The sequence below is a fragment of the Cajanus cajan genome, chromosome 3 (assembly GCF_000230855.2).
Source record: "Cajanus cajan strain Asha chromosome 3, NIPB_CcT2T_4, whole genome shotgun sequence".
Lineage (NCBI taxonomy): Eukaryota > Viridiplantae > Streptophyta > Magnoliopsida > Fabales > Fabaceae > Cajanus > Cajanus cajan.
The window spans coordinates 37,144,504-37,216,592 of NC_138519.1; the positions used below are offsets into that span (position 1 = coordinate 37,144,504).

Below are 72,089 nucleotides of genomic sequence, written 5' to 3' on the forward strand. Positions count from 1 at the left end.
TAAAGAAGTACTACGCTTGAAGACGTTGCTTGCATAGGCCCGCTAGGATGAAAACCCAAAAAGGGCGTCCTAGGCAAAAGCTAGGGCAAAATAAAAAGCCCGCCAGTACAAGGGTACTAGGCAAAACAAAGGTGAATTTATCCCCGCTAGGATACGTCCTAGGCAAAAATTAGGGGCAAAAGAATAAGATACAAAAACAAAGCAAGCAACGATCACTTGAATCGAAAACCGAAAGGCGGTTCAAGTGATTATCTTCTAGAAGCAAGCGTCTTGCAGCATCTACGCTCCTGGCTCAGACATCTCACCCGAAGCAATTAGGGGAGCGTAAAGAGCAACAATTACAGATATAATTGTTAAGCCCAATGTATATAGCCTACCCTGGCCAGCCATTCTTCAGAAATTCCTTCTGTATATCTTTCTGTAAAAACACTTGTGAATATCAATAAAATATCTATTCACTTTCTCTTCTCTCTTGACCATGTGATTATGCCTCTAAAATTGGTATTTCATAAAAATTGTACGAAATTCCTTTAATAATCGGTCAATAAAGAAAATTGGAGGGGTTCCTATAAAATCCGTAATCTCCTGCATAAAAGGCTCACAAAAATATTCCCTCACGTCGACGACAGAAATTCCTCCAAGAAAAGGAAGATAGGGAGAGCCATTCATTTTTCTAAAAAACATTAATAAAAATAATCAAACTTGCATTTTTGCATCACACACACATTAGTTGCACATTCAAAGACCTTATCATGAGGCAATTGCATAAAATAGAAAAATAGAAAAATTGCTTGTGTATGACAACAGTCAACAGAAAAGGCCAAAAAACGACAAAAAGGCAAAAATACAGAAAAAGCCAAAAAATGACAAAAAAGGCAAAAATACAGAAAAAGCCAAAAACGACAAAAAAGGCAAAAGATTTAGAAAATCAATCGCATCGTACAGAATAACTGAGCCTGGAGAGGCTTGCCGAAATAATACTCGTACAAAATAATTGAGCCTGGACAGGCTTGCCGAAATAATACTCGTACAGAATAACTGAGCCTGGAGAGGCTTGCCAAAATAATACTCTCTCAGAATAATTGAGCCTGGAGAGGCTTGCCGAAATAATACTCCCTCATTGTACAGAATAACTGAGCCTGAAGAGGCTTGCCGAAATAATACTCCCCAAGAGACATCTCAACTTGCACTCTTGGGCTGAACAGAAAATCCAAAAATTATACAGAATAATTGAGCCTGGAGAGGCTTGCCGAAATAATACTCCCCAGAGATATCTCAGCTTCCACTCACGGGCCAAATTCCCCAGAGAGAGCTATCAAACCAAGATCAGCAAGATTCCCCAAGGAAGGCTTGATCATCCAAACAGAATATCCAAGTCGAAAGGACTCATACTTCCTCAGTGGAGAATAGCTTTCCAACTCAAGCAATGAGTGAAGCTAAGCCTGAAGAGGCTTTCTAAATAATACTCTGGGATACATAAGAACTTCAAATTCCCAGTCGCCTACTAAGAGGCATCCCTACAAAAAGCAAACATCAATAACCATTCCCCAAGCGGAATCCGGCACTCAGCCGAACACCCAACATCAAGATAATTCGCCTACTCAGAGGCACTCCTTCAAAAAGAGAAAATCCAAAAAAGAGATCAATAACAATTCCTCAAGCGGAATTTGGCTTTTCAGCCAATCATTAATATCAAGATGATATGCCTAACAGAAGAGGCTAATCAAAATCAACGACAAAATCCCTCAGCGGGTAACAGCCTACACAGAGGCAACAAAATCAGAAAAAATAAAAAAAAGTCACCCGAATAAGGATAACCGGGATACTCCACCAACGTCGAAAGGACGTCAGCCAATCATAAGGCACCGCTCATCTCAGAAAGAGCATCTTTGTGTCTGCACCCCAAGGAATCAGAAATTCTCCATTGGGCACCAACTACGCAATGGAAAGTTGGGACACAAGAACCTATGAGTAACTGCACATCCCATAGACGGATCCCTGCGTTATCCAGCCCTCAGCGGCACAAAATCGAAAAAACTGTCGAAGCAGCATCGTGGACTGTGGAGACAAAATCAACTCAAATCCCTGGAGAGGGCAAACTCACGCTACCCAGATGTCCAGAGCACCGAGGTATGCACAAGCCTGGAGAGGCGATACTCAGCTACCCAGATGTCCAGAGCACCGAGGTATGCACAAGCCTGGAGAGGCGATAGTCAGCTACCCAGATGTCCAGAGCACCGAGGTATGCACAAAGCCTGGAGAGGCGATACTCAGCTACCCAGATGTCTAGAGCACCGAGGTATGCACAAGCCTGGAGAGGCGATACTCAGCTACCCAGATGTCCAGAGCACCGAGGTATGCACAAGCCTGGAGAGGCGGTACTCAGCTACCCAGATGTCCAGAGCACCGAGGTATGCAACGAGCCTGGAGAGGCGACGACTAATACTCAACCTGGAGAGGCTACTCAACAATTTTCCACCGGAAGACACTACAAGTCGGAAGGATGGCTCATTCCCCGGACAATCGGGTCAACTCCTTTACTTCTCAATCGTTACACCAAAAGGCCGTTTGACTAAGTAAAGGGGGGGGCAGCTGTAGACCCCTAAAATTGTCCGGGTCGGAAATAAGACTCGAAGACTCTCAAAGATCGAAAGAAAGTCAGCCAGAAGGACTCCTAGAAGACCATAGGATGGCTATCTGTAGGTTTAGAGGTCTTAGAGTACCTAAAAATAAGGAAGTGGGAGGTTTGGAGCTCAATACGGCCTCCTTGGAGTTCAGTACGGCCGTACTGCACATTTTGTACTACAATACGGCCGTACTGAAACCAATACGGCCGTATTGAAGTTTCTGTATTTCAATACGGCCGTACTGAATTCAATACGGCCGTATTGAAGTACAAAAACTCAATACGGGCCGTATTGACCCCAGGGGCCGTACTGCGCCTCATCCCTATAAATAGGACATCATTTGGACGTCATTGGACACTTTTCCACACAGTTTTGACTCTCTCCTTGAGTATTCTGGGGTTTTTGAGCAGTGTTCTGCCCTAGAAATCGCTCTGAGAGTCAATCCGACGAAGTTCTTGAGTCACGAGCCATTTGCTTGAGTCTTGAACTTAGTCGAAGGGAAATCTTTTGGATTTCCATAGTAAAAATTATTTTTTAGGAAGGAGCGAGCGAGCTTGTAGAGGGAGGGAGCGCCAAAAAGCCTCCTAAACTTCATTGATATATAAAAAGCACGCTTCAAGAGGTTTCTTCTCTAAAAATCCCTTCTTTTACCGCTTTCTGATTGTTGCATATTTAAATTCGTCATCATGTAGATATCTTATTCATAGCCGTTTATAATAAATAGGGGTAATTTAGTAATTTTACACTGTTATTTATAAAATAATCCGTCATAGGGAACCCTAATGGGGCGTTGTGGGGTGCTAACACCTTCCCCGCACGTAACCGACTCCCTTACCCAACTCTGGTTGTAATGGCCAAGGTTGATTTATAAAATCAATTGCCTTAAATCTTTTTCCAATGTTTTGAGTAAAACATTGGTGGCGACTCCAAGAACCCTACTACTTTGCGAAAACCACTAATCCATGGAGGGTCTCGCTTGAGATTAACATGGATTGGTGAATCATTTAATAAAATAAAATTGTTAGTTCGACAAGGTCTCAGTTTGAGAATAAGTCGTTCTAACAATCCATCATTTTTCAAAACTTTAAAAAAAAGTCCGACCATCGTCACGAATGCCAAGGTCCGTTTCGGCGGGTGGCGACAGGGGGTCTTTGGTAGTAACCATCATTATGATGACTACTAAAGAAGGTATCACTTGGAGGTTGGGTATGATGCCCTTCCTCCTCATGAACACTTGCATGCATATGCCCCCCTCTTCTTGAGGGTTGAGGAGAAGTGACTCTTGGTTTTGAACCACTAGCCTCTCCTCCCACAACTAGTCTTTTAAGCAATCTTTTTATTTCTTCATTATTTCTTTCAAACTCCTTTTCTTTTCTTCTCAATTCTTCCTCTCTTTTTATATTTTCCTCTTCTTTTTTTCTTAGGTAATCTTTGAGTTGCCTAAGTTCATCCCTAATACTAGACCTAGTACTACAAGAATTTTGACCTTGGACACTAGAATGATCACTCATCTTTGATCAAGAAAAGGTTTTCACAAATTTTTTCAAAAAGGTTTGAAAAAGGTTTTCACAAAGAGTGAGTGATAAAAAGGGTTTTCACAAAAGGTTTTCAAAGTGCAAGATAGGTAGGAAAAGGCCTAAGTGTACAAAGTGAACTTTCAAAGGGAGGTGGACTACTAGGAATCACTTAAAAACCAAGCCTTCTCAAGTAAAAATCACTAAGCCCCTTCCACTTTTCTCACAAAACAAGTTGGCACAACAATAAGGTGTGTGTGTGCATGTTACCCCTAGTAGGCAAAGCAAGCCTTCTAACGAAATTGGAGACAGATAAAAAATCCTAAACAATTATACTACCAAAAGCTTTAAAACATGCAAAAGGAAAGCACTTAAAGCATAGTTGATGTTGTGTATTTTACTCGTATTTTAGCACTTTAATTCACAAGAATTCATAGCATAATCATGCATATCTTTCATGTTTTTAATAAATTTTTATATCATTTTCCTATTTTATGCTTTTCTTGGTATGTGTTGTGTTTTCTCTGAGCAGGATCAAGATTTAAGAATTAAAGAGGAAATGCTGAGCTATAGGGAAAATCACGGCCGTGATTCTAAATCACGCCCGTGATTCACCAGAGAAAATCACGGCCGTGACTCCCAATCACACCCGTGAACACCACTGACCCTTCATAGATGTGCTCCAGAGAAGATCACGGTCGTGATTATCAGTCACGGCCGTGATTCACTTCGCGTCCCAGCTTTTTAAGTTTTATGTTTTATTTTTATTTTATCTTTGTAATTTTTATCTTGGTAGTTTTACCTTTTTACCCTTTTAGGTTATAAATTAGATGAGGTTAGCCTAGAACGGAGATTTTTTGTCTCGGAGACAGTTTTTTTTAGTTTTTGACACTTGGAGAAGGTTGGGCGTCTGTGCCATCGACTCTAAGGTTTGCTTTTCTTTTATTCTTCTTTTCTTGGAGAACTACTATGAACTCCTGTGAGTAGTTTCCCTTTTTCTGGGATCAGGGCTTAGCCTCTGAGAACCTCTTTATTAATGCATTATTCAGTTTCTTAATTTTATTCCAATTCTTGATCTGTTCTTTTATATTTTATATATGAACTTTAATATTATTGTTTTCATAATAACATTAATTAAGGATGAACTGAGAGGAGAACTTGATTATAATTATGATAAACAATTAATCTTAATTTTCATAATCATAGATAATTAGGGATGAACTGAGAGGAGAACCTAATTATCGGAACCTAAAGGAACAGACTTGAGTGTTAAATCACGAGAGTTGATTTAAGCTTTCGAGGAGCAATAGATTAACAAAGATCTTAATGGGTTTAATTGAACGTAATTACCACGAGAGTAGAGATTAATTTTAATTAAACACGTCCTCGTAGCCTGAGAAGGTGCAAGGATTAAATTAGGTTAAGACTACCTTCAAGATGGAATAGAATTAATTAATGAAAATAATAATTCAATATTGTTGGAACTCTTTGTGCGAACCCTAGATTCCCGGAAATCTCCTTATCTTATCTTAAAGTTTTATCTTATTCATTAATTGCATTACTATCTCTTTTACCATCAAATCTGATCTTATCATCTCAAAACAAAAATTCAATCTGTTTTAAAATTCAAATTAAAATACTAGTAATTCTAGGTCAAACACGTAGTCCCTGTGATTCGATATTTATTACTTGACGACAACCGTACACTTGCGGTTTTCCATACATCAAGTTTTTGGCGCCGTTGCCGGGGACTACGTCTCTTGATTTAAATTACAATTATTTTAATTCGATTTTTTTTAAAAAAAAAAAAAAAAAATTAAATAAATAAATAATTTTTTTTTTTTTAGTGTTTACTTCTCCAATTCAGATTTCACGGGTCACTTTCTTTTTTTTTTTTGCAGTGCCTTAGGGTTAATGCAAAAGAGATCTCTACGTCTTGGGAAACCAACACCACTTGATCCTGAGATTGAAAGAACTCTCCTGAGAAGGAAAAGAAACCTTTCTAGAGAATTTGACATGGCTGCACAACGAGATAATTTACCGCTTCGGGATTACTCTGCACCCGTAGCTCGTGGGATACCTGGAGGGGAGATGCAAACTGGAGCTACTGTACCAGCTTCTCTGGTGAATATGCTCAAACAGAACACCTTTGGAGGACTACCATCAGAAGATCCTAATGACCACTTAGAGGGGTTCTTGGAAATCTGTGAGACCCAGCAATTTGATGATGAAGTTTCTGATGGAATGCGACTCCGCTTATTCTCACTCACCTTGAGAGATAAGGCAAAGGTGTGGCTAAGAACAGTGCCTAGAGAAAAGATAGCAACTTGGGAATTATGTGAAAGAGCTTTTCTAGAGAAATTCTTTCCTCCTTCTAAAACTAAAGAATTGAGGAAGAAAATCACTAATTTCCAACAAGGCACTGGAGAGACTATTTATGAAGCATGGGAGCGGTTCAAAGGATATCTTCAAGCATGCCCACAACATGGCTTCAACCGTTGGCTTACCATCCAATTTTTCTTTGAAGGATTGGACCAACAAAGCACCATGATATTAGACTCAGCAGCTGGAGGATCTTTCATGGGGAAACCTATTAATGACTGCATGATTATTTTGGAAAATGTAGCCTCAAATCACAGCCAATACAGTGAAAGAGAAGTAACAGCAAGGAAAGGAACTCCGGGGCGATATGAAGTGAACAATATTGAGTTACTCTTAGCAAAATTTGATACTCTTAATCAAAGATTAGACAAGATGGAAAAAGCTAAGGTTAATTCAGTGGCTACAAATCAAGTATGTGACCTTTGTAGGGAACAAGGGCACACTGCAGTAGATTGTACCTCAATTTTTACTGGAGAAAAAGAAGATACTACTGAACAGGTGGCAGCTTCTCATAATTTCTATGACACTCCTCGAAGAGAGAAGAGTAATCCATATTCCAACACATACAACCCTGGTTGGAAGAATCATCCTAACTTTTCTTGGAAGAATAACCCAGTTCAAGGAACTAGCAATCAGCAACCTAATTTCCGTCCGTCCAATCACTTCATTAATGGGGAAGGAAATCCAGTACAGACACCCTCAATTCAACAAAGTGTTTCAAGATTAGAAAACCTTATGGAGAATTTTGTCACTAATCAAAAACAGACCAATGATTCAATGGCAAATTCTATTCAAAACCTTGCTGTCAAGGTTGAGAATATTACTCTCCACAACAAGATGCTGGAAAATCAAATTGCACAGTTGATGCCTAGTTCAAACAATTCTCCAGGTAAGTTCCCAGGTAAAACAGTTGCAAACCCAGCTGAAAATGTTAATGCTGTTACTTTAAGGAGTGGGAAGAAATTAGACAGACCTGTGTCTAATCAAAATGATAATATTGAGATTGATGAAGACGCTTCTCCTATGGTTGAAAAACCTGAAAAAGAGAGATTAGAAAAAGAAAAAGTATCTTCATCAAAGCCTCAAACTGTTTATCACCCTCCAATTCCTTTTCCTCAAAGGTTAGCAAGGACTAAACTTGATAGACAATTTGAAAAAATTTTAAATATGATCAAACAAGTGTATGTAAACATTCCATTTGTAGAAGCTCTACAACAGATGCCTACATATGCTAAATTTCTTAAGGATCTTTTAGCTAACCGAAGGAAATTGGATGATAGAGAGACTGTTACATTGATCCATCATAATTTGCCCAAAAAACTTAAGGATCCTGGTAGTTTCTCTATACCTTGTCTCATTGGAAATCTAAGGTTTGAAAAAGCCTTATGTGACCTTGGGGCAAGTATCAGTTTAATGCCTTTATCAATTTGCAAGAAATTAGATATGGGAGAATTAAAGCCTACAGCAATGTCAATCCAGTTAGCAGATAGATCTATAAAATATCCCATAGGAATTTTAGAAGATGTTCCAGTTAAGATAGGTAAATTTTTAATTCCGGGAGATTTTGTTGTTTTAGAAATGGAAGAGGACAAACAAATACCAATCATACTAGGTAGACCATTTTTGGCTACAGCAGGCGTGATAGTAGATGTCAAACATGGAAAATTGTCCTTATCCATTAATGATGAAACAATGGAATTTAATATTCCTAAATCTGTTAGACAACCTTCTCTTGAAAATATTTGCTGCAGGGTTGATATATTGCCTAAAGACATGGAGGAAGAAGTCATGAGATCTATTTTGAGGGATCCCTTGGAGAATTTTCTAGTTGGAGGAAAGCACATAGATCTTGAGGGGATTCAACCTAATTATGCTTGCTTGATCGATTCAAGTCCCCCGTGTAAAGAAAAAGATCCTCTAGTAGAAAGTCTTCTTGAGTCTTCAACAGATTGGCAAGAAGAAAACTCTCCAAAGTTAGAACTTAAACCACTTCCTTCATCTTTAAGGTATGAGTTTTTGGGGGCTAATTCCACTTATCCAGTCATAGTAAATTCAGCTTTAAATGAAAAAGAAACTGAAAAACTTCTCAATGAGTTGAGAAAATTTAGAAAAGTTATTGGATATACTATGGCTGATATAAAGGGAATTAGTTCTTCATTTTGTATGCATCGCATCTTCTTGGAGGAAGGATCCAAACCTTCTGTTGAAGCTCAAAGAAGACTAAATCCCAAGATGAAAGAAGAGGTAAAGAAAGAAATTTTGAAATTATTGGATGCTAAGGTAATTTATGCTATATCTGATAGTCCTTGGGTAAGTCCAGTTCATGTGGTTCCTAAGAAAGGTGGGATGACAGTAGTTAAAAATGATAATAATGAATTAATTCCCACAAGAACTGTGACTGGGTGGCGTATGTGTGTTGATTATAGAAAATTAAATAATGCCACTAGAAAGGATCACTTTCCCTTACCTTTTATTGATCAAATGCTTGAAAGGTTAGCAATGCATTCATACTTTTGTTATTTGGACGGATACTCCGGTTTTCATCAAATCCCTATTCATCCATTAGACCAAGAGAAAACTACTTTTACATGTCCCTATGGTACTTTTGCTTATAGGAGAATGCCTTTTGGCCTATGTAATGCACCTGCTACCTTTCAAAGATGTATGACTGCAATCTTTAGTGATTTATTAGAAAAAGAGATGGAAGTTTTCATGGATGACTTTTCAGTTTATGGTATTTCCTTTGATGACTGTCTATTAAATCTAACTAAAGTATTGCAGCGTTGCTCTGAAGTGAATTTAGTCTTAAATTGGGAAAAATGTCATTTTATGGTACAAGAAGGAATTGTCTTAGGACACCTAATATCTGGGAGAGGAATTGAGGTAGATAGAGCAAAAATAGAAGTAATTGATAAATTGCCTCTTCCAATTGATGTTAAAGGTGTTAGAAGTTTCTTAGGGCATGCCGGTTTCTACCGAAGGTTTATTAAAGATTTTTCAAAAATCTCTAAACCATTATCTAATCTACTTGTGAAAGAGGTACCTTTTAACTTTGATGTTTCTTGTAAGAATGCATTCTACAGGTTGAAAGAAGCTCTCACTACAGCTCCTATTCTGCAAACTCCTGACTGGAGCCTTCCTTTTGAAATCATGTGTGATGCAAGTGACTATGCTATAGGAGCTGTATTGGGACAAAGAAAGGACAAGAAGGTTCATGCTATATACTATGCCAGCAAGACTCTTGATGAAGCCCAAGCCAATTATGCAACAACAGAGAAAGAATTGTTAGCAGTCGTCTATGCTTTTGAAAAGTTCAGATCTTATCTTGTGGGGTCTAAGGTTATTGTTTACACAGATCACTCTGCCCTAAAATATCTTTTTAATAAAAAGGATGCTAAACCTAGGCTCCTCATATGGATTCTCCTTTTACAAGAATTTGATTTAGAGATTGTGGACAGAAAGGGAGTAGAAAATGTAGTAGCTGATCATCTCTCTCGACTTCCACAAGACCAAGCAACAAAGGAGGAACTCCCTATTAATGACAGCTTCCCAGACGAAAAGCTTTTAGCAGTTGTTGTGAAAAACAGTCCCTGGTATGCAGATTATGCGAATTACTTAGCATGTGGAGTCCTTCCTGAAGACTTTAATTATCAACAAAAGAAGAAATTCTTTAGTGACCTTAACAGCTTTATTTGGGATGAACCTTACCTATATAAGAGGTGTAGAGATGGTATCTACAGAAGGTGTATCTCAGAAGAAGCAGCTCCTCACATCATTCACTCATGTCATTCTTCCGCATATGGAGGGCATGCTAGTACGTCAAAAACTGCAGCTAAAATTCTACAATCTGGTTTTTACTGGCCAAACTTATTTAAGGATACCTGGAAGATGGTAAATTCTTGTGACCAATGCCAAAGATCAGGGAATATATCCAGGAAACATGAAATGCCATTAAATGGGATTTTAGAAGTAGAAATTTTTGATGTATGGGGAGTAGATTACATGGGACCATTCCCAAGTTCTAAAGGTTACAAGTTCATATTAGTTGCAGTTGATTATGTGTCCAAGTGGGTAGAAGCGATTCCCGCTCAAACGAGTGATTCAAATACTGTCATTAAACTCTTCAAAAGAATTATATTTCCAAGATTTGGGGTCCCAAGAGCTGTGATCAGTGATGGAGGCTCACATTTTATTGAAAGAAAGTTTGAATCTCTCTTAAAAAAGTATGGAGTCACTCACAAGGTTGGTACACCTTATCACCCTCAAACAAGTGGACAGGTAGAAATATCCAACAGAGAAATCAAAAAGATCCTTGAGAAGACTGTATCTACAACAAGAAAGGACTGGTCTTTAAGATTAGATGAAGCTCTTTGGGCCTACAGGACTGCTTACAAAACACCTATTGGCATGTCTCCATTTAGGCTGATTTATGGCAAATCTTGCCATCTTCCTGTAGAGCTAGAACACAAGGCTTTGTGGGCAATAAAATACTTCAACTATGACCTAAAGGATGCTGGAGAAAAAAGGAAATTGGAACTCAATGAGCTTGATGAAATCAGATTAGACTCATATGAAAATGCTAAGATTTACAAAGAAAGAACAAAGAGGTGGCATGACAAGCATATACATAGAAGAGAATTCAAGCAAGGGGACTCGGTGCTATTATTTAATTCCAGACTCAGATTGTTTCCTGGAAAATTGAAGTCAAGATGGTCAGGGCCTTTTACAGTTCAAAAAGTATATCCCTATGGAGCTGTAGAAATCAGAAACGATAAAGGCGACATATTCAAGGTCAATGCACAGAGATTGAAGTTATATTTCCATGGGGAACACTTAGAAAAATTATACTCTATGGTTCTTCAGGAACCTACTCAAGTTTCTTAAAAAAATAAAAAAAATAAAAAAAATAAAAATAAAAAAATAATAATAAAATAAAATTTCAGAGTTCCAGAGAGAATCACGACCGTGATTCTAAATCACGGGCGTGATCTTCTCTGGAAAATTTTTGGAAAACCCCAGAGAGAATCACGACCGTGATTATAAATCACGGGCGTGATCTTCTCTGGAAAATTTTTGGAAAACCCCAGAGAGAATCACGACCGTGATTATAAATCACGGGCGTGATCTTCTCTGGAAAATTTTTGGAAAACCCCAGAGAGAATCACGACCGTGATTATAAATCACGGGCGTGATCTCCTCTGTTTGAATTTTTGAAAACTCACAAAGAGAATCACGGCCGTGATTTCCAATCACGCCCGTGATTCCCTGCTGACGCTCAACAGATACAACCCGTGATTTTTGAAATTCCCCTTTCCCTTATATATTTTTCCCCCTCCTTTTACATTCTCACTTCTCTCAAACTTACGAACTCTGCCCATTCTCTCTTTTCTTCTCTCCCAAACCCTAGCTTCTCACTTCTTCTTCCTCTTCTTCCCTCTTCCTCCCACATTCACTCCTTCCGTTCATCCATGGCTCCCAAGCGCACCCGTACCGTTGGTTCGTCCTCCACCGCTTCCGATACCCACAGTTACGAGGAAGAAGCAAGTGAAATTCCGCACCTTCCTCCGAGGTTCTATCGGAACGATGAGCAGCGTGAGCGGAACGAGGTATTACGCTTCCGCACTATCCATCCTACCAGGTATCTCGACTTCCCATTTATTCGTAAGTTGGGTTTACGTGCTGATATCAATTTCATGTTAACTAACATTGGGTGGACAACCTTTGCTACCATGCATAATGATGTTGTTTATCCTCGACTAGTTCTTGAGTTCTTGAGCTCTCTCCACACGGAAATATTATCTGGGCCAAATTGTTCTGAAGGTTTGATTTCTTTCCGTATGTTTAACCAAGAACACGAATTAACCCTGGCTCAGTTCAATAATATTTTTGGATTTCCCACTGGAGGGAGCACGAGAACCCCAAGTTCTTTCAACCCTGGTTCTTTTTGGTATAGTTTGACAGGTACAAGTAATTGGGTCGCTGGAAAATGTAATTCCTCTGCTTTCCGCCATCCCGCCATCCGTATTATGCACCGCTTTATTGCCTCTACTGTTTTGGCCCGAGGTGATTCTGAAGGAAAGGTTCGTTTGAGCGACCTTTTACTTTTATGGGCTATGATGGAAAACAGAGAGGAGCCTATTGATTCTGGCAGTCATTTGGCACGACAGTTCCAGAGTATTTCCAATACCAGCCACGGTGCGATTGTGAATGGCGGCCTCATTACCACTATAGCCAAACACCTTGGCTATCACGCTTGGCTGGACCAGTTAGAACCACTCCCTGGAAGCCGTACTATTAATTTTGCTACCTGCTCTTCTATGAACTGCATTGCGAAAGATGAAGATGATAAATACTACTTTGTAGTAACCCAGTCGGGAGTGCACCACCAGTTACCAAATCCAACATACACCGTGAAGAACCGGGCTACACGGCAGTTTCCACTGGAGCCATTAGAGGACCTACCTCCAGCAGCTGAGGAAGCGGCTCCTGCAGATGAGGAAGCAGCTCCTGAACAACCCCCTATACATCCTGGACCTGAGGTGGACAATGCTGCTATCCTGGCAGCTATTCAATCAATGGATAACCGGCTGAAACAAATGGATGAACGCCAGCAGCATTATAATTACATGGTTGATCAAATGTATCAATGGCACATTCAACGGTATCCAGATGATTTTCCACCACAGTGAGATCTTTCTTATTCCTTATTTTACTCTGATGCTTAGGGACAAGCATTCCTTTCTGTTGTGGGTTGGTTGCATATTCATGCATTTTATAATTTTGTCAAAATAATCTATCATGCATTCATTAGCTCTTTGCTTCGGGACAAGCAAATCTTTATGTTTGGGGTTAGGAGGATGTACGCATTTCATTCATTCATGCAAAGTAAAAAAAAAAAAAAAAAAAAAAAAAAAAAAAAAAAAATCATGCATATATACATATTCAGTTAATCCCAGCTTGAATTTGTGTTTGAAAAGTAAATATTTTTAATGAAATTGTTCGTCTTTGAAAACACTGAATGTGATGAATTGAATCTTGAAGTCTCAGAACAAAAGGTTGAAAAATTAGCTGGTTTTGTGGCTAGCACTTGGTTCTTAGTATTGAGGCTTGAAATGATCGAGAATTATAAAAATAGTCTCTTGAAGATAAATTCTTTTTAATTCGTGCTTAAAAGCTTTTGGGGGGTAATAAAAAAAAAAAAAAAAAAAAAAAAAAAATCACCTAGCACCCCTTTGAGGTCATAGGTTAGAAGGAGAATATTCTTAACCTTAGAAAACTAAGGGAACTAATTAGCTACTGGGGAATTGTTTAGTAAAATAGCTAGACCCCCTTTGAGGCTACGTGTTCTTGAAATTATCATCCTCTCTACACTGATTGGCTACTGGGGAAATGTTTTAGGTGAGACAAAAACAAAAATAAAAATATTACCCCTATTTGTGTCACAAGCATTGAAAAATTATTTCTGTTAAATTATCTTCGTTTGACTAATGAGCTTTACAAGATTTGACATCATGAAACTCTTAGAAACTAAGAGTTGGCGCTAGTAATGAAAGATTAAGATTCTAATTGGACCTTGTGAGACTAAGAGTGAAGATTTTAAATGCTCAGTTAATTCTTGATGATTTTTTTTTTCAAAGTGCTAATTATTGTTTGAGGACAAACAAAAGTTCAAGTTTGGGGTTATTTGATGTTGTGTATTTTACTCGTATTTTAGCACTTTAATTCACAAGAATTCATAGCATAATCATGCATATCTTTCATGTTTTTAATAAATTTTTATATCATTTTCCTATTTTATGCTTTTCTTGGTATGTGTTGTGTTTTCTCTGAGCAGGATCAAGATTTAAGAATTAAAGAGGAAATGCTGAGCTACAGGGAAAATCACGGCCGTGATTCTAAATCACGCCCGTGATTCACCAGAGAAAATCACGGCCGTGACTCCCAATCACACCCGTGAACACCACTGACCCTTCATAGATGTGCTCCAGAGAAGATCACGGTCGTGATTATCAGTCACGGCCGTGATTCACTTCGCGTCCCAGCTTTTTAAGTTTTATGTTTTATTTTTATTTTATCTTTGTAATTTTTATCTTGGTAGTTTTACCTTTTTACCCTTTTAAGTTATAAATTAGATGAGGTTAGCCTAGAACGGAGATTTTTTGTCTCAGAGACAGTTTTTTTTAGTTTTTGACACTTGGAGAAGGTTGGGCGCCTGTGCCATCGACTCTAAGGTTTGCTTTTCTTTTATTCTTCTTTTCTTGGAGAACTACTATGAACTCCTGTGAGTAGTTTCCCTTTTTCTGGGATCAGGGCTTAGCCTCTGAGAACCTCTTTATTAATGCATTATTCAGTTTCTTAATTTTATTCCAATTCTTGATCTGTTCTTTTATATTTTATATATGAACTTTAATATTATTGTTTTCATAATAACATTAATTAAGGATGAACTGAGAGGAGAACTTGATTATAATTATGATAAACAATTAATCTTAATTTTCATAATCATAGATAATTAGGGATGAACTGAGAGGAGAACCTAATTATCGGAACCTAAAGGAACAGACTTGAGTGTTAAATCACGAGAGTTGATTTAAGCTTTCGAGGAGCAATAGATTAACAAAGATCTTAATGGGTTTAATTGAACGTAATTACCACGAGAGTAGAGATTAATTTTAATTAAACACGTCCTCGTAGCCTGAGAAGGTGCAAGGATTAAATTAGGTTAAGACTACCTTCAAGATGGAATAGAATTAATTAATAAAAATAATAATTCAATATTGTTGGAACTCTTTGTGCGAACCCTAGATTCCCGGAAATCTCCTTATCTTATCTTAAAGTTTTATCTTATTCATTAATTGCATTACTATCTCTTTTACCATCAAATCTGATCTTATCATCTCAAAACAAAAATTCAATCTGTTTTAAAATTCAAATTAAAATACTAGTAATTCTAGGTCAAACACGTAGTCCTTGTGATTCGATATTTATTACTTGACGACAACCGTACACTTGCGGTTTTCCATACATCAATAGTCTAGTCGAAATCCTAGGTGAAGGTTTTCAAATCACCTTCAACTACACGAAGCTAAATCAAAATGAAGAGGTTTAATAATGGCCAATTACAAACCAAAATAAAGAAAGAAGGCCCAAATACAAGTGTCCCAAAAGAAATCAAGCAAAAATATGAAAAGACAAAATTTTAGGTCTTCAACTCCTCCACTTGGGTTCCTTCACAAAGAGCAAACTTGTTAGTCCTCTCCAAGTGTTTAATCACTCTTTTTGTGTGGTTGAAATCCCTCCAAAGGCTAGGTTTGGATTCGGTTCACTCCTCCACTCAAATCCACCAAAAGTTTGCTAGTTTGCTAGATAGGTTCTTCACCTACATTCAAAATGAAACCAACCCAAAGAGCAAGAGTCCAAGAAATAAAAACTGAAAAAGAACAATTAGGAAAGGCTAAACTCAGAGAGAATTGATTGAGACAAAAAAAAAAAGAGGCCAAAGAAAAGACAAACTAAAATTAAGACACAATTAAAAAGGAAGCACACAAAAGAGTAATCCTAGAATGGCACTAGAATGGGTTAGTGTTTAGTCCACTTGCTTAAGTCCTTTAAGTGTTTCAGTCCAGCCACTCTTAAGGTCTCAAAATAGGTTCAATAAGGTCAATAAGGTCTTAAGTCCAACTCCCAAATGCATAGGTAAAAGTCCAAGTCCACAAGTCTAGCAACAAGTCCTTTTTTGGTCAAATTATTTTTTGTTTCTTTCACGTCAATTTTTTTTTAATATTCCTTGGGTCCAATTTTTTTTTAAATGTTCAGCCCATTTGTTGCTTAGGTTTTGCACTTGTGGGTGGAAAAATTAGGTCAAATTTAGGAGAAAGAGAAAGGAGACAAGTGGCAAGTTCTTAGAGGGTTTTAGATAATCTTTTTAGTGGAATTGGTCTTGTACTATTTAGGACAAGTTGTTTTGTACTAAATTTCCAGCACACCTCTTAGATTCTTTTAGGGTTATTAAGCATCAAATAAAGACCATAGCAAGTGGAATGCAAGGGAAAAGTGGGCAGCAAGTTAGATGCATGTGCAAGGAAGCATTTCACACATGGAAACTCAAAAATACAAAGAACATGCTAGGACTAAGTAGCATGCATGAATGACCCCTAGAAAGCTTCTATATGTCACGCCCACTATCATATATTTTTGATTCATGCATTCATGCAAAGTGTTTGGCATACATACATGGAATTTTTTTGACAAAATATAGGAAACAAAACTTTGACAAAACGTAAAAGATTCAAAAATCAAAAAGCATATTCATATGAGACTCAAACCTAAAAATGAAAAAGCATGGCAACACCTAATAATGGAAACCTAAAATGGCAAGGAAGGCTCACAAGGAACAAGGTGTGAACCCAAAACTATTCGGCCACACAAGAGAAGACAAGGAGAAGAAAATGACCGAATAGAAAAAAGACAACCAACAAGACAAGAAAGACAAGATATTACCCTTGATGAACCTTGGCTCTGATACCACTTGATGGGATCCTCCCTTCCATGGATGATTTCGGCTCCTTGAAGAGGGAATCCTTGCCCAAAGATCTTAGGCTCACCAAAGGGAAAAGGTTATGTGGATGTTTAGGGGGAGATGGTTTTGGACGTAAGGTTGATGAAAGGTGGGGGGGTGGTGTATGGTTGCTCAAGTAGGTTGGCTCACTCCAAGTATAGGTGGAGGCCACTCTAGGGTTTCACTCTCCAAGGGTGGAGAACGAAGTAGGCTAGCCGAATTAACCTAGTGACTAAGGATGGGATTTTGAGGCATAAAATGCTCACTCAATATCATATAATCCAAAGTATTTACAAGTGGTGGGGTGTTGGGTATTTATAGGAGGGGAGGCATCTAGGGTTTCATTTGGGACATGCATGGCCGAAATTCATAAGGCAAATGCACTCCAAATGAAATGCCAAATGAACCCTAGATGCAACTTGGTGACCAAGGATGGAATCTATGGGTCTAGATTGGCTACAACTAGGTGCATGATAAGACCATGCAACCTTTGCCCTCCACTTGGGCCTAAGCCTTTCTATCACCAAAAATAGATCCAATGCTCACCAAAAATAGGCGTCACCCTTCTAATGTGATACCCTAGCCCAAATTAAAAACCTAATCATCTAGAGCACCCCTTAATACAAGGGTAAAATGGGAAATACAAAGAAAATAGTTCCTAGGACTAAAATACCCCAAAATACAAGGGTAAAATTGGCAAATAAGATAACCCTATACTAATGAGGCTTAGGAGAGAAACTAATACTCTATGATCATGAGGAGAGTGTCCCTTGGTGTGTGAACTCCCTCCTCCTCTTCAACTCTCCTAGCCATGGACCTAGTGATGGGGCCCACATGTGTCTTCAAGGATGGTCCTCCATTAGATCTTATTTGCTTGGTTCTCGTGTTATTGTCTATACTGACCATGCAACTCTAAAGTACCTGCTGAAAAAGGTTGAGTTAAAGCCCAGATTGATCAGGTGGATGCTCTGGCTCCAGGAGTTTGATTTGGATATCCGGGACAGGAGTGGAGCTCAGAATTTAGTGGCAGACCATCTCAGCAGAATTGAAAGAGCTGAGGATAGTGCTGACGTCTTGCCCATTCAGGATAACTTTCCTGATGAAAATTTGTTGATTGTTTCTTCTATTTCTGTTTCTTCTACCAGCCCTTGGTTTGCAAACGTTGTTAATTTTTAAGTTGCTTCTGTTTTTCCTCCCTTAGCATCACGACCTCAAATTGATAAAATTAAGAGTGATGCTAAGCATTATATTTGGGATGACCCCTATTTGTGGAAGTTGTGCAGTGACCAGGTGATTAGAAGATGCATACCAGATCATGAGATCGATTCGGTGTTGCAATTTTGTCACTCTTCCGCACCAGGTGGCCATCTAGGTATTCAGAGGACAACTCGCAAGGTGCTCGATTGTGGTTTCTACTGGCCCACCATCTTCAGAGATGCGTGGAAAATTTGTAGCACTTATGAGCAGTGTCAGCGAGCAGGAGGATCCCTTACATGGAGACAGCAGATGCCTCAGCAACCCATGCTATTCTGTGAGGTGTTTGATGTCTGGGGTATTGATTTCATTGGTCCCTTTCCTATTTCTTTTTGTTTTTCCTACATTCTTTTAGCTATTGATTATGTTTCAAAATGGGTGGAAGCCAAACCCACCAGAACTAATGATGCTCGGGTTGTTGTGGATTTTGTTAGATCTCACCTATTCTGCAGGTTTGGAGTACCCAGAGCTATTGTTAGTGATCAAGGCACCCATTTTTGTAACCGATCTATGCAGGCTTTGCTCAAAAAGTATGGGGTAGTGCACAAAATTTCTACACCCTACCACCCCTAAACCAATGGGCAAGCTGAAATTTCAAACAGGGAGATCAAGAGAATCTTAGAGAAGATTGTCCAGCCTAATAGGAAAGATTGGAGTAACAGGTTGGATGATGCTCTTTGGGCGCATAGGAATGCCTACAAAGCACCCATAGGGATGTCTCCTTATCAGGTTGTCTTTGGCAAGGCATGTCATTTACCTGTTAAGATTGAGCATCGGGCCTACTGGGCTGTGAAGACCTGCAACTTCTCCATTGATCAGGCTGGTGAGGAAAGGAGGTTGCAACTAAATGAGCTTGATGAGATCCTCTTGGAAGCCTACGAGAATTCAAAATTCTACAAGGAGAAAACCAAGAAGTTCCATGACAGCTTGATAGCTAGGAAGGACTTCGTGGTTGGCCAGAAAGTTCTCTTGTACAATTCTCGGCTCGGACTCATGGGTGGTAAGTTACGATCAAAGTGGATTGGACCTTTTGTTGTTACTAATGTTTATCCTTATGGTACAATTGAGATCAAAAGTGAATCCACAGATAAGAGCTTTAAAGTCAATGGGCATCGGCTGAAGCCATTCCTCAGCAATCCATCTTTGTTGAATGCAGTTGTAGAGGAGATGTCTCTGCTTGACCCTGCTTCTCTCCCACCATGATTTAGGGAGTTTTCTTTTTTCTTCTCCTTCTTTCCTTTTATTGCACTTGTCCAGATTTATTGATTGTTCTGATTGCTCTGATCTTCTGTTTGTGCCACATTGGGACAATGTGTGATTTAAGTGTGGGGGGAACTGTTTTGGTTATATGCTTTTAGGGTTTAATTGTTATTTTTGGGTCTAGGTTTTATGTTTAACTGTTTTGCATGTTTCTCTTTGATTTCTGGGTTTTGATAGTTTGTAGGCACTTGCTTCACTCTTGGATAGGAGTTTCTTGATACTATATGGTTTGAAATCCCTGGTTTTCTCTGCTTGGAAAGATGATTTTGAGGTTTTAGAGGTTGTTTTAATTATCACAGATATACCCTGTGTGAGGATTTGAGCCACTCTCTTTTCTTTCTTGTTTGTTATGCCTCTTGATTGCTTGCACAGTTTCCTTGTCTTGACTCTGTTTTATACTTCTTAATTCACATGCATGTTTGGATATGATTAAGGAATTTTGATTCACATAAGCCTCTAGACAAATAAGCCTACCTTGAATTAACTCCTCTGATAACCCCTGCTGAGCCTATTTCCCCTTCTTTGTTTGAAGCTCATTACAAGCCTTAAGTGAAAAACCATGATTACATTAACCTTAGGGAGTTTTGGAGCTTTGGAATTGTTTTGGGAATAAGTTCTTGAATAAGTGTGGGGGTGTGTGTATATTTCATTGGATGATGTATATTGGCTAGTTGATTTCTTATGCTATACATTTGACTCCTCTGCATGTTATCTTATCTCATTTCAAATTTTCGTGTGTACTGTTCACTATGTACTGTTCATCTTGAAAAAAAAAATCAAAAAAAAAATCAAAAAAAATCAAATAAAAAAAAGATAAAAAAAATGAAAAAGATAAGTTATTTGAGGCAAGAGAAAGAGGATTGGTTATCATAGAGGTCATTAGAGGTTTCTGGGTTTGTTTCTTGTACATATTCTTGACTTATTCCCCATTGCTCCTCTGGTTCCTCTGGTTTGTAGTTACTTATCCCATATATTATGCTCTACCCTGTCCTTGGCCTCATTACAACCCTAAAAAGACCTTTTGATCCTTATGTGCATGTTTATTGGGTGTTGATTTTAGAGGCTTGCTAAGTCTATCTGTTGCTTGTTTTTCATGAGTGCTTTGAGAGTATACAGTTGCCTAGAAACTTGAGAGATACAGTGATACAGTGCATCTAGTGAGGTTCTGTTGCTTTTGATTCACCTCTTGAGCTGATTGATTGTCTTGCCATGTTTTGAAATGCTAGGATGATTTCCATAAGTATCTGGTTTCTTTGACTCTTTGTGTGTTGGATGTTGTCTACTCCTTGTCTTTTTCCCAGGATTCATTGAGGATTGTGTAAATCTATTTGTTTTCTTATGTGTATTCTTGTTTCTGTTTCTTCCTATTGTGTCACTCTCTTTGCTGTCTTTGGAATTGTTCCTTGCTCTGCTTTTTGATTTTGCCCAGGAGTGCAAAAGGCTAAGTGTGGGGAATTTGATGAGTCATTATTTTCCCTTATTTCTTACCTTTCTGTACTTATTTTAATCTCTAATTTGTGCTTAATTGTTGATATTCTGCACTATTTTCTATTTGGGCTTTAATTGGACCGGTAATTCATATTTTAACTAATTTGAATTTTCTGAATCTAATTATTCCAAATTTTACTTTCAGGGCAGTTTAATAATTATTTGGGCTTAGAATTAATTTTTGGACTTCAAGTGGAGCTGCCACATCATCTTCCATGTCATCTGCCATGTCACCGCTGCACCATTTTCCACCTCAGCATTTAATTTCAATTTGTATTCTATTTTATTGTATTTTTCGGGTCAAACCTGACTTGGGGGCCCATTTTGACTCTTTTAGGTTTTATTTAGGGTTTTAGGGTAGCCACTAGGAGGATATTCTAATGTGACCACGTTGGGACCTCTCTCCCTTCCCTTTTTTTTACGTTTTACTTCCTCTCCGTTTTTGCTCTCTATTATTTACGTTTTTGGTCCCAGTCAGTCACGTTTTGGGTTTTGCTTGTTGTATTTTGAGATTGCATTTCATTTGAAGAATACAGATTGTTAGTTTCATTTTCTTCTACTTCTTCCTTGCATTTTCGTTTTCATTTCTGTTGAATGGAAAGCTAAAACCCTTGGGGTTGGCTCCTTGAGCAGATTGTAATCTCTATTTGGGGTTTTATTTGTATTTGAATCTGTGTTCTGCTTTGTTCTTCTTCATTGAATCTCTGAAACGTTTCTTCTTCATAACACCTGTTCATGCTTAATGAATCAGGTTGCTCACAGGTTGCTTAATCTTGTGGGGAGGTTTAATGTTGTATAGGTTTGCTTAATTCGTGTAGGGAAATCCTGAGTTAATCTTCGCTTAGTTGGTTAACTCGGATGGAACAAGGATTAAGTTATGAACAGAGAAATCTTTTGAGAACCAACGATAAAAGAGTTGCAATCTGAACAGAGAGTCAATCCATTTTTTTTTCATTTGTTGTGCTACCTGCGTTTTATTTCGTTTTATTGTGTTATAAACTGAAAATCTGAACCAAACCCCCCCCCCCACTTCGTGTGTTTAAGCCTTTGACAGAGAAAAATGGTCCTTGGGAGACGACCTAGGACAACTTCCTAGTACTGCATTTAATTGTTTTTAAATTTGACCGGATACGGCATCGATCAATGTCTCTCTTTTTTTTTACTACATACACCCACGAACAATCATGTTAAAATCCATGGTCTAGGATCCCTGTCAAAGAAAGTGCTTTGTATAGGAAGGTTCTAACTGTCCTCACTAGTCTTTAAAGGCTCCCAAGGTGCCCCCATCATAAGGATCCAGTATCTCTATCACTGTCACCTGGAAGACACTATGGTCTAATTCAATATTTTGGGTTAGAGTAGTAATTAGTTATCACATAGAGTTAATTTTTGACAAGACTTGTAGTACGTCAACCACTCCCTACGGTTTATAAGCTCATGCCCTCGGGTGTAGGGGGAATTGATGTGTGCAAAGGTTTGTGTATAGTTAGTCATTTCAAACCAAGTGCGAAATTTAAACAAACATGCAAATATTAAGGCCAAGCAAATAAAAACAAATAAAGTAAATGGGAAAAGATATTTGAACTATTATACTTATCTTGCTAATTTCATCATTTATTGGGCCTGACCTTCTTAAAGTTTCCCTAGTGGAGTCACCATTTACCGGAACCTGAAAAATTTTGATCTTGTTCACAAATGGTTTTGACTTTCGTTTTGAAAATCTCATCGGTTAGGGAATGCCGAGAAACCAAAATAATCCATAATCAATGGTTTTTGGGAAAGGTTTGAAGGAGTTGTCATTAATATTTTACTCAAAACATAAAAAAAAAAGTTTTCACAAATCAATTATGGCTTTCATAGCCAGAATTGGGTTCGGGGGTCGGTTACGTGTAGGAAAGGTGTTAAGAATCCTACAATGCCCTAATTCGATACCTTATGATGAATTTAGCATAATAAAGAATAATAATTTAAATATTTTATCCCTTTTTTATTAATTATTTACACATTGTTCTTGTTACAAATATTTACAAAAATAAGGGGTTTAAACTCCGAGCGTTTGAAAAGATGTTATTGACATGATTATTATCTACTAAAGGCAATATCATATGAATAAGATAATTTAAATAAAGAAGAGAGATGGAATTGATGAAAATACCTCCGAGGCAAGCTTTATAGAAATCTTCAAATGTTGTGGTAAAGGCATGTTTTGGCAGTCCTTTTCTCTACAAAAGATCTCACAAACACTCAAGAAATACAAAAGAGGGAGAGAGAAGTGTTTCAAAACTTAAACTAATGAAAATGGGTCAAAAGTCCCAACTTTTTTGATCGATTTTTGGTCCTATTACATTGTACATGAGGCACCTATTTATAGGCATCATAACCAACTGGAACGACCATTTTGATCAATGGAATAGGGCATTCCAAATTAGTTTTTATGGCCAAAATTTGAATTTGGAATGGCCCATTTCAAAATTAAAATGGTCCATTCCAAACTACTGTATTGTTCATCGCAACTTGGGTCAAAACGACCCATTTTGGATTGGGAACGACCCGTTTTGAGCTAGGGTTTTTAGGCCTTTTTGATGGTTTGGAACGACCTGTTCTGGATTGTAAACGACCCGTTCTGAGCTCCTAATTTGTCCTTTTTAGGATTTTGGACATTTTGATGCTTTTCTAGTCCATTCTGATGTTATGTTAAGCCTTCCAAAGATTGTTTGTCGCGTTTTAGTAGTCCTTTGTCTTGTTTTGGCATCCCAGACAAAATTGGTTGTCTACAATTTTCAAACTTAATAAAACTTTGTAGACTTGATCTATTATTAAGAACTTTAAGTAACTCTACAAAGAGTTACTACTATTTAAATAGATGAATCTCTCCTAATATATATATATATATATATATAGAAGAGGGTTCAAACGACACTGGTGTAACTTTTACTAAGTGTTACACCGCTCAATAACTTTATATTAAATGTGAATTTTAAAAATTCAACCGTTAGATTGAAAGTTCATATCTCTTAGATCATATATATCAAATTTTATATTAATCTAAGATGATTTGATACTTCATTCTCATAAAACAAAATTGACGTAATATATACATTTCAAAATATACTAAAATATGAACACTTTGATTACCTTCAAGTTGTTGTTCAATTTTAACAAAATTTGACATATTTGATCTAAGAGATATGAACTTTCAATCTAACGATTGTATTTTCAAAATTCACATTTAATATAAAGTTATTAAGCGGTGTAACTCTTAGTAAAAATTACACCGGTGTCGTTTGAACCCTCCTCACACACACACACACACACACACACACACACACACACACACACACACACACACACATATATATATATATATATATATATATATATATATATATATATTAAGTTAGACGAAGCAATTCCCAACAAAGTTTTGAATAAGACAAATATAATACATATTGTTATTTCTAACATGTGTGTTAGTGTTTTAGAAAAACATAAGTACTGGAAAGTTGAAAAATAGACAACACGTGCCACTTCTTATACTAGAACCAAGATAAAGGAAGGAAAGCTTCAAGCATCAGACGGAATGGTCAAACAAAGCCAAGTCCATCACAAGAAGGAAAATGATCAAGCTTCAGACGATACAGATGATAAACAAAACTTCTTCAAATACCAAACGAAGATGAGTTAAGGCAAAGCATAAAATGAGGATCAGACAAAGCAAAGTCAAGTGATAGATGAAATACGACATGAGCGCAGACGATAATGAATCAAATACCATACGTAGGTGTGTCAAGCACAACCTAAAGCGAAACATAAGGACTCAGACGAAGGTTGGTCAAGAATCAAACAAAAGTCAACTACATATCAGACGAAGGACAACACAGACTAAAAAGAATTTCAGACGGAAATGAAGTCTATCCATCTACAATGTTGACCAGACCAAAGGAAGTCAAAGTATTCATGACAAATGCTCAGACGGAGATCAAGTCTTGACATGCACATGGACTACCAGATGCAAACGAAGACTGTCATGCAAGCATTTGAATAATTAAGTCTCAAGGAACAATTCAGGCATCATCTACAATCATACAAGAGCTCTCAATATGATCGCGTGCTAAAAGGAAAAGAAGAAGAAAGAGAAATGCAAGCCCAAAAGTTGAAGCATGCATGTGTCAAAAAAAGTACATTACTTTTTCAGATAAAGGTAACACCTCTGCAACTACGATGACCGGAAAAGGACAAGAAATTCCTAGGTCATAGTTAAAGTCAGACACTGCAGCTAAAAAAATGCAAAAGACTTCATGCAATGTCTATAAACAGGAAGCAACATTTAATGCAAGATTTAATGCATTAAATGAAAGATCAAATTAGTCATGAACGACTACATTCTACTTCAACGGACGCTTGTAACGGGCAGATTTTATAGAGACTATATATATGTCATGACTTCAAACCTGGAAAGGTTGGCGAAGATTGATTCCAAGCCCAACAAGCAACAAAATTAGAGACAAAGCATACATAGTCAAATGTACAATATTGTATTGTATTTATCTCTATAAACTAAGGAGTTATAAGTGTAACTTAGGAACATAAACCTTAGTGAGTGTAGTAAATTCTTGTATCCTCTCTGTGAGAGTAAACCACACACTCAAAACAAATTGTTTATCATTTGTAATGCTTGAAGAGGTTAGGGAAAGAATACTTGTATAAGCCTGGAGAGACTTGTCAAAGAATCCTCACTAAGAGCCTGAAGAGGCTGAACAAAGAATACTAGCGTTAATGAGTGAAGTTAGCAGGCCAAGAGTGGTCAATAATCCTCACTGAGAGCCTGAAAAGGCTGAACAAAGAATACTAGTGCTAATGAGTGAAGTTAGCCAACCAGGAGTGGTTGATAATATGATGGCATCCTTACTCGCATGAACATGAGATGATGAGAAAAGGAAGAGGACGCCTACTACAAGGATCAAGTTCTTCAAAGGTGGCACAAGGTTTTAGGGTGGATGATGATGAAATGGACGAAAATGGAGGTTGGGTAGAAGGTGTTTAAGGAAATGCTTGAGAAGGGTACTCTAGGGTTGGCTCACTTCATGATGATGAAGGCCACTTCTAGGGTTATTTCTCTCAAGGTGGAGATGGGAGGGAGGTGGCCGAATTAGCCAAGGGTGACTAAGGAAAGATATAAAGGCACAAAAGACTCTCTTTATATTCAATATCCAAAGTATTTACAAGGTGTGGTGCCTAGGGTATTTATAGGAGTGGGAGGCATCTAGGGTTGCATTTAGGGTGCCAAATGCACACCAAATGAAACCCAAATTAACCCTAGATGAAACTTGGTGGCCAAGGATGGAATCTTTGGGTTTAGTTAGGCTACATCTAGGTGCATGATAAGACCATGCAACCTTTGCCCTCCACTTGGGCCTAAGCCTTTCTAAGTCCAAAAATAGGTCCAAACACCACCAAAAATGCGTCTAGCTCCCTAATTAAATACCTTAGCCCAAAATTAAAAACCTATGATCTAAAGTACCCCATAATACAAGGGTAACATGGGAAATACAATAGAAAATAAATCCTATAACTAAGATACCCCAAAATACAAGGGTAAAATAGGAAATTAAAGACAAGGGCAAAAATAGGAATAAAAATAAATGTTATAAAAACTTAGGAGCTAAGGCCCAAAAGTAGGCTTACTCCTCCTATGATTTTTCAACACCAACTCATTCCTCTTGCCTCCTTCAATATATCACCTCTTGGTCTTCTTGGCCTTAGTGTTATTCCATCATAATACTCGGGGACCAAGAGTGGTCGAGAATACTCCCTAAGAGCCTAAAGAGGCTGAACAAAGAATAGTAGCGCCAATGAGTGAAGTTGGAAAACCAGGAGTGATTGAGAATACTCACTAAGAGCCTGAAGAGGCTGAACAAAGAATACTAACGCTAACGAGTGAAGTTGGCAGGCCAAAAGTGGTCGACAATACTTGGCAAACCAAAAGTGGTGATAATACTTGTACTTAATTGAAAATCTAGTGGAACCCTTCAATTGAAGGAGACTAGACGTAACTCAGTCTAAGCGAACCAGTATAAAAATCGTTGCACTATTTATTTATGTTTCAGACTCAATTTCATTTAGTTGAAATATCATACTAAAAATTTCGTCCATTTCTTATTCTTCACTGCAATTCTCTTCAGACGAAAAATACATATGTTTAACTTATTATGTTAAGAAACATTTTCCTTGTGCAGACGATAAACTCTCAGACGCAAAATCTTTTGTTGAGTCAATCCTGCACAATTTTTTTAACTATTCAAAATAATATTTTTATTGGACGAAAAAGAGTCTCTCTGGGAAAACGGTTTTAAAATTTCTTTGTTCATACAAACACATATTCAACCCCCTTCTATGTGTTTTTTCTCTGACTTCAATATAAATATATATATATATATATATATATTTCAAGGATTATAATAAATTCATTTCAACCCACCATTGTCGTGTTTATTTAAATTAGTTCATGTGTGTTGACTCAAGGGCTCAAATATGATCTAATTGTTCATATATTATGGGTGTGTTTGTTAAAACTAGCTTATAATTTAGTTGAAAGATTATAAATTGATTGAAAACTTATAAGTTGTAAGCTAAGAGCTAGAAAGTAGAAACTTATAAAGCTAGCTTACTAAATTGAAAGTGTTAGGCAGATTTAGTTGATATTTTTTAACCGATAAATGTAAAATGACATAAAATAATTTTTATAATGAGAATGGAAGAATGATAATATAGATAAAATAGTTTTTAAATTAAAAATAGTAAAAAAAAATAGTTTCAAATAAATTAAACAGGAATTGACTAGGAGAATGAAAAAAAAAATGTTAAAAACTTATCAGTTTTAAGCTAGTTACTTCAGAATAAGTTACCGGCTCTAAAAATTGACTCGTATAAATTCTTGAAACAAAAAAATTTATTTTGGTGATACTAACGTATAAATTAGTCAAGCTTATCAGTTCATAAAATTCCTTTTCAAATACACTCTATATGAGTGGGAAAATTTGTAATTTGGGCTTCTATTGTTATTTTTCTTTTTCTTTTTAGTAGTCAAACCGTTTTGATTTTACTTTTTTTTTATCTGTTTTGAATTGGCATTAAAAAATACATTTTTGTAAGCAAAAATATAATTAGAAAATTAAATAGTTATTGAAAAGTCAAAGGTTGAAAGTATTACAGATCAACAAGCATTTAAATAGTAAAGATAAAATTTTAATTAAATAATAAATTAACGGCTTTAATAGGTCAAAGTTTTAAAAAAATAAGTTAATATAAACCTTGTGATTGTGTATTATTTTCTTGTTATTCTTTAGTTACTTTTCATCCACTATTAATCGTTGATGCAAATTTTTGCTTATTTAAACCTTGACAACCTAAGATTTTGTTCAATATGTTAACTAATTACTATTCTTGATCTTCCCAAGGATAGTAAAAATAAAATTTCCTTGCTAATTCCATACTTAATTATTAAACATGCAAAGGCTAAACACTTGTCTTTATTTGATTCTTGGTTTTGTTGCACCATGTTTCTGTGATACATCATTTGTTGGAACCAATAACACATTTTTTAATGTAATAGACTATGGTGCTAAGGGTGATGGCAAATCTGATGATACCCAGGTATATGTGTTTTTGTTCTTTTTCCCTCTCTTAATTTACTTTTTCACACCCCATTTTAGGACGAAGTATATTGTTATTATTTTGGAAGTATAATATAAAATGTTGCTACTATCTTGGTACACATTCAATAGGTTTTGTCCAATTAAAAATGCTTTTGTTTTGACTTCGTGATAGGCATTTGTTACTGCATGGCAGCATGCGTGTGGAACACAAGGGGCATCAACTCTAGTTATACCACCAAAAACAGTGTTTCTGGTGAGGAACCTACGCCTAGAGGGTCCTTGTAATGCTACAAGTATTCTTATTCAGGTATTCAACTTTTAATATATTTTTCAATAAGTTTTTTAATTATTAACTTTTCGATTTGAGCATACGTATAATATTATTTGGATTTGAGCAAGGCATGCGTGAAATATCGTTTTATGTTCGTAATCACACGAGCTTTTACTTTCCTTTTGATAAGTATTATGAACTAATCTATTTTATTAACTCTATATAATTATTTATTATATTTTTTATGGATATAATCCACGCTCTGTCGAGCATTATTTTGATGTAGACAGAAATTAAAATTGAGAGTATCAAATCAATCTTCCATATTCCGAAACAATTTTTATTTATATATTATGTATAAACAAGAAAGTCACACGTAATCTCACAACATTAAGATGGAATAAACTCTATATATTTCATCAAACAATATTTTTTTTTCACCGTTTCTCCAAGAATTCCTTACAATATGCTTTATTTAAATTTCCTTCTCTCTTCTTTTCAGCTTCAAGGGGAAATAGTTGCACCTGCCAAAAATGAATGGATAAATGGTCTCACAATTGATGAAGAGTCTAATTTGATTTTGATCTCAAAAGTAAATAGTCTCACGGTTGATGGAAACGGAGGGCTAATAGATGGCTATGGTTCTACTTGGTGGGCATGCAAACGTTGTACACGACCAATGGTTTGACGATTCCAAATTCAACTTTTACCATATAATTTATTTTCTTTATATATTAATATCGACATTAAAATTGCCAAATCATTATTATTTTAGTGGTTATTAATTTTAATTTTTTTAAAACCTCAACCTATGTCAATGTACTTATGTATACTAAACCAAGTTGGTAATTATTTAAGTTGATACTTTTGTTTTCAAAAGTATGCAATTGCACATATTGTGGATCTTGATGGATTGTTCAGATGTGCCTCTATATTTAAATTGCATCAAAGTTGGTTTTAGTCCCAACCAAAAAATGCCTCCTCATGATAAAGGATAAACAAGTCGTGAACATGATGTAGAGTTCCTCTTATCCCAATTGTTGTTGTCATTTTTAAGTTTGCGTAAAAGGAGCAATTAAAGGTTGCGATTTTTCTGTCTTGTGGTTTCTTTTTCTTTATAATTGCTAAATAGTGGGTATTGTGTCACATGATATTGTATTATCACCAACTTGATTACTTATTTCAAGTTTTGTAATGATGTAAACTTTGGCTTTTGATAATAAAAAAGGGGGAAAAAACATTGTAAAAATAAGATGAAAGAGAACTTATATGTATGAATATAATAATCATATAATTAATGAGTGACTGAATTTTTCATGTTGATGATGCAGATCCTTAAATTCCTATCATGCAATGATCTTAGTGTTAGTAACCTGATGATCATAAATAGTCCAAAAGCTCACATACATGTAAATTTTTGTGATGGTGCCATATTATCTAATATCAATATTAGTGCACCTGGTGATAGTCCCAACACCGATGGAATTGATATTTCTTCCTCAAAAAATATCATAGTAGAAGATTCCACTTTCGAAACTGGTAAATCAAGTTCTCATGTTATGTACATATCAAACGTTGTGTTTGAAAATAATAACTAGTTTTGCAATATTAATTTTTATTGTATTTCCAAACAGGTGATGATTGTATTGCCATCACTGGTAACTCCTCTTACATCAATGCCACAAGAATTGCTTGTGGACCAGGTCATGGAATAAGGTTTATATAAATTGTTTCTTAGTTTATCTAATATGATTGTGCGAATTATCACTCAGTTGCACATGATGTCGAACTATACAAAAAATTTCTTTGATTAAATAAATTTCAATCTTTTTTTATTCCTAACTTTTAGTAAGTCTAATCAATAAACGTTAATGTTTTAATCAGCATTGGAAGCCTGGGTAGAAACAATGCTAATGATAGAGTGGAAGAAGTTCATGTACGAAATTGTACCTTCACAAACACCAAAAATGGAGCAAGAATCAAGACATGGATCGTAAGTAATACAACAATGGCAAATTTTCATCCTATAACTATTTTATTATAATTAATTATATATATTGTTCCTTTTCTTAATTAGTTTTTCCTGCCCGATTCAGATAATTATATAAACAATTATGAGTAGAAATATATTACAAAAAATTCTTTAATATGTTTATAATCTCTGTAGTATATGCCTTTTAGTCCCCATAAAAATAATGTTCATTATGATTCCTATAAAATATTCTTTTGCGATTTTAGTCACTACTCACTAATGTTACTTTTTAAATCCTTATAAAATTGTTAAATTTAGATTCATCTCTACAAAATTTTGTTTTAAATTTTAGTCCCTGATTGTTTTCAATAGATGATTGTAACGTCATCAATAAATAATGATAGGAACTACAATTATAAAATAAAATTTTATAGAATAAAATCAATAAAAAATTTACTGAGACTAAAACTAATATATATATATATATATATAATAAGAACTTAAAAATTGTATTTAGGACTATAAAATATTATTATTATTTATGTAAAATTGGTTTAGTGTTGTACTTGATAAAACTGAGAATCAAATCCTATAACTATTTTCCCAAGTAACTTACTAACTAAAAGGAACTTTTATATATTGTCCAAATTTTTGCAGGGTGGATCAGGTTATGCAAGAAAAATCTACTTTGAGCAAATCATATTATCACAGGCTAAAAACCCAATAATTATAAATCAGTACTATAGTGATTATGTAACGGTAATCATTCTTAACTTTAGATTCTTAGTATATCTTGTGATTTCAACTTGCCTTCCCCTTTATTGCTTATATATTAAAGTTGTGTTTTGAATTTGGCCTAAATAGAATGGAGGGTTGGAAGTGAGCGACGTGACATACCGTGGATTCCAAGGAACATCTCTGAATGACAAAGCTATTACCTTAAATTGTTCCTCATCAGGTTGTTTCAACATTGTATTGGATCAGATTAACATTGTCTCTTCTGAACCAGGAGCGACGGCTTATTGCACTATCTATAATGCTCGTGGAACAGCTACATCTACGGTTCCAAATTGTTCTCTGTCGACATGAATTATTGGCTTCATATATGTATAAGCCAAATGCCTAGAAGTGGCATTTTTATGAGAACTTTAATAAATGTCATTGGGAACACCCAACTATAAGATATTGATAGACAAAAACCGTTAGTGTAAGGGTGCTGTCAAGTAATAAAATTTATTGTTCCCTCAACTGTTACTGTGTTTTTCATGTCGTGGTGATGTTTATACATCAGAATTAAAAAGAAGAAAAATGATTTAAAATTAAGAGATTGATGAGAGATAAAATTGAAATTAAGAATGAGTAATTAATTTAAACCAAATTCAATTAATTAAAATGCTTTTATGATCATGCTTTTCCACTATAAATAACCAATTAAGTAATTTAATTAATCTTGTGTGTTCTAACAAGTTTTGTTTAAAGGCAAATTAATTTACGGTACTCTTAGTTCTCTTTCAATCAACAAATGAGTATCTAATAATTAATCAAAATATTATCCCCTACTTTCTTGGTTGTTGTTTTTAATTAAAAATTAAAGCTCTTAGTTTGTTAATTAATTCGTTTTACTCCTTATATTTGATTCTATTATCGCAAATTAAAGGTTTAATCCTTTCCCATGGTTCCAGTGTTGTGGGTTCATCAACTCTAATCATCCCTAAACCCTCATGATTATTTGAAATGCAAGCCAAATTCATTCAACATACAAGAAAAGAAATAAGAAAGAATCAAAATAAATAAGAGTCACACAAGCATTAACTAATTCAATTCATTAGCAAATTCATAGGGTTTGTACCTAATCTTCAAATCAAGGAGAACATCCCATATGTAGCCATGAAAACAAGATAAAAAAAAAATAGAAAAAGAAAGCATCAAATTAGAAAGTAGAGCAAAGAAGAAGATCTAAGCATCCTTTCTCTCTCTCTCTAACTGTAGTCTTTTCTAATCTTATCAAAACAGACTCAAAACTACTAAGAGTAGCTATTCAAAACCTTAAAATATTAATTGGATCCCTCGTGAAGGTGTTAGGACTAGCTACATTGATGTCAAGAAGGTATAGATAGGTTTTTTAGAAGGCCAGGGGACACAAACCATTGTGACCAAACCCACACTATTGTTGCACTGTCTATCGACGAGATTTTGAGCTAGCTTTGTTCTCACATTGTTTTGGGGATCTCCCAAAATCATGTTGCTGCCTTTTTTTTTATTTATTAATTTCTTCAAAATAGAATCATGAATTGGCTTTAAAATAATTTCCAAAGGTCTTCATGTTCTTCCTAAGGTCCCTAAATCCTCAACTTCTTAATCTTTTAGTCAAAAACCACTTTTAGAAAAGCTAAATAGCAGAAAAACACAAAAGCGGCATAACAAATATCGCAAATGAAAAAACAAAACATAATTAGATATAAACGTTGCCAACATATTATAATGAAATGTTGTCTTTTAAAGGTCCGGACAATGTCAAAAAGATACAACAAGAATGAACTTGTAATTAATGAAGGTAAAAGATTAAATCTTTTTTTAAGTTATAAGTTAGATTTTTAGCCCATTTTTTCTTTTTATATTTTTTATTATATTTTTTTTTTCATAATTTTGACCTTGTATTTTGAAGTTAAATAGTGTATATAAAAATTTATTTTATTGTAATTTTTATTTGTAAGGATGTAAATAGTATTTTAGAGGGATATAACTAAAAAAATACTACAAGAAGTTCATTAATTAGCGACAGAAAAAGTTATAAAAATATTTGTCGCTATTTAGTAGCAGCATGTGAAAACAATTTAGGGAGATTTTATTTTGTGGCCAATAAGTCACAAATTAATATTTTTGATTAGCAGGGACCCTCTTTATTTCGTCACTAATCCCTATCAAATGTTTTCATAAACTAGCTTTTACATTAGAGAGGAAAGTTTTTTGTCGCCATTTGGTCGTTGATATCTCACATAATTTATTTACTTAAAAAGTTGATTAGATTTATAAAAAAATATATTGGATTTTTAATATATATAAATTAAACTACTATTTTAACTTGAAAAATACACATGTTAAATACTTATTATATATAAATAAAATTTAAAATAAATTTTATATATAAATTAATAATATATTTGAGTATATAAATTATATTTAAGATTTAAATAAATAGATATTTTTACATATATAAATTATTTTGAAAATATTTTTTTTTAATTCATAAATAATTATGATAAATAAAAATTGAATTGGATGCAAGATAGTTGTTTATCTTTTATATATAAGATTTAATTTATGATATTATTTATATATATATATATATATATATATATATATATATATGAGGAAGGATTCATTTGCTCTAATAATAAGTCTAACTAGACTTATTCTACTCAATAACTCATGCTCTACATTGAATTTTAATAGTATAACTTCGAATTAAAAAATTTTAACTCATAGATTGTTGTAAAAAAAATTAAAAAAAAAATGAAAATATATGACACTTAGTTATATTGATTAAAATCAATGTATAAAATATTTTTATAGTTATCTGTCAATTTGAGTTTATAAAAAAAAAGAATCATATGGTTTTCAAATCTTTTAAAAATTTGAAAACTTGATTTATGCATTAAGAACATGTAATTAGACGGTTGAATCGTTGAAATTTGATGTAAAGCATGAGTCACTAAGTGAAGTAAGTCTACTAAGACTTACTCTTAAAGTAAGTGAATCCCTCTCACTTACTTCAAGAGTAAGTCTTGGTATACATAAGGCTAATTTGGACAAATAACTTATTTAAAATCTTATTTAATAAGTTCTTATGTTACAAGTGCTTAAAATTCATTAAGCTTTTGAATTTAGATATACGTGTTAACAAGCACTTATACAATTTTAAAGTGTTTGAATGTATTATTTAAGCATTTATAAGATGTTATCTTATTTTAAAAATTAACAGAAAATGCAAAGTAAATTTTGATTGAAAATAAAATAAAGAGGCCTAAAAATACTTTTAGTCCCTTCAAAATTAGTTGGTTTGATTTTAGTCCTTGTAAATTTTTTCTTTGGTTTTCATCCCTTTAAAATTAAAACTATTATTGCATAGATGGTTTTTCTTTGATTTTAGGCTTGGACTTTGCATAGATGGTTTTAATCCTTTCAATAATTCTGGTAACCCATGCTCATATTGGCATGTTTTCGTCACACCTTAAAATCTTCTCCCGAGTATGAGTATGAAAAGGGAATATATATTTCTTACTTTTGTGATTCCTGGACCAAAGTCACCTTGTAAAAGTTTAGATGTCTATCTCTGCCCTCTAATTGATGAGTTAAAGTCACCTGTTATGGGACACTGGGGTAACACCTTTGTTGCATGTAAAAAACAAATTTTCATTATGAAAGTCCCATTGATGCAAGACAATAAGTGATTTTCTATCTTACAAAATTTTGTTTGGATAGAGCATTCATGGGAAGTCAGATTTCTTGTCCCTATAGAATGGGGGAACAATAAACCATTTAGGATGAACAATAAACCCTAGCATATCACGTTGTATTAATTTAGATGAAGGGAAAACCTATGGAATGAAGAGTCATGAATGTCATGTTTTTATGCAAACACTAATTCCTTTGGCATTCCATGATATGTTGGCAAAGCCTATATGGGGTGTTTTAATATAACTCAACTTGTCCTTTAGAGAGATTTGTGCAACTACAGTATGTGTTTCTGTTGTGGAAAATGGTAGGCATTCTATTATTAAAACAATTTGCAAGCTTGATAAGATTTTTCTGCCAACATTTTGTGATTCAATGGAACATTTGTTAATACATCTCCTATATGAAGTTAAGGTTGGAGAACCTGTAATATATGAAGCATATATTTTGGAAGAAATTTCTAACTTTGTTTCTATGTATTTTGATCCTAGCATTCAGACAAGGCACACTCAAGTTGCTCGTCGACATGATAATAGATGTGAAGATAAAATTGATGATAAGTTGTCTACTTTTAAATAACTGTGTCATCCCATTAGCAAGGGTCATAGTAGATTACTAACAAAGGAATAACTTCATATTGTTGAGACATATGTCATTGTAAATTACAAAGAAGTAGAACCCTATCTTCAGTAAGTTTCCTTTGTAATTTCTCAATTTGTGCAATTCAAAATTATATTAGTTGCAATATTAATTTTTGTATCTTTTAAGCAATTTGAGGATTCATTAAGGGAAACAAATCTTAATATCTTTGAGGATGAAATATTTATAGCTTGAGATCAAAATTTCGAAAGACACTAGTGGAAAAAAAACTTTTAAAATCGGTTATTTTTAACTTTTAAAATCGGTTCCCTAACCGATTTTAAAAGTATGACTTTTAAAATCGGTTAAATAACCGATTTTAAAAGTTAACTTTTAAGATCGGTTATTTTATAATCGATCTTAAAAGTCTTGGCTTTGTAAAAAATTAAACTAGAACGGGTCGTTCCAAAACTGGAACAGACCGTTCCAGGTTGTTAAAAAGGCCTAACATTAAAGTTTGGAACAAGCCGTTCTAGCATAGTTTGGCATGAGTTAAAACCAATCATGAACGGGTTGTTCTGATTGCAGAACGGGTCGTTCTCATTGCAGAACGGGTCGTTCTAGATTCAAAATTTACCCAGTTCAACCAACAACGAAACTAGAGACATGAGAAAAGCATGAGAAGATGAAAATGAACCCACAGAAGCACCAAACGCATGCACAGATGGGGACAAGGTCCTGCTCCCGGTGCCCATGGTTGATGTAGTGGTGGTTGTCACCATCGAGAACAACGGGGCCGAAGACGAAAACGAACCTGGTGCCTTCAACCCTCCTGCATCCCAGAAAATCAAAAACCCATTCTTTGGCTTGAATTGAGAGCTATAATCAAACAACAACATACATTCTTAAATGAGAGCGCGAGAGAGTAAAAAAAGGAATAGAGGGAAAGATCAAAAAGAATAAGAATGGAGGAAAATATAAAAGGTTTCTAACGATACTTTTAAAATCGGTTATTTAAGAACCGATTTTGTATGTAGTATACAAAATTGGTTCTTAAATAACCGATTTTAAAAGTACTTTTAAGATCAGTTATTTTATGACCGATCTTAAACGTTATGTCTAATACAACTTTTAAGATTAGTTCTTTTGTCACTATTCCTTTGTTAATCCATTACAAATCTGGTTAGCAAGGGAATTGATGGAGGACCATCCATGGTACTTCATGTGAAACCCATCACATGGTCCAATGCTATGACTAATTTTGAGTAGTGTAGGATTTATTTGGTTTATTCCAATTTTACCCTTGTATTTTGGGGTATTTTAGTCCTAGGGTTTATTTCTTTGTATTTCCCATTTTGCCCTTGTATTTTGGGGTGTTTAGATGCTTAGGTTAATTTCAAAATAGGCTAGGCGTGTCCATTAGGAGGGTGACGCACACTTAGTGGAATTGTTTGGACATTTTTGGTGTTAGGTAGGCTTAGGCCCAATTGGAGGGCCAAGGTGCATAGACTTATCATGCACCTTGTTGTAGCCAACCTAAACCCTTAGATGCCAAACTTGGCCACCAAGTAGCATCTAGGGTTAATTTGCATCTCATTTAGTATGCATTTGGCTTGATGAATTTCGGCCAATGCAACACCAAATGAAACCCTAGATGCTAGCACTCCTATTTATACCCTAGCCTATCACCTTGTACATACTTTGGATATATTGAATTTGAGTGTGCATTTTTTTGCCTCAACTTCTCTTCCATAGTCTCTAGGTACTCCACGGCCCCTCCCTTCTCCTCCTCCCTAAACCACCATGAGTGAGTTGAGCTTGGCCTTCCTTGGTTGGCCTTCACCTACCTTAGTGAAGTGAGCTAGCCAAAAGGAGCAACACCCCACCAAACACCTTCCTCCCCTTTGAGCGTGACCACCACCACCCTAAACACCAACTCTCCCTTAGTTTCTAGGTTGCCTTTGGCTAACCTCCTCCCATCTCCACCCTAAGAGAGCAAAACCCTAAATAGGTTTCATCCTACACTTGGATGAAACAACCTTGAGCAAACCATCCTCACTTTGTGCTTCCGCCAACATCACCACCATCTTTCCATCTTCTTTGGAGTCTCCTTGTTGAACCAAGATCAAGGGCGTGCATGGAACGAAGCCACCTTCCATCAAGTGGTATCTAGAGCCATGGTTCTTCAAGGGTAAACGTTTTCTTTCTTTGTCTTTCTTTGAGTCTTCTTGGTTCTCTCTTTTGATTCGGTCATTTCTTCTCCTTCTCCTTGTGACCGAATATTTTCTTTGTGTTTTTGGTTCATATTTTGCTTCCTTGAACCTTCCTTGATGCTTTAGGTTTCCTTGTTTTTTTTTTAGGGTTGTCATATTCCATGATAGGTTGAGTATCACATGTTCATGCATTTTGTTTTTGGAATCTACCTATAGTTTTGTCATTTTTACCTCCTATATTTTGTCTTCCATTATATCCTTGTATGTGCCCAAACACCTTGCATGAAAACATGAAAAATACCATGATGCATACATCTTAAGTGGGCGTGCCATATAGAATACTATCTAGGTCATTCATGCATGCTATTAGCTTCTAGCATGTTCTATATGTTGCCATGATTTTCCATGTGTGAACTTCTTGCACATGCTAAAAACCGCCCACCTTACCCTTGCATTTTCACTTGTTTAAGTTGATTTCTTGTTTGCCAAGAACCCTAAAAGAATCTAAGAGGTGTGCTGGACATTTTGTGCTAAACAACTTGACCTAATAGTACAAAACCATTTCCACTCAAAAAAATTCCCTATAAACCTCTAAGAAAACGCCACTTGTCTTTGTCTCCTTCTCCTAAGAATTTGACCTAATTTTTGTGCCACCACAAGTGCAAAACCTAAGCAACAAATTGGGCTGAAAATTTAAAAAAAAAAAAAAATTGGACCCAAGGACAATTAAAAAGCCAATTGCCGTGACCAAAAAGAACAAGAACAAAAATCTTGGACAAAAAAAAATTTATTGGACAAAAAGGACTTGTTGCTAGACTTGTGGACTTGGACCATTACCTTTGCATTTGGAGTTGGACATTTGACAATTTGGACATATTTTTTTGGGACTTATACCTTGGCTGGACCGAAAACACTAAAAGACTTAAGCAAGTGAAACTTAAACACAAACCCATTCTAGTGCCATTCTAGTTTTATTCTTTTGAGTGCTATCTTTTATTGATTGAGTCTTAATTTTTTGCTTGTCTTTCTTTTGGCCTCTTTTGTTTTGTCTCAACTTATTCTATCTGAGTTTAGCCTTTCATAATTTATCCTTTTCAGTTTTTATTTTTTTGGAACTCTTGCTCTTGGTTGGTTTTCTTTAATTGAAGGTGAAGCACCTATCTAGCAAAGTAGCAATCCTTTGGTGGATTGAGTGGAGGAGTGAACCAAAACCCAACCTAGCCTTTGGAAGGGTTTTCACTAAACCAAAAGGAGAGTAAACACTTTGGAGAGGTGCTAACACGTTTGCTCATTGTGAAGGAACCACAAGAGGAGGAGTTTGAAGACTTATTTTCTTGTTTACATTGTTTTACTTGCTTTCGGCCCATTTGTTTTAGGCCATTCATCTCTTCCATTTGGTTTGTAATTTTGGCCATTTTAAACCTCTTCAACTTGGGTTTTTAGAGCGTGTAGAGAAGGTGATTTGAAAACCTTCACTAGGACCCCGACTAGTGTATGTTTTAAATTGCTTTCCATTGCATGCTTTATAGCTTTACTAGTATAATTGTCTAGGTTTTTTTTTACTTTTGCTTCCAAAACGTTTAGAAGGCTTAACTTTTTTTTGCCTACTAGGGGTGCGTGCACACACACACTTGGTAGTGTCAAAATTGTTTTTTTTGTAAGAAAGGTAAAAAGGGCTTAGTGATTTTTACTTGAAAAGGGCTTGGTTATTAAGTGATTCTTTGTAGTCCACCTCCCCTTGAAGGTTCAATTTGTATACTTAGGCCTTTTCTACTTATCTTGCACCTTTAAAACTTTTTGTGAAAACCTTTTTATCACTCAATCTTTGTGAAAACCTTTTTAACTCTTTGTGAAAATTTTGTGAAAACCTTTTGATCAAAGATGAGTGAGCATTCTAGTGTACATGGTCATAATTCTCGTAGCACTAGGTCTAGTGTTAGGGATGAACTTAGGGAATTGAAAGAGTACCTAAGAAAAAAAGAAGAGGAAAATATAAAAAGAGAAGAAGAATTGAAAAGGAAAGAAAAAGAGTTTGAAAGAAACAATGAGGAAATAAAAAGATTACTTGAAAGATTAGTTGTGGGAGGAGAGGCTAGTGGTTCAAGACCAAAAGTCACTTCTCCTCAACCCTCAAGAGGAAAGGGGCACATGTATGCAAGTGCTCATGAGGAGGAAGGGCATCATACCCAACCTCCAAGTGATATCTTCTTTAGTAGTCATCACAATGATGATTACTATCAAAGGCCCCCAAGACATCATAGAAATAGGGAGTCCTCCAATAGGGAACCTAACATCAATCTTCCCCCATTTCATGGCAAGGATAATGTTGAAAATTATTTAGATTGGGAAATGAAAGTTGAGCAACTTTTCTCTTGCCATGGAATAAGTGAAGATAGGAAGGTTTCTTTAGCAACCCTTAGCTTCCAAGGGCATGCTATGTATTGGTGGACCTCCTTAGAAAAAGAAAGGAGAATAAATCATGAGCCCCCAATCCAATATTGGAATGAGCTCCGTAGTGCCTTAAGAAGGAGGCATATTCCTCCATACTATGACCGAGAGCTTATGGATAAGCTTCAAAGATTGAAACAAGGGTCCTCTAGTGTGGAAGAATATAGGCAATCTATGGAGTTGCTAATGATGAGGGCTGGGATTAGGGAGGAAGAGAGGACCACAATCTCTAGATTTCAAAGTGGTCTTAATCTTGAGATAAGAGACAAAGTTGAACTTCTACCTTATAGGGATTTGAATGAACTTGTTCAACTTTGCTCAAGAGTGGAGCATCAACTTACAAGAAAACCTTTTCGAAAAGACTCCACTCCCTCTTATTCCAAGAGTTTTAAGAAGGAGGGTCACTCTTCCCTACCTTATCCCAAGGAAGAAAAAGAAAAAGAAAAATCATCTTTTAAAGCACCTTCCAAAGAGTCTAAGTCAAGTGAAATCAAGTGCTTCAAGTGTCTTGGAAGAGGACATATTGCTTCCCAATGTCCTACAAAGAAAACTATGGTTTTAAAAGCCCAAGACCACTATAGTAGCCTTGATGAAGCTACTTCTTCTTCCTCTAGTAGTGAAGGAGAAGCCATAGATTCCGAGGAAGAAATCTTACCTTGTGAAGGAGACCTATTGTTGGTTAGAAGGCTCCTTAACAATCAATCTAGTGAAATTGACCAATCACAAAGAGAGAACTTGTTTCAAACAAAATGCAATGTCTTAGAAAGTACTTGTTCTCTCATTGTCGATAGTGGGTCTACTTCAAATTGTTGTAGTACTAGATTGGTTGATAAGTTAGCCTTGACTACAAAACCTCATCCTAAACCTTACAAAATGCAATGGATCAATGAGGATAGAGGTGTTGTAGTTAACCAACAAGCAAGCATACCAATCTCTATTGGCAACTATAAAGGAAATGTTTTGTGTGACATAGTGCCATTAGAGGTTAGTCATGTCTTGCTTGGGAGGCCATGGCAATTTGACAAGCACATAATCCATGATGGCCTCACCAATAAAATAAGTTTCCAACACTTAGGTAAGAAGTTTGTGTGGTGTCCTCTATCACCCTCTCAAGTGAATGAGGACCAACTCAAACTAAAGGCTAAGAAAGATGATGAAGAGAAAAGCAAAAACAAAAACAAAAAGAAAAGAAAAGATAAAAAGAATTTTTCCTTTGAAGAAAAAGGGCTAGGTTCAAGTGAACCTTAACCCTTGTGCCATCCTCTTTTCTTTGGTGCCAAAGAAAGATGGCAATGGAGGATGAGCACCTTTTAAAAGCCATCATTGAATAAAAGGCACCCAATCCTAAGTTAGATGATTTGGTGAATGAATTGCATGGGTCAATAAATTTTAAATGGTGATGCCTCTTTGGCTCTTTCCTTTTGCCCTAAGCACCTTCATTCAACAAATTATGTACTTAAGGATTGCATAGTTAAGTTTTAATATTTTACTCCCCTAATTGTGGTTTCACTTCTTTTGAAGGATCAATGGAATGGAAGAACTTGAAGATTTGTGGTCAAATCCTTCTCAAGAAGGAGGGTATGATGGAGGACCATCCATGGTACTTCATGTGAAACCCATCACATGGTCCAATGCTATGACTAATTTTGAGTAGTGTAGGATTTATTTGGTTTATTCCAATTTTACCCTTGTATTTTGGGGTATTTTAGTCCTAGGGTTTATTTCTTTGTATTTCCCATTTTGCCCTTGTATTTTGGGGTGTTTAGATGCTTAGGTTAATTTCAAAATAGGCTAGGCGTGTCCATTAGGAGGGTGACGCACACTTAGTGGAATTGTTTGGACATTTTTGGTGTTAGGTAGGCTTAGGCCCAATTGGAGGGCCAAGGTGCATAGACTTATCATGCACCTTGTTGTAGCCAACCTAAACCCTTAGATGCCAAACTTGGCCACCAAGTAGCATCTAGGGTTAATTTGCATCTCATTTAGTATGCATTTGGCTTGATGAATTTCGGCCAATGCAACACCAAATGAAACCCTAGATGCTAGCACTCCTATTTATACCCTAGCCTATCACCTTGTACATACTTTGGATATATTGAATTTGAGTGTGCATTTTTTTGCCTCAACTTCTCTTCCATAGTCTCTAGGTACTCCACGGCCCCTCCCTTCTCCTCCTCCCTAAACCACCATGAGTGAGTTGAGCTTGGCCTTCCTTGGTTGGCCTTCACCTACCTTAGTGAAGTGAGCTAGCCAAAAGGAGCAACACCCCACCAAACACCTTCCTCCCCTTTGAGCGTGACCACCACCACCCTAAACACCAACTCTCCCTTAGTTTCTAGGTTGCCTTTGGCTAACCTCCTCCCATCTCCACCCTAAGAGAGCAAAACCCTAAATAGGTTTCATCCTACACTTGGATGAAACAACCTTGAGCAAACCATCCTCACTTTGTGCTTCCGCCAACATCACCACCATCTTTCCATCTTCTTTGGAGTCTCCTTGTTGAACCAAGATCAAGGGCGTGCATGGAACGAAGCCACCTTCCATCAGGAATATAGAGGGAATTATCCCTCGCTAATATGCGATTTTCTTGTAGTAAATGAGATATGAGCTACTTGTACTTGAATGTCCTATAAGAGCACCTCTTGGACATATGGTCTATGTGCTTTGACATCCACTTAGTGGACAAGGTCTTTCATGGTCATTCAAGTCTACAACAAGCACTACTAGAAAATTGTAAAATAACGACCGAAATTAGTGACCAAAATTTATCAGTCGCTATTTACAGACTGATTTAGCGACTGATTATGAATAATCAAAATAGGGACAGATTTAGCAACCAAAATAAGTCGTCGCTACAAAGTAGGTTGCTATTTCGGTCGCTAAATAAGAAATTTTTATTTTTTAGCGACAGAATTAATTTCGATCGCTATTTCGGTCGCTAAATAAAAATTTTTAATTTTTTTAGAGACGAAATTAAATTTAGTCGCTAAATATTAGTTAAAATTAGCGATGAAATTGAATTCGGTCTCTAAATTTTAGTTAAAATTAGCGATAGAATTGAATTCAGTCGCTAAATTAGAAATTTTGATTTTTTTATTGACAAAATTGAATTCAATCGCTAAATATTAGTTAAAATTAGCAACAGAATTGAATTCGGTCTCTAAATCAGAAATTTTGTTTTCTTTAGCGACGGAATTGAATTCGGTCACTAAATATTAGTTAAAATTAGCAACAGAATTGAATTCGGTCGCTAAATTAAAAATTTTGAATTTTTTAGCGACGAAATTAAATTCGATCGCTAAATATTAGTTAAAATTAGCAACGAAATTCTATTTGGTCGCTAAATATTAGTTAAAATTAGCGACGAAATTATATTCGATCGCAAAATAAAACTTAAAAAAATTATAAATTGCTTAAAAGTGATGATAATATTGTTGTTAAGTATCAATTCTATTTTCTTTTTTTGTAAGAGCAAGACATTAATTATGCACTCCTACATTATTAATACCAATAGTTATTTATGTGAAAAAATATTTAGAGGTTTTTTTTTTAACGATTGGATTTTTAGGCATTTTTTTTAATTAGAGTATATGAATTTTTTAAAATTTCTTATTTATTTTGATCGATATTTATAATATATATTTCTAACTTGTGATAACTTTATTTTTAAATAAATTTTTATGTTTAAATATTATTGATAGAAGAAATATGATATCTTAAGGAAAAAAATAATTATAACTTCCTCTTTTTCTAATAGGAAGAGTACAAATGTATTTTCTTAACTATTAATATTTTTTTATTGTTGAGTGATAAAATTGATTATTTTAAATTATTTTAAATTATTTAACTAGAATCTTATTAATAATTTACTATATGATTTTAATATTTTTTTATAACTAATATCTGATTTTAAACTTGATATGAAAATATTATGATATAACTAGATAAGATTTTAAATTAGTATTTTATTAATGGTTGATAATTAGAAAATAAAACAAGGATAAATACATTTTTTGAATTTTATATCTTAGATTTAAGATGAATAAATATATTAAGTTAATTAATAGTTTATTTAAAATGTTAAAATTTAATTTATAAAAATAATATTTTAAAAGAGAAGGATTATAATAATATCGGTGTAACTTTTACCAAGTACTACATCGCTCAATAATTTTATATTAAATGTGAATTTCATAAATTCAACCATTAGATTGAAATTTTTTTACTCTTATATCATATATACAAAATTTTATATGAATTTAAGATGATTTGATACTTCATTCTTGTAAAACAAAATTGACGTAATATATACATTTCAAATAAAATATGAGCACTTTGATTACTTTTAAGTTGTTGTTCAATTTTAACAAAAATTTAAATAAACATATAAAGTGATATAAACTTTCAATCTAACGGTTAGATTTACAAAATTCACATTTAATATAAAGTTATTGAGCAGTGTAATACTTAGTAAAAGTTATACCAGTGTTATTATAATCCTTCTCATTTTAAAATATATAAATTATTACTTAAACTTTTAAATATATAATAAATAATTTAAATTGTATCATAAAATTAATTTTAAATAGAAATAAGTAGATTGTTAATTATAAAAGTAAGTATATATATAAATAAAGATTAATTAAATATAATATAATAATTATTATTAGTAATATAATTATTATATATATTATTATATATTTATAACGATCCGTATACACCAAAATGATAAGGATCCAAAGATAATATAAGTATGAGATTGGATAGTTGAGAATGACTTAAATGAATTAATTTGTACTACTTATACTAACAACATACATCTACTTTTCGGTATAGCTTATCTCATCAGAACTTCATAGTTAAGCGTTCTTGACTTGAAGTATTATATGGATGGATGACCTTCTGGAAAGTTTCCAAAAATTGTGTAATTAAAGACAAAACATGCTAAAAAGTTAAGTATAGTGAAATAAAATCCCTAAGAGGCCAAATATGAGTGGTTCGTAGCGACCAAATTTGCAACCTCTATAAAATTTAATAAAATAAAAAATAAATATTTAGCGACCGATTTATTCGGTCACTAATTTGGTCCCATACACTTCAGCGACCAAAATCATTGCAACTATTTTGCGATCGAAATTTTCGGTCGCTAAACAGCAATCGAAAATTTTTTCGTCGCTAAATAGCTTAGCGACCAGGGTTTTAGCGACTGATTAAATTTGGTCGCTAAGGTAAATAGCGACCGATTTTAGCAATTTAGTAACTGATTTTGGTGGTCCCTAAATTGCATATTTTTTGTAGTATATATCACACCTAGTCACACTTTTGGCACCTTGCCATGTCATGAGAAAATATTTGTCCATTTGACCCTAAATCCTAAAAAGAAAATTACAAGAAAATAAAATTTTTGCACTATTTGACCCAAAAATACAAGGTAAAAATTAAGAAAATATTTACAATAAAAAATATTTTCAAAGAATAAAAAATAAGTTATTAAAAGTGATCCAAAGTCTAATAAGAGTTTGGGCATTCTTCCCCCATGCTTAGCTCACTCCTTCATAAAGTCATACACAAAGATTTGGTTCATATAATATTTAATCTATAAAAAAATTGAAACAAAATTTCAAGACAAACGTGATCCATAAAAGTAGCATGCAAAACTATATCTACTCAACATAAACCCATAAAACAAGTAAAAATATATGAACAACATGAAAATTTGTAAAAGAAACCTCTATCGATGAAACCATGGCTCTCCTATGTAGAAGGTAGCTGAATCCTCCATAGTCTCTTCCTAGTTCCTCTAATCTTCATTCATGGCTTATGAAGAAACCAAAGAAAAGTGGATAGGAAAAAGATGATTTTGTGTGTCACTTCCAAGGAAAGATAAGCAAGAGAGGTTGATCTTGCTATAGAAAGAAAATTCCCTGATAAAAGATCCTAAGGAGAAAGTTTTCGAAGAGAACAAGACTTTGAATAAAAAGTTTGAAAAACCTCAATTTTCATTACATTCAAAGTTATTCGTCCAAGGGGAAAGAACATGAATTTATAGAGTTTGGTAGCTTGTGGTGCAAGTTAAGCTAATCATGGTTAAGTGTAACCAAGGTTAGGTTAACTTCTATTCTATCTAACTAACTCTAGTTAAAATTTATATTTGAATTTCCCTCCTAAAAATGTCACTATCCTAAATCTAATAAAAAAAACAAATCAAAGCTTGCCACATCGCAATGTGCAAAAGGTGTAGGGGTGTTAGTAGAAAATAGGGTGTTGAAGCTATTGACCAAGCTAAGATTAATACTTAGTTTATTTTTATATTTTGATGATTATAAAGAGTGCCTTTCATGTTTTAAGAGAGTGCAAATTGTATTAATGTGTGTTTATGCTTTGTTAGGCTTGTTTTCTTTGTGCATTATGAGTAAATTAGTCATATATTTCTTATTAGATGATATTTGATGATGAAAATATTTTTAAAATGGTTTTAAACTTTAAAAATCAAGAATTTGAGTCTGTCACTCAAAGTAATCAATTATCCACTTGAAATAATCAAATTTTTACATTGTGTTTTTTTCATTTTGAGAAGCTCATTGTAATAATCGATTATCACTGTGTAATAATTGATTATTTCAAAGTCAATTCTTTGTAATGATTGATTATTCCAATAAATAATATATTATAGTGTTCTTAATTGGTTTCTAGATTCATCAAGAACAAAATAATCGATTATTTGTGAAAATAGTCGATTATTTTAGTTAGAGAGTTTTATGAATACTAGTTTTTAAACTCAAAACATATCAATTTGAAATACTTATAACTTTGTGAAACCTTTTGCAAAAAGGCTTTCTAAAATCATCTATTTTCTTTGTGGAAGAATCTTTTTATCCTTTATAGGTAATTTCAAGAAAAGGTTAAGAATCATCATCATCCAACTAGAGAGAAAGGCTAAGCTACTCTAAATCTGAATAACCTTTTTACTTGATTCTGTATCCAAGTGAATTCATTTTAAAACTCTTTTTTATAATTTTTCTTGAGTAGGTTTCTCAAGATTAAAGGTTTTGTAGTGGATGACTACAAGGGATATTTCTTGTGGTTCAAGAACTGGGTTTATCTATAGGATTCTAGGAGTTTATTGCATATGCATGTGATTGTAATACTCTATATCTAAAGATAGTGAAAAATCTCAATCAAGTTGATTGGGGACTGGATGTAGGTCACAATGGTAGTGGTCAAACCAATATAAATCCTTGTGTCATATCTTTGTATTCCTACACTATGTATTTGAATTCTTTCCAACATTGATCGAGTGTGTTAAATCTCTTATATTTGAATCTTGCATATCATATAGGATTCAATATATAATATCTTAAATTTAGAGATCAATCTCAACATTCCATCCTATACTATCTATATCAATAGACTTCTTTAGAAAAATTTTAGAAAAGTTTTTTGAAATTTAAAGATCCTAACAATAAATTTTAAAATATCCAATTCACTCCCCTCTTGGATAAAGCCATCTTTTCTAATAGAAGCAAGCATGCAAAAAGTGTGACCAATGTGTGGAACATGTGACTTGGTGGATTTGTTTGAACTAATAGGGGAGATATGTGAGGAAGATGGATGTTTAACTCTTGGGCCACCAAACCCTTCTCTTTCATGGTCCAAACAAGGCCAATAAACACATCTAAATACTAGTTACACCTCCCTAAATTACTAAATACTCACGTGAAAAAGAAAATTATAAGGAAATAAATTCATACATTATTTGATCCAAAAATACAAGGTCAAAATCAATAAAAACATTTACTAAAAAAAATGTAAACAAAGAAGATAAAGTAGATTATTAAAAGCAACCCAAAACTTAAGAATAGTTTGGCCTATTACCTTCAAGCCTAGCCCAATCCTCTCAATTCTTTTTGTATTTAGCCTTGACACATGATTTCATCATTGAGGAACAACTCAAGAAGAAGACTTCTTTCAGAAAGAACCATGAAAGGGAGGGGTACTCTTTTGAGAGTTACCCCTACGGAGGACAATCCAAAGAAAAATATAAGAAAAGAAAATCTCAAGAAGAAGAAAAAAAAAACAACACTAGTTATAGGACTAATAACATAAAATGTTTTAACTGTGTAGTGAGAGGTCACATTGTCTCTCAATTCCTTGCCAAGAAAACTATGATCTTAAGGAGCATAGCCCAATATGGTAATCAAGAGGAGACTACATCTTCCTCTTTTACCTCTAGTGAGGGTGAGGAAGAGGAATGAGTAGAGTCAAGGGGAGAGTTTATCCTTGTGATGGGGATCTCTTGAAAATAAGAAGGATTCTTGGAGACCAACCTTTTGATATAGACCAATCACAAAGGGAGAAATTTTTTTATACAAGTTGTAAAATTTTAAACAAAAATATGTTCTTTCATTGTTGATAATGACTTGTGTTTAAATTTTTGTAGCACAAAGTTGGTTGAAAAGCAAATCCTTATTATCATTCCTCACCCTAAGCCTTATAGGCTCCAATGGTTGAATAAGAAAAGGCATATGGTAGCAAATCAACAAGGTTAAGTTTTCTATTAGGAACTATAAAGACAATGTTTCATGTGATGTAATTCCCATGAAAGTTTGCCATGTTTTGTTCAGAAAGCTATGAAAATTTGACAAGAAAGAGAAAAAAGAAGGTTGTAGAGGATAATGTTCCCTTCAAAGAATTTGTGAAGAAAGAGAATCATTTGCAACTAAAGGTGATATTAAAAAAGTTCTTTATCTTGAACAACCTATTTACCTTCTCATATGCAAAAGGACATTAGCTTGCACTGCAAAAAAATAGTGAGGTTGAGGTTCTACCTTAAGGGATACAAAAACTCTTAAAAGAATTTGATTATATATTTCCTAAAGAGATTCCTAAGGGATTATCACCTCTTAGGAGAATAAAACATCCAATAGATTTAGTTCTTGGAGCAAGCCTACTCAATAGGTCAACTTATATAACTAACACCCCCAAGAAATAAAAATAAAATAAAATATCAAGTTCAAGATTTGTTGAAGAAGGGTTGGATTCAAAAGAGTCTAAGCTCTTGTGTTGTTTTGGTGTTGTTGGTTTCCAAAATGAATGGCAAATGGAGAATGTGTTGTGATTGTAGAGACATTAACAACATCACTATAAAATATAGGTATCCAATCCCTTGGTTAGATGACATGTTGGACAAGCTCCATGGTGCAACCATGTTTTCTAAAGTTGATTTTAAAAGTGGCTATCATCAATAAGAATAAAAAAGAAGAATGAAAAATAACTTTCAAGACCAAAATTGGATTGTATAAGTGGCTAATTATACCCTTTGGGCATGCTAATGCACCTAGGACTTTCATGTGACTAATGAATAATGTTCTTAGGGATTACATAAGAAAGTGTTTTGTAGTTTATTTTGATGATATCTTAGTATATTGTAGGAGCCTAAGAGATCACTTAGGACACTTAAGGTAAGTGCTTTTAGTTCTTAGGGATAACCATCTTTTTAAAAATATGAAAAAATATACCTTTTGTGTAGATAGTATAGTTTTCTTAGAGTTTGTAGTAGGAGTTAAAGAGGTCTAAGAATGGATTATCCCTAAAAGTGTAGGAGTCATTAGAAGCTTTCATGACTTGGCAAACTTCTATAAGGGGTTGTAGACCCCTAAAATTGTCCGGGTCGGAAATAAAGCTTGAAGACTCTCGAAGACTGAAGGAAGATCAGCCAGAAGGACTCCTGGAAGGCCCTAGGAGGGTTCTCTGTAGGTCTAGAGGTCTTAGAATAGCTCAAAATAAGGAAGTGGAGGGAATGAAGCCCAATACGGCCGTACTGAACTTAATACGGCCGTATTGAAGCTTCAATACGGCCGCAGTGAACTCAATACGGCGTATTGAAGTTTCTGAAACTTCAATACGGCCGTACTGAAATCAATACGGCCGTATTGAAGTTCAAAAATTTCAATACGGCCGTATTGCTTCTGTAGGCCGTATTGCGCCTATTCCCTATAAATATGACGTCAATTGGACGTCATTCCACACTTTTGAACATAGTTTCAACCCTCTCCTTGAGTATTCTGGGGTTTTTGAGCAGTGTTCTGCCCTAGAAATCACTCGGAGAGTTGATCCGACAAAGTTCTTGAGCCCCGAGCCATTTTGCTTGAGGATCGAACCTAGTCGAAGGGAAATCCTCCGGATTTCCATAGTTAAAAGTTTTTAGGAAGGAGCGAGCGAGCTTGTAGAGCGAGGGAACGCCAAAAAGCTTCCCAGTTTTACTCAATATATAAAAGCACGCTTCAAGAGGTTTCTTCTTAAATCCTTCCTTTTACTGCTTTCTGTGTGCATATTTAAACTGTCATCATGTAGATAGTTAATTTATAATTGCTTAGAATAAATAGGGGTAATTTAGTAATTTTACGCTGTTATTTTAGAAAATAATCTGTCATAGGGAACCCGAAAGGGGCGCTGTGGGGTGCTAACACCTTCCCCACGCGTAACCGACTCCCTTACCCAACTCTGGTTGTAATGGCCAAAGTTGATTTGTAAAATCAATTGCCTTATCCCTTTTTCCAATGTTTTGAGTAAAACATTGGTGGCGACTCCACGAACCCCTCCTTTTGCGAAAACCACTAATCCATGGAGGGTCCCGCTTGGGATTAATATGGATTGGTGAATCATTTAATAAAATTGCTCGTTTGACAAGGTCTCAGTTTGAGAATACGTCATTCTAGCAATCCATATTTTTAAACAAATAAACGAGTCCAACCATCCTTCGCGAATGCCGAAAGCCCGTTTCGGGCCGGTGGCGACAGATGGCGACTCCACTGGGGATGCTTCGAGAGTCAGTCCCATTTAGTGACAGATTATTTTTAACAAATGATAGTTAAAATTACTTTATTACCCCTTTGCTTGTATGATAACATGCTTTATATATTTGGCTTTAAATAACTGTTGTTTGTTTAAAATTCCGCAATTGTTTGAAATATAAATTGCACACAAACCTTTGCACACAACAGTTCCCTCTATACCCGGGGGCATGAGTGGTAATCCATAGGGAGTGGATGTTAGTACGGCCGGTTGAATGGGTCCATAGGAGCCTACGAGACCGTTGTCGGAAAAACATCACTCAAGGTGATAACCATGAACTCGAGTCCGACAGTGCGTTGGAACTTTCCATCGACTTACGACGAGAGGAATTGGGTCCCTATAATGGGGGCACCTTGGGGGCCTTTGACCAAGTGAGAACAGTTAGATCCTCCTTGAATATGCACTTTTCTGCAGGAGACCCCTACCTCGTGATTCGCTCGTGACTGTTCGTGGATGAGTGAATTGTGTGTGCATTTTTATGTGACATTGTATGAGCATACATTGCACCTTTTAAACATACAACATTCTTTTTAAAATAAAAAGAATAAATAGAAATAAAGATCTTCTAGTACATGGTGTTAACATCTACCTTCATCACATTCATGTAGGTAGTTTTCCTTTTCACCCAAAAAAAATACAAAAGAAAAATACCCAAAGAAAAAAGAAAAAAGGGTTATTTATCCAAACCAAGCAATATCATGCATCATCTTAGGAATATCCTAAAAACATGATAATGCTTAGTTGAATAAACACTATGCATGCATATTCACCACCATCATCTCATATCATGCATATAGGTCATGGAGGGATCTAGGAGTCATTCATACATCTCTCCTAGTAATCCATTAATAAACATTAATAAAAAGAAAGAAATAATCGATGCGTATGTTCAAGATGGATCGCACGCCATTTGTTATTAAGTGTAAGCCAACAACCGCGCCAAGCGAGCGCACATCAACTCCGTTGTTGGTAATCAAGACGAACAAAGGGGAAGGTCCAATGCCGTTAAGGATCACTACTCCAAGGCCTTTTCCCTACGAAGCGAATAAGGCTGTGCCATGGATATACGACGTCCATTTTTCTGCCGACAGCGATATCTCCAACATCGCTGGACTTGGAGGCATGACTAGGAGTGGCAGGATCTACTCTCCTGAAGATCTGCACGATAAAGCTCCCAAGAGTAAAGGAAAAGAAAAGGAGAAAACCGAGGAAGATAGAGAATCCGAGGTGTAGACCCCTAAAATTGTCCGGGTCGGAAATAAAGCTTGAAGACTCTCGAAGACTGAAGGAAAATCAGCCAGAAGGACTCCTGGAAGGCCCTAGGAGGGTTCTCTGTAGGTCTAGAGGTCTTAGAATAGCTCAAAATAAGGAAGTGGAGGGAATGAAGCCCAATACGGCCGTACTGAACTTAATACGGCCGTATTGAAGCTTCAATACGGCCGCAGTGAACTCAATACGGCGTATTGAAGTTTCTGAAACTTCAATACGGCCGTACTGAATTCAATACGCCCGTATTGACACTTCAATACACCCGCAGCGAACTCAATACGGGCGCATTGAAATTTCTGAATTTCAATACGGCCGTATTGAAACTCAATACGACCGTATTGAAGTTCAAAAATTTCAATACGGCCGTATTGCTCCTGTAGGCCGTATTGCGCCTATTCCCTATAAATATGACGTCAATTGGACGTCATTCCACACTTTTGAACATAGTTTCAACCCTCTCCTTGAGTATTCTGGGGTTTTTGAGCAGTGTTCTGCCCTAGAAATCACTCGGAGAGTTGACCCGACAAAGTTCTTGAGCCCCGAGCCATTTTGCTTGTGGATCGAACCTAGTCGAGGGGAAATCTTTTTGATTCCCTTAGTTAAAATTTTGTTCTAGGAGAGCGAGAAGCGGGCTTGTAGAGCGAGGGAACGCCAAAACGCTTCCCAGTTCATTTTTCGCAATATATAAAAGCACGCTTCAAGAGGTTTCCCTTCAATCCTTCCTTTTACCGCTTTCTGTTTGTTGCATAATTTAATAAGTCATCATGTAGATATTTAATTCTTAATCGTTCATAATAAAAGGGGTAATTTAGTAATTTACACTGTTATTTTAGAAATAATCTGTCATAGGGAACCCGAAAGGGGCGCTGTGGGGTGCTAACACCTTCCTCACGCGTAACCGACTCCCTTACCCGACTCTGGTTGTAATGGCCAAAGTCGATTTTTGAATCGATTGCCTTAAACTTCTTTTTCCAATGTTTTGAGTAAAACATTGGTGGCGACTCCATGAACCCTCAATTTTTATGAAAACTACTAATCCATAGAGGGTCCCGCTTGGGATTAACATGGATTGGTGAGCCTTTTAATAAAATTGCTCGTTTGACGAGGTCTCAGTTTGAGAATAAGTCATTCTAAGCAATCCATATTTTAAAACAAACGAGTCCAACCATCCTTCGCGAACGCCGAAAGCCCGTTTCGGGCCGGTGGCGACAGATGGCGACTCCACTGGGGAAGCCTCGAGAGTCAGTCCCATTTAGTGACAGATTATTTTTAACAAATAATAGTTAAAATTACTTTATTACCCCTCACTTGTATGATAACATGTTTATCTATTTGGCTTTAATAACTGTTGTATGTTTAAATTTCCGCAATTGTTTGAAATAAATTGCACACAAACCTTTGCACACAACAGTTCCCTCTATACCCGGGGGCATGAGTGGTAATCCATAGGGAGTGGATGTTAGTACGGCCGGTTGATGGGTTTATAGGAGCCTATGAGACCGTTGTCGGAAAACATCACTCAAGGTGATAACCATGAACTTGAGTCCGACGGTGCGTTGGAGCTTTCCATCGACCTACGACGAGAGGAATTGGGTCCCTATAATGGGGGCACCTTGGGGGCCTTTGACCAAGTGAGAACAGTTAGATCCACCTTGAATATGCACTTTTCTGCAGGAGACCCCTACCTCGTAATTCGCTCGTGACTGTTCGTGGATGAGTGAATTGTTTGTGTAAATGCTTATGTGCAATTGTTTGTGCATTAATAAATAACCTCGTGATAAGGTCTAAAAATAATCCCCATGCATAAAAAACCATGACATGAGAGGAAAGACCATGTGTGAAAATATAATAAAAGTGAGGAGCATGTACATCATTACCAATAAGACATCATGCATCCTCATAAAAACATACATTTTAGGGTCACCAATACCTCTTGACATGAGTGAAAGAGACCCATGACTATAGAGATTCTCCGTTGGGGGGAAATCATAGATAAAGAAGGGTGGTAAACTTCTGTCTTAAAAAGGCAGCGCCTTAAAGATGGAGGTTTATCAAGCTCATGTTAAAGAGTGTATTCATTCCATAAAATAAACTAACTAAACATTCATTTTAGAAAGTGGCTGGTCATCTCTCTGTCCTTACGCGCGCACAGAGAATCAAGAAAATGGAAGCATTGGAGGAGCAAAACAAGAAGCTCACAACCGAGCTTTCACAGCTTAAAGAGCAAATGGCGCAAATGATGGAACTCATGCGTCATCACAACATCCATGAATCTCATCACAGTGATCATGGGTCCCATCATGAGGGAGAGGAGGAAGAGCATGAAAAGGATCCTCCAAACGCCGTACCCCTTGGGGCAGGAATCATAATAAAAGAGCCCGAGGTTTCAAAGGGACAATTCCATGCCCTCGAGGATCGGCTAAGGGCTATGGAGGGGCATGATTTTGACATCAAAGATGCCGCTGACATGTGCTTAGTGAGGGACATTCAATTCCCTCCTAAATTTAAAGTGCCGGATTTCCCAAAGTACGTGGGATCGACTTGCCCCAAAAGTCATCTCACCATGTACTGTCGCAAAATGGCTGCATATGCCACAAATGAAAAGCTCTTGATCCACTGCTTCCAAGAGAGCTTAGCTGAAACCGCACTCAACTGGTATATGCAACTAGATGGAAATCTAGTACATACATGGAGGCAGTTGGCCGACGCCTTTCTCAAGCGCTATAAATATAACATCGACCTAACACCCGATAGGTCTGATCTTCAAGCCTTGAGTAAAAAGAACGATGAATCCTTCAAGGCGTACGCCCAACGTTGGAGGGAGTTGGCGGCACAGATAGAGCCCCCGCTGTCAGATAAGGAGACGGTGTCCTTATTCATCAACTCGTTGACTGGTCCCTATTACGATAAAATGATAGGGAACACAACGACACTCTTCTCGGACATCATCACCATTGGAGAAAGGGTGGAACAAGGACTTAAAAGTGGGAAGCTGGCTAAGCCTTCCCAATCATATGAAGCTAAGAAGGCCTTCGGGAAGAAGAAAGAAGGAGGAGTCAACGCTGTAACCATTGCTCCGTCTTCTTCCGCTTCGAAGTCAGGCAAATCGCAAAACAACTCTGTGAAGAAGTTTGATAGACTTCCGACCACTTATAGCGATCTCCTGCCGAAGCTAGTGGAGGCACGTCTTATAGCTTACATTCCACCAAAGAAAGTGAATCCACCCTACCCCGATTGGTACAATCCACAAGACAAATGTCTATACCATTCGGGGGCACAAGGGCATTCAACGGAGAACTGCCGAGCTCTCAAGTATAAGGTCCAAGACCTTATCGACGCTGGGTGGGTCACTTTCGATTCGACGGCGCCCGACGTGAGCAAGAATCCTCTACCGCAGCAGGAGTAGAGAGAAGGGCAAGCCATGATAGGGCCCCTCCACATTTTTTCTTTTAGGGACTCATGATCAGTACCCGAGATCATGAGGACCTTTTCATGTAAATAAAGGGTTTTGTACAGTTTTACACTCATATATCAATAAAGAGGCATTTTTTTTTTACACGTTATTCTCTCATTTTGTTCTATTCTCTCTCTCTCATTAATATTAATAAACTCTAAACCTAAACAGAACCAATAAATAATTATGTCTGTGATTGCTCGCTCTGACCGGGATCCGAAAGCCGAGGGTGAATGGGTTGAGTTGGACAGTGATGAGGAGACCATCTCTCCGGATCTGCAAAGACTGCTAGATCAAGAAGCTCGTCTACTCCAACCGAATCAAGAAGAATTGGAGACCGTGAATTTGGGGCAGGATCAAGAATTGAAAGAGGTCAACATTGGGACCCGTATCAGTGATGGAATAAAAACACAATTGATTCAATTATTGAGGGAATACAAGGACGTATTTGCATGGTCGTACCATGATATGCCCGGGTTGGACTCCAACATCGTCGAACACAAGTTGCCCTTAAAAGAGGGGTTTCGACCCATTAAGCAAAAGCTTCGACGAATCAAGCCCGAATGGTCCTTAAAGATTAAGGAGGAGGTAGAAAAACAATTGGACGCGGGATTCTTGGTTGTATCCCAGTATCCTGAATGGCTGGCTAACATTGTGCCAGTCGTCAAAAGAATGGGAAGGTTAGAGTGTGTGTTGATTATAGGGATTTGAATCGTGCCAGTCCAAAGGACGATTTTCCCTTGCCCCACATCGATACACTTGTGGATCACACCGCCACAAACACACTCTATTCCTTTATGGATGGATACTCGGGGTATAATCAAATCAAGATGAATATAGAAGACCGCGAGAAAACTTCTTTCATTACACCCTGGGGAACTTTCTGCTACAGGGTGATGCCTTTTGGACTTAAAAATGCGGGTGCCACCTACCAACGAGCGATGGTGACGCTATTCCACGATATGATCCACAAAGAAATTGAAGTATACGTGGATGACATGATCGCAAAGTCAAAAGACGAAATGGACCACATCCAATATTTGAGAAAATTATTCAATCGGCTTCGTAAGTATCAGCTTAAGCTAAACCCGGCTAAGTGTACTTTCGGAGTTCGGTCGGGTAAGCTTCTCGGGTTCATCGTCAGTGAAAAAGGCATAGAGGTGGACCCCGATAAAGTAAAGGCAATAATGGAAATGCCACCTCCTAAAACTGAGAAAGAAATTAGAGGATTCCTCGGCAGGGTGAACTACGTCGCAAGATTCATCGCACAGTTGACTGACACGTGCAAACCAATATTCAAGCTGTTGCGCAAGAATCATTCCGAAACTTGGGATGAGAATTGTCAACGAGCTTTTGACAAGGTCAAACAGTGCTTGGCCAATCCACCAGTATTGGTGCCACCTGTCGAGGGAAGGCCATTAATCCTCTATCTGACAGTGCTTGATGAGTCCATGGGAGCCGTGCTAGGGCAACAGGACGAAACTGGAAAGAAAGAACAAGCCATCTACTACCTGAGCAAAAAGTTCCTTGATTATGAAACCCGCTACACGCCACTAGAAAAGACGTGCTGTGCGTTAGCATGGGCAACACAACGGCTCAGGCAGTATATGATTAGGCATACTACTTGGTTGGTTTCCAAAATGGACCCAATTAAGTACGTGTTCGACAAACCGATAATCACTGGGAAGATTGCCCGATGGCAAGTGCAATTATCAGAATTTGACATCATACATGTCACACAAAAGGCCATCAAGGGTAGTACCCTAGCTGATTACCTAGCACACGGGCCGACCAATGACTATCAATCCCTTCAGGATGATTTCCCCGATGAGGATATAATGCATTTACAACATGAAGATCCCAAGGATGATACGTGGACCATGTACTTTGATGGAGCCTCCAACATGCTTGGACAAGGGATTGGAACAGTACTAATCTCCCCACAAGGAAAGCATATCCCCCTAACGGCAAGACTCAACTTCGACTGTACAAATAACATGGCCGAATACGAGGCTTGCGCGTTAGGAATCCAAGCAGCAATCAACAATGGTATCCTAAAGCTCAAGGTATTCGGAGATTCGGCTTTAGTCATCCACCAACTGCGAGGTGAATGGGAAGTCCGAAATCCTAAGCTGATACCATATGTTGAACATATCAAAGACCTGATACCATTCTTTCAAAATGTCGTCTTTGAATATATCCCAAGGGAGGAAAATCAGTTCGCTGACGCCCTTGCTACACTATCATCGATGTTCGCCTTGGATAAGGAGCATGAAATGCCCATCATCAATATCCGGCGGCACGATAAGCAAGCGTTCTGCCTACTGATAGATGAAGCTGTTGACGATCATCCATGGTTCCATGACATCAAACAATATCTGTCAAAAGGGGAATATCCTGATATGGCTAGTGATAATGATAAAAAGCATGTCCGAAGAAGGGCCATGGGATTTCTGTTGATTGGAGAAACCCTCTACAAAAAGAATTATGACTCGGTCTTGTTGAGATGTATAGACCAAGTCGAAGCTCAAAATGTAATCAAAGAAATACATGAGGGGGTTTTCGGTACCCATATTCCCGGGCCTGCAATGGCTAAGAAAATCCTCAGAGCAGGATATTATTGGTCGACCATTGAAAGGGATTGTTACCAATACGTCCGGAAATGCCACAAGTGTCAAGCATACGCCGACAACATTCATGTCCCACCAACGCCACTCAATGTGTTGGCTTCACCATGGCCATTCGCAATATGGGGCATGGATGTTATTGGACCCATCGAGCCAAAGGCATCCAACGGACATAGGTTCATCCTTGTGGCCATTGACTATTTCACCAAATGGGTAGAAGCGGCATCGTATGCTCATGTGACCCGAAAGGTGGTAACGTCCTTCATTAGAAAGAATATCATATGCAGATATGGTATTCCCGACAAAATCATCACTGATAATGGATCCAATTTGAACAATAAGACGGTGGAAGAACTGTGCAAAGAGTTCAAAATTCAGCACCATAACTCTTCCCCATATCGACCAAAGATGAATGGGGCAGTCGAGGCAGCCAATAAGAATATCAAGAAGATAGTACAAAAGATGGTTGTCTCATTCAAAGACTGGCATGAGATGCTACCCTTCGCTCTCCATGGTTATAGGACTTCAGTACGTACATCCACAGGAGCTACTCCATTCTCCCTTGTTTATGGAATGGAGGCAGTTCTGCCGGTTGAAGTCGAGATACCGTCTCTGAGAGTAATCATGGAAGCAAAACTTTCCGAGGCAGAATGGGTTCAAAGTCGATACACCCAGTTGAACCTTATCGAAGAAAAACGACTGAACGCCATATGCCATGGTCAAGCCTACCAAAGGAAGATCAAAAAGGCTTTTGACAAGAAAGTCCATCCTCGAATCTACCATGAGGGAGAACTGGTGATGAAGAAATTGCTACCAGCTCAAAAGGACAAAATCGGAAAGTGGGCCCCAAATTACGAAGGACCATACGTGGTGAAGCGAGCCTTCTCCGGAGGAGCATTGATTCTCACAGACATGGACGGAGAAGAACTTCGATACCCAGTCAACGCTGACGTGGTAAAGAAGTATTATGCTTGAAGACGTTGCTTGCATCAGCCCGCTAGGATGAAAACCCAAAAAGGGCATCCTAGGCAAAAGTTAGGGCAAAACAAAAAGCCCGCCAGTACAAGGGTACTAGGCAAAACAAAGGCAAAATTATCCCCGTTAGGATACGTCCTAAGCAAAAGTTAGGGGCAAAAGAATAAGATATAAAAACAAAGCAAGCAACGATCACTTGAACCGAAAACCGAAAGGCGGTTCAAGTGATAATCTTCTAGAAGCAAGCGTCTTGCAGTATCTACACTCCTGGCTCAGGCATCTCACCCGAAACGATTAGGGGAACGGGAAGAGCGACAATTACAGATATAATTGTTTAAGCCAAAAATGTATAGCCTACCCTGGCCAGCCATTCTTCAGAAATTTCCTTCTGTATATCTTTCTGTAAAAACACTTGTGAATATCAATAAAAATATCCATTTGTTTCTCTTCTTTCTTGACCATGTGATTATGCCTCTGAATTGGTTTTTCATAAAAATTGTACGAAATTCCATTAATAATCGGTCAATAAAAGAAAATTGGAGGGGCTCCTGTAAAATCCATAATCTCCTGCATAAAGGCTCACAAAAATACTCCCTCGCGTCAATGACAGAAAGTCCTCCAAGAAGAAGAGGATAGGGAGAGCCACTCACTTTTCTAAATAAATGAACAAAAATAAAAATTGTATTGCATTTGTGCATCACACACACATTAGTTGTACATTCAAAGACCTTATCATGAGGCAATTACATAAAATAGAAAAATAGAAAATTGCTTGTGTATGACAGCAGCAAGCAAAATACAAAGATTCAGAAAATCAACAGCATCATACAGAATAACTGAGCCTGGAGAGGCTTGCCGAAAGAATACTCTCAGAATAACTGAGCCTGGAGAGGCTTGCCGAAAGAATACTCTCAGAATAACTGAGCCTGGAGAGGCTTGCCGAAAGAATACTCTCTGAATAACTGAGCCTGGAGAGGCTTGCCGAAATAATACTTCTACAAAATAACTGAGCCTGGAGAGGCTCGCCGAAATAATACTCTCTCATAATAACTGAATTTAATTTCTTTAGCACTTTTAATTTCTGTACAGCAAAAGCCAAAAACATAAAAAAAGGCAAAATACAGAAAAAGCCAAATCAGAAGAAAAGGAAAAATACGGAAAAAGCCGAAAATGAAAAAAGGCAAGGATATAGAAAATCCAACAAACAGTTTGTACAGAATAACTAAGCCTGGAGAGGCTTACCAAAATATTCCTCATCTTCCATATCAAAGAATAACTGAGCCTGGAGAGGCTCGCAGAAATAATACTCCCCAGAGAAACCTCAACTCACGCTCTTGGACTCAAAATCCCCAGCAAGAGCTATCAAAGCAAGATCGACGACATTCCCAATGGAAGCACGATCACCCAAGCAGAATATCCAAGTCAAAGGACTTAAACTTCCTCAGTGAAGATAGCTCTCCAACTCAAGTGTCGAGTGAGGCTAAGCCTGTAGAGGCTTCCTAAATAATACTCTGGGATACATAAGATCCCCAAATCCCCAGTCGCCTACTCAAGAGGCATCCCTGCAAAAGGAAATAAAAAAAAATCAATAATCATTCCCCAAGTGGAATCTGGCTCTCAGCCAATCATTGAACGTCAAGCCAATACGCCTAACAGAAGAGGCTAATCAAAATCAACGACAAAATCCCCCAGTGGATAACAGCCTACACAGAGGCAGCAAAATCAGAAAACCAAAAGAGACACCCGAACAAGGATAACCGGGATACTCCACCAACGTCGAAAGGACGTCAGCCAATCATAAGGCACCGCTCACATCAGAAAGAGCATCTTTGTGTCTGCACCCCAAAGGAATCAGAAATTCCCCAGTGGGCACCAACTACGCAATGGAAAGTTGGGACACAAGAACCTATGAGTAACTGCACATCCCCTAGACGGATCCCTGCGTTATCCAGCCCTCAGTGGCACAAAATCAGAAACAACCGTCAAAGCAGCATTGTGGACTGTGGAGACAAAATCATCACAAGTCCCTGGAAAGGAGATATTCACGCTACCCCGTCGTCACAAACACGGAGGTATGCAGCTTCCGGCTTGGGCAATGAGCGAAGCTATCTCTGGAAAAGGGGTACTCACCGCTTACCGTTGTCACAAAGGTACTTAGCTTCCGGCTCGAACAAAGAGTGAAGCTAAGCCTGGAGGGACGGTACTTACAGCTTCCAGCTTGGGCAACAAGCAAAGCAAGGCCTGGAGAGGCAAAACTCACACTGCTCACCGTCGTCACAAAGGTGCTTAGTTTCCGGCTCGAACAAAGAGCGAGACTAAGCCTGGAGAGGCGAAACTCACACTGCTACCGTCGTCACAAGGGAACTTAGCTTCCGGCTCGAACAAAGAGTGAAGCTAAGCCTGGAGAGGCGGTACTCACAGCTTCCAGCTTGGGCAGCAAGCATAGCAAAACCTGGAGAGGCTACTCAACAATTTTCCGCCGGAAGACATTACAAGTCAGAAGGTCGGCACATCACCCGGACAATTGGGTCAACTCCTTTACTTATCAGCCGGTACACCAAAAGGCCGTCCGACTAAGTAAAGGGGGGGCAGCTGTAGACCCCTAAAATTGTCCGGGTCGGAAATAAAGCTTGAAGACTCTCGAAGACTGAAGGAAAATCAGCCAGAAGGACTCCTGGAAGGCCCTAGGAGGGTTCTCTGTAGGTCTAGAGGTCTTAGAATAGCTCAAAATAAGGAAGTGGAGGGAATGAAGCCCAATACGGCCGTACTGAACTTAATACGGCCGTATTGAAGCTTCAATACGGCCGCAGTGAACTCAATACGGCGTATTGAAGTTTCTGAAACTTCAATACGGCCGTACTGAATTCAATACGCCCGTATTGACACTTCAATACACCCGCAGCGAACTCAATACGGGCGCATTGAAATTTCTGAATTTCAATACGGCCGTATTGAAACTCAATACGACCGTATTGAAGTTCAAAAATTTCAATACGGCCGTATTGCTCCTGTAGGCCGTATTGCGCCTATTCCCTATAAATATGACGTCAATTGGATGTCATTCCACACTTTTGAACATAGTTTCAACCCTCTCCTTGAGTATTCTGGGGTTTTTGAGCAGTGTTCTGCCCTAGAAATCACTCGGAGAGTTGACCCGACAAAGTTCTTGAGCCCCGAGCCATTTTGCTTGTGGATCGAACCTAGTCGAGGGGAAATCTTTTTGATTCCCTTAGTTAAAATTTTGTTCTAGGAGAGCGAGAAGCGGGCTTGTAGAGCGAGGGAACGCCAAAACGCTTCCCAGTTCATTTTTCGCAATATATAAAAGCACGCTTCAAGAGGTTTCCCTTCAATCCTTCCTTTTACCGCTTTCTGTTTGTTGCATAATTTAATAAGTCATCATGTAGATATTTAATTCTTAATCGTTCATAATAAAAGGGGTAATTTAGTAATTTACACTGTTATTTTAGAAATAATCTGTCATAGGGAACCCGAAAGGGGCGCTGTGGGGTGCTAACACCTTCCTCACGCGTAACCGACTCCCTTACCCGACTCTGGTTGTAATGGCCAAAGTCGATTTTTGAATCGATTGCCTTAAACTTCTTTTTCCAATGTTTTGAGTAAAACATTGGTGGCGACTCCATGAACCCTCAATTTTTATGAAAACTACTAATCCATAGAGGGTCCCGCTTGGGATTAACATGGATTGGTGAGCCTTTTAATAAAATTGCTCGTTTGACGAGGTCTCAGTTTGAGAATAAGTCATTCTAAGCAATCCATATTTTAAAACAAACGAGTCCAACCATCCTTCGCGAACGCCGAAAGCCCGTTTCGGGCCGGTGGCGACACGAGGAGGAGACTGATGAGCTGTTAAAATTCATCAAACAAAGCGAGTACTCCATTGTGGATCAACTTCACAAGACACCAGCAAAGATCACTTTGTTGTCGTTGATCCTAAGCTCCGAACCGCATCGGCAAGCTCTGTTGAAAGTCTTGAACGAGGCGTATGTATCACACACCATATCCCAAGACAAATTTGAGGGAATTGTTAGTCACATCACGGCTAATGATCACCTCACCTTCACAGATGAAGAGATCCCCACCGAGGGACCGCACCATAACAAGCCCTTGCACATCTCTGTAAAGTGCAAGGAGTATCACATCGCGAAGGTCTTGGTGGATAATGGATCTTCCTTGAACGTGATGCCAAAAAGAACGTTCGATCAGATGGCAATCAAGGGAGTCCAAATGCGCCCAAGCAACATGATCGTTCGAGCTTTCGACGGCTCTAAAAGAGAAGTGGTGGGAGAAGTCAGTCTTCCAATCCAAATCGGACCCACTATCTTTAACGTCGAATTTCAAATAATGGACATTACTCCTGCATACAGCTGTCTCCTCGGCCGACCTTGGATTCATGATGCGAAAGCTGTACCCTCTACGCTCCACCAGAAAATCAAGTTCATCGTGGGTGACAAACTGGTGACCGTGCAAGCTGAAGATGACATACTCATCAGTAAGCCATCCAACATACCTTATGTGGATGCAGCAGAGGAAGCTTTGGAAACCGCCTTCCAAGCATTGGAAATCGCCAATGTTGAAACGTTTCCCCGAGAAATGAAGAAGGTAGCTCATATGCTCACAAAGAACGGATACTTGCCAGGACAAGGATTAGGCAAGGACTCCCAAGGAATCCCGGAGCTACCCATTATCAAGGACAATCCGGGAAACAAGGGTTAGGATATGACCCTAATAAAGATCAAAGAACGAAGAGGAACAAAGATCCTTCTCGACGTTCTTTAAGCCAGATCTTTAGGAAGGCTGGTTCACAAACGTCAAGGCCAGCTGTCGTCATCAAATGTCCTTTTCCTTCTAATAGGGATGTGTAAATTCAGTGACTATTAGAGATCACTCCTCGGGGACAGCCCGACCCCCGAGCCTCGACAGGGCACATGTTTCCACTATAATTATAATAAAATCATTCTTCATTAATTCTTTATTGCTTCTTTTCTTGCTTGCAATAGAATTCTAAACCACGTTATTTAACCCTGTTTGAATAAACATAAGTGAGGTTAAAATCGTCTTAATAAAAATAAACCCGCATCTTTTTATGTGGAAGTGTGTGACAACTTGGAGCACCTTTCCTTGGCCTCAATAAGTGCCATCATGGATAAAGAAATCCTAAAGACAAAAAGCTCGGCAGGAAACCCAAAAAGGGGACTGCACAAAAATAAGAGCAAAAGACCCGCTAGGAATCCCACAGAAGGGTGACCTAGGCAAAAATTAGGGTTACAAAATAATGAACAAAGACAAAAGCCCGCTAAGACATCAAAAATAGGTGTTTTAGGCAAAAGTTAGGGCCGTCAAAAAAAAGAAAAACAAAATAAATCCATGATGGTACCATCAATTGAATTCAACAAGGAGCTCAAGAAAAGCTATCCAAGTTGTCAAAGCACAATCATTAATAACAAAGATGTGCTTAACTTCATAAGTGTTTAATCGAACAAACCTAAACACAATAAGCCTACCATTGGCCAGCCATTCTTACAAAATCCATTTTTCAAAAAATAAAATAATCCCCTCTAAAACACAAACTTTTGAAAATATATCCTTTCCTTCTTTTCTCTCTTGTCCCAACGATTTTTGAATAATCTAGTGGAAACATGGAGATATAGTGGTCAATAGGAGGGTTGACACATCTCTTAAAGAAAGGGAAGAATCATTTGGTTGATGACACCAAAATCAAAATACGCATCATTCCTCGGTAACAGAAATCGGCAGAGCACAGTCCGTCTGGAGGAATGGCAAAATCCAAACAGAAAAACGCATCGGTTAATTCTTTTGAAAAAAGAATCAAATAGAATTAGGTGCATCATACCGCATACATGCATACAGATGATAGGTGTACTGGAAGATCACTTATTCTCTGTTTATTGAAAAAACAAAAAAACAAAAAAAAACAAAAAAAAAAAAACAAAAACAAAAAAATATAAACTTCAGAAAAAAAACAATGCGCCTGTACCATGTTCAGTACACCCGTACTAAAATTGGGGTTATGAACAAATTTTCAACTCAACATGGGCGTACTGAAATGGATACGGCCGTATTGGCCATAAAGAAATTTTCAAAGACCTCGTCATGAGGCAATTGCATAAAATAGAAAATAGGAAAAATTGATTGTGTATGACAGCAGTCAACAAAAAGCCGAAAACGGAAAAGAGGCATGGGTACAAAAAATCCAACAAGAAAATTGTACAGAATAACTGAGCCTGGAGAGGCTCGCCGAAAGAATACTCTTTCAGAATAATTGAGCCTGGAGAGGCTCGTCGAAACAATACTCTTTCAGAATAACTGAGCCTGGAGAGGCTTGCCGAAACAATACTCTTAGAATAACTGAGCCTGGAGAGGCTTGCCGAAATAATACTCTCAGAATAACTGAGCCTGGAGAGGCTTGCCGAAATAATACTCTCAGAATAACTGAGGCTGGAGAGGCTCGCCGAAATAATACTCTCTCAGAATAACTGAGACATTTCTGTACAGAAAAAGCCGAAAAACAACAGAAAAGGCAAACATACAGAAAAAGTCAAAAGTCGACAAAAAAAAGGCAAAAGATTTAGAAAATCAATCGCCTCGTACAAAATAATTGAGCCTGGAGAGGCTTGCCGAAATAATACTCCCGCAAAATAATTGAGCCTGGAGAGGCTTGCCTAAATAATACTCCCGCAGAATAACTGAGCCTGGAGAGGCTTGCCGAAATAATACTCCTTCATCATAACTGAGCCTGGAGAGGCTTGCAGAAATAATACTTCCTCAAGATAACTAAAGCCTGGAGAGGCTTGCAGAAATAATACTCCCCAACTGTACAGAATAATTGAGCCTGGAGAGGCTCGCAGAAATAATACTCCCCAGAGAAACCTCAACTCAAGCTCACGGAACGAATCCCCAGCGAGAGCTATCAAAGCAAGATCGACGACATTCCCAATGGAAGCACGATCACCCAAGCAGTATATCTAGTCAAAGGACTTAAAACTTCCTCAGTGGAAGATAGCTCTCTGACTCAAGCGCTGAGTAAGGCTAAGCCTGCAGAGGCTTCCTAAATAATACTCTGGGATACATAAGATCCCACATTCCCCAGTCGCCTACTCAAGAGGCACCCCTTCAAAAAGAGAAAAAATCAAAAAGATCAATAACCATTCCCCAAGAGGAATTCGGCATTCAGCCAATCATCAAACATCAAGATAATTCGCCTATTCAGAGGCACTCTTTCAAAAAAGAGAAAAAAATCGAAAAGATCAATAATCATTCCCCAAGCGGGATCCGGCTCTCAGCCTATCATTGAACATCAAGATGATTTGCCTAACAGAAGAGGCCAATCACAACCAATGACAAAATCCCCTGGCGGATAACAGCCTACACAGAGGCAACAAAATCCAAAAATTAAAAAGAGTTACCCGAATAAGGATAACCGGGATACTCCACCTACGTCAAAAGGACGTCAGCCAAACATAAGGCATTGCTCAACTCAGAGAGAAAGAGCATCTGTGTCTATACCCCAAGGAGTCAGAAATTCCCCAAGGGTACCAACAATGCAATGCAAGTTGGGGCACAGGAACCTGTGAATGACTGCACATCCCCTAGACGGATCCCTGCGTTATCCAGCCCTCAGTGGCACAAAAATCAAAAACAATCGTCGAAGCAGCATCGTGGACTGTGGAGACAAAATCAACATCCAGAATCCCCAGCGGATAACAGCCTACACAGAGGCAGCAAAAAATCAGAAAATCAAAAAGAGTTACCCGAATAAAGATAACCGGGATACTCCACCAACGTCAAAGGACGTCAGCCAAACATAAGGCATCGCTCAATTCAAGAAGAGCATCTGTGTCTACACCCCAAGGAAACAGAAATTCCTCAATGGGTACCAACAATGCAATGCAAGTTGGGGCACAGGAACCTATGAATGACTGCACATCCCCTAGACGGATCCCTGCGTTATCCAGCCCTCAGCGGCACAAAATCAGAAAAACCGTCGAAGCAGCATCGTGGACTGTGGAGACAAAATCATCTCAAAGCCTAAAAGGCAATACTCAGCTACCCAGTTGTCGAGAGCACCGAGGTATGCACCAGCCTGGAGAGGCAATACTCAGCTGCCCAGTTGTCGAGAGCACCGAGGTATGCACCAGCCTGGAGAGGCAATACTCAGCTGCCCAGTTGTCGAGAGCACCGAGGTATGCACAAGCCTGGAGAGGCAATACTCAGCTACCCAGTTGTCGAGAGCACCGAGGTATGCACCAGCCTGGAGAGGCAATACTCAGCTGCCCAGTTGTCGAGAGCACCGAGGTATGCACCAGCCTGGAGAGGCAATACTCAGCTGCCCAGTTGTCGAGAGCACCGAGGTATGCACAAGCCTGGAGAGGCAATACTCAGCTACCCAGTTGTCGAGAGCACCGAGGTATGCACAAGCCTGAGAGGCAATACCCAGCTACCCAGTTGTCGAGAGCACCGAGGTATGCACAAGCCTGAGAGGCAATACCCAGCTACCCAGTTGTCGAGAGCACCGAGGTATGCACAAGCCTGAGAGGCAATACTCAGATACCCAGTTGTCGAGAGCACCGAGGTATACACAAGCCTGAGAGGCAATACTCTGCTACCCAGTTGTCGAGAGCACCGAGGTATGCACAAGCCTGAGAGGCAATACTCAGCTACCCAGTTGTCGAGAGCACCGAGGTATGCACAAGCCTGAGAGGCAATACTCAGCTACCCAGTTGTCGAGAGCACCGAGGTATGCACAGGCCTGGAGAGGCAGTACTCAGCTACCCAGTTGTCGAGAGCACCGAGGTATGCATGAGCCTAGAGAGGCGACGACTAATACTCAACCTGGAGAGGCTACTCAACAATTTTCCACCGGAAGACACTACAAGTCAGAAGGTTGGCGTATTACCCGGACAATTGGGTCAACTCCTTTACTTGTCAATCGATACACCAAAAAGACCGTTTGACTAAGTAAAGGGGGGGCAGCTGTAGACCCCTAAAATTGTCCGGGTCGGAAATAAAGCTTGAAGACTCTCGAAGACTGAAGGAAGATCAGCCAGAAGGACTCCTGGAAGGCCCTAGGAGGGTTCTCTGTAGGTCTAGAGGTCTTAGAATAGCTCAAAATAAGGAAGTGGAGGGAATGAAGCCCAATACGGCCGTACTGAACTTAATACGGCCGTATTGAAGCTTCAATACGGCCGCAGTGAACTCAATACGGCGTATTGAAGTTTCTGAAACTTCAATACGGCCGTACTGAAATCAATACGGCCGTATTGAAGCTTCAATACAGCCGTATTGAACTCAATACGGCCGTATTGAAATTTCTGAATTTCAATACGGCCGTATTGAACTCAATACGGCCGTATTGAAGTTCAAAAATTTCAATACGGCCGTATTGCTTCTGTAGGCCGTATTGCGCCTATTCCCTATAAATATGACGTCAATTGGACGTCATTCCACACTTTTGAACATAGTTTCAACCCTCTCCTTGAGTATTCTGGGGTTTTTGAGCAGTGTTCTGCCCTAGAAATCACTCGGAGAGTTGATCCGACAAAGTTCTTGAGCCCCGAGCCATTTTGCTTGAGGATCGAACCTAGTCGAAGGGAAATCCTCCGGATTTCCATAGTTAAAAGTTTTTAGGAAGGAGCGAGCGAGCTTGTAGAGCGAGGGAACGCCAAAAAGCTTCCCAGTTTTACTCAATATATAAAAGCACGCTTCAAGAGGTTTCTTCTTAAATCCTTCCTTTTACTGCTTTCTGTGTGCATATTTAAACTGTCATCATGTAGATAGTTAATTTATAATTGCTTAGAATAAATAGGGGTAATTTAGTAATTTTACGCTGTTATTTTAGAAAATAATCTGTCATAGGGAACCCGAAAGGGGCGCTGTGGGGTGCTAACACCTTCCCCACGCGTAACCGACTCCCTTACCCAACTCTGGTTGTAATGGCCAAAGTTGATTTGTAAAATCAATTGCCTTATCCCTTTTTCCAATGTTTTGAGTAAAACATTGGTGGCGACTCCACGAACCCCTCCTTTTGCGAAAACCACTAATCCATGGAGGGTCCCGCTTGGGATTAATATGGATTGGTGAATCATTTAATAAAATTGCTCGTTTGACAAGGTCTCAGTTTGAGAATACGTCATTCTAGCAATCCATATTTTTAAACAAATAAACGAGTCCAACCATCCTTCGCGAATGCCGAAAGCCCGTTTCGGGCCGGTGGCGACAGGGGTTTGTTCAAGACTTCTCAACACTTGCTTCACCACTCAACGAGTTAATGAAAAAAAAAATTCCTTTCATATGGGTGGAAAACAACAAAAAAAACTTTTCAAACTCTTAGGGGACATTCGGTAAGAGAGAAGTTTTTCATATCCAAGAATCATGATTCTTGGGAATTACAAATCCTGAGAATCATGATTCATAAGAATAACTAAAATATATTTGGTTACTGATAAAAGTTTCTGAAAATATTCATATAAGATTTTTGAGAATTAAAGATTTTCATGTTTGTTTATAATAGTATATTATTGGATATATATATATACACTTTTTACAAAAATATTCTTTATTAAAATAAATTCATTAGATACATTTATTTACTCAAATCTTATTACAAATATGAAATTAAACTATTTTAAAAAGTTAAAAACAAGAAATAAACAAAAAAAGCTACGTAATAATTAAGAAGGATAAAAATATATTATTTCATTTCATTCAAATAAATAAATAAGTGTTAACAAATACCATTAAACCGTAGAAACAAAGTAGAATTTAATAATATTATTAAAATTGACGAGGTCAAGAAATAATGAAATATAAGAGAGAGAGAGAGAGAGAGAGGGAGAGAGAAAGAGAGAGAAATATAGATGTGAGAAGGAGAGAAGAAAAGAGGGAGAAGGGGAACGACAGAGAAAAAGGGAGAAAGAGAAAGGGAGAGAGAGAGAGAGAAAGAAGGGGGGAGAGGAAGAGGGGGAGTGAGAGTGAGAGAGATAGAGATAGAGAGAATGACAAAAATAAATAGAAGGGGAGAGATAAAGAGCGAGCGAAAGGGAGAAAGGAAGAGAGGGGGAGTGAGAGAGAGAGAAATAGTAAGAGAGAAATAGTAAGAGAGAAAGATAGAGATATTTTATTTTAAAAAGGGAATATTGTGATCTTTTTATATGCATGAAACTTTTTCCCTAACTCGGGAAAGTTGAATTTTCACCCCCATGAAAATTTTTTAATGAGAAAGTGAGATAAAAATGAATTTTGGAAAACTATATTCTTGAGATTTTTTTTTTGAAAAAAAAGTTAGCAAACATAGGAATCCAAGACTCCCGATTTAAGATTCTTAGGAAAGTAAAAACATTTTGCATACCAAACACCCCCTTGAGGATAAGTTTTTCAATGTTCATGTTCTAACTCTCACTGATTGTCCTAAAACTTTTAAACAAGAATGTGATGAATGTAGAGTAAATATGGGAGACATTTTGTTGTAAGGAGTACACGTTATTCCTTATTTTAGTGAAAAACTTCATGGTGCTTCATTCATCCATTTCTATTTCAACTCACTATTTTTCAAGAATTTCAACAAACTCCTTCAATTGAACACTCTAGTTTCAAAACTTCACTCGCTAGAATGACTGCCTCATTTTCTTGGTTAGGCCTCCATAAACATTATTTGGATCTCTTCCATTCGTACAACATCTGCCAACAAAATAATAACATTACCCAAAAAAAATGTAGGTCTCCTTAATCCCCTTCTTGTTCCCCAAAGTGTTGGGATGATATCAATATGAATTTTATAACTCATTTATCGTCATATGCGTGCCACACTATCATTTGGGTCGTGGTAGATCGCCTCTCCAAATATACTTATTTCATTGCTCTACCACCTCATTTCACGACCTAAAACCTCATAGCTTAGTTTGTTGTAGAGATATTTTGTCTCCATGGTATGTCGAAATCCATAGTCTCTAATTGTGACCATTTTCTTCTTACTTAGTTTTGGCAAGCATTTTTTTTACCTTCAAGGAATGCATTTCCAGTGCTCTACCGCCTACCACCTTGAGTCTGATGGCCAAATAAAAGTGGTTAATCAATGCCTCCAAACACACCTTCTAGTTAATAGACCTTGTGATCCCTCATTTTTACCATTACAGTTTTGTGTATATAAAGAGTTTTATACTCATTCAATAAATAGGTAAGTAATTCAGTAAATTTTCT

At 37.2% G+C, this 72,089-nt stretch overlaps 1 protein-coding gene and 1 non-coding gene across 2 annotated transcripts; one reads left to right on the plus strand and one right to left on the minus strand.

The window, feature by feature from the left end:
- Nucleotides 1-6,526: 6,526 nt before the first annotated feature.
- LOC145956614 (small nucleolar RNA R71) lies at nucleotides 6,527-6,633 on the minus strand. The gene has a single exon (XR_014432853.1). It is a non-coding gene; the product is annotated as a small nucleolar RNA R71 (small nucleolar RNA).
- A 21,473-nt stretch (nucleotides 6,634-28,106) lies between these two features.
- On the plus strand, nucleotides 28,107-32,229 carry LOC109791823 (putative polygalacturonase At3g15720). Its single transcript, XM_020351172.3, has 8 exons — nucleotides 28,107-28,736; nucleotides 28,911-29,045; nucleotides 29,512-29,691; nucleotides 30,341-30,548; nucleotides 30,644-30,725; nucleotides 30,894-31,002; nucleotides 31,639-31,740; nucleotides 31,846-32,229. Exons 1-8 carry the CDS (start codon nucleotides 28,590-28,592, stop codon nucleotides 32,068-32,070), a joined length of 1,188 nt encoding a protein of 395 aa, XP_020206761.1. The 5' UTR covers nucleotides 28,107-28,589; the 3' UTR covers nucleotides 32,071-32,229.
- The last annotated feature ends 39,860 nt before the right edge of the window (nucleotides 32,230-72,089 follow it).

Excerpts from the sequence above, each read along its gene's own strand:
- LOC109791823 (XM_020351172.3), top strand. The coding sequence starts at position 28,590 with ATGCAAAGGCTAAACACTTGTCTTTATTTGATTCTTGGTTTTGTTGCA. Across the intron at positions 28,737-28,910 it reads GCAAATCTGATGATACCCAG|GCATTTGTTACTGCATGGCA; the intron begins GTATATGTGTTT and ends ACTTCGTGATAG. Across the intron at positions 29,692-30,340 it reads AACGTTGTACACGACCAATG|ATCCTTAAATTCCTATCATG; the intron begins GTTTGACGATTC and ends TTGATGATGCAG.